Source organism: Phodopus roborovskii, unplaced genomic scaffold, assembly GCF_943737965.1.
Source record: "Phodopus roborovskii unplaced genomic scaffold, PHOROB, whole genome shotgun sequence".
NCBI classification, from domain to species: domain Eukaryota; kingdom Metazoa; phylum Chordata; class Mammalia; order Rodentia; family Cricetidae; genus Phodopus; species Phodopus roborovskii.
In genome coordinates, this window is record NW_026125397.1 from 20,965,018 (window position 1) to 21,037,106 (window position 72,089).

Sequence of the window (72,089 nt, forward strand, 5' to 3'; positions counted from 1 at the left end):
TAAACCACTTCTGAATATATTCCTGAAGGACTTCTTTCAACACCACAGAGAGACCCGCACATCCATGTTTATGGCAGCAACACCCACACGAGTCAAGTTATAGCTGTCTTTCAGCAGATGAATGGGTGAAGAAATGTATACCGGCACAATGGGACTTTATTTGGTCATAAAGAAGAATGAAGTTGTGTCCTTTTGTGGAAAGTGGATACAACTAGAGATAATCATGTAAGTGAAATTAGCCAGACTTCGATAAATACAATGTTTGCTCTTATTAGTGGATCCTAGATTTTTTAATAGAATTACTAAGCTATATATAGGTATAGGTGTGTGTGTGTGTGTGAGAGAGAGAGAGAGAGAGAGAGAGAGAGAGAGAGAGAGAGAGATGAAGAAAGGAAGGCTGAGGCACAGAAGGAGATTAACATGAGTGGGCACAAGGGAACACAGAGGGGAATATGGTTAAGACACATAATATACATGAAACTGTCTTCATTAAACCCAATGAGGTAACAGAATTTGTAACTTAAACACAAGTAAACAGGCAAGTAAGTGGGGCACCATTTCTTTTCTGATAGTTTACTGCTGAATTCCACAGCCTTTCCTCAGATTCTGTTAGGGAAAGGACACTGACAGGGCCATGGAGAAATGAAAGTTGAGGACGTTGTTTGACAACTAGGAGTTTAGTAGATACGCTATGGTTCAAGGGTGCCTTTAAACTATTCTCTTCCAGTGTGTGATATTACTGTTCCAATTCATGAATTAAAGTTTGCAGTACTGTGGGAAAGCAGAAGGGTGATTATGAAGAGATCAAAACTCAGCAGGAGGGTTCCAATCTATGTGTCACTGCAAGCCTCTGCTTTCTGTATTTCCTCATGAAACGGCTACACAGAATTTAACAAGGCTAAGCTTCCTAAGAGACAATTTTATAATATAACTCTTCTTACCAAGGAATTTTTTAACTGTTACACTTATCAACATAATCTTTTTTTTTTTTTTTTTTTTAAGGTTTGTGTGTGTGCTGGTGCGTGGGTACCTCTGTGTGCGGTTTTTTGAGACAGGGTTTCTCCGTATAATAGCAGTAACTGTCCTGGAACTCCCTTTTTAGACCAGGCTGGCCTCAAACTCACAGAGATCCACCTGTCTCTGCCTCCTAAGTGCTGGGATTGATGGCAACAGGCTCTTAATTTTTAAATAGGCTGGAGCAGTTGGTTTCTAGACAATCCTGTTTCTAACCTTGATACATTTAATATATTATCTTACTGAATAATCTTCAAGTACAATAAATTTTCCATATGCAAAAAAAAGCTAGAGAAAAAACTACTAAAGGCAAAGGTGGGCCCTTAACTATATATGTTCTATTATCTATGCTCTTAATTTGATTCCATCTTTTATATTTTATCTAAAACTTGATATTTTGAAAGGTTTCATAGAAAGGAGTTCAAATAAGTGATGTGTCTGTAGGTTTTAGTAGCTAATTCTTTTCTAAGTCAAGTTAAAGATGCTTAAAGACATAAATGTGACTGAAAAATGCTTATTACTAGGTCAGTCTCCTTTAATGAAAATAAAATCCTTTGCTCTACTCATTTATAACTGTTAAATAATATCACAAGTTCTGCAACAAATTAAAAGATTTGTCCAGCCTCTTCCCTGGGGTTTAAAGTTGGGTTCTTTTGAGGTAAAGGGTAGTAACAGCTCTGGTTACTCTTATCAAAATGATTGTTACAACTCCTAATAGCTTTTATTCATTGCTTCAGAAGCAATTCCATGTGGATTTTCTTAAGAGGCTTCATGGTAGTCATATTAACAAGTCTCTCGTTTTATAGGTAAAACCATTTATAGAGAAAATTAAGGTCACTGACTGGAAGTCACAGGCACTAGAGAAATAATTATGTACAAGGCAATCTTGGCTTGTCCTCTTGTGAAACTCTATCCTACTGAGACAGGCAAACAAGTTATGGGCAAGTGTAACATGCTAAGTGTAGAGCTTTAAAGGCACATGGTATTAAGTGGACAAAAATCAGACATGGGAGAAGGGAGAGAGGCTAGAAGTCTCCCTGAAAAGATCAAATCTGATTTCACACTTCACCGTGTTGGGTCTGGGGAAGAACATTACTATCCACAAAAGTTATCGCATTCTGTTTTCAGAATCCTTCAAGGTTGACTTTGGAACTGCAAGCAAAACTCGGCAAGCAACACTATGTACTGAACAGTAACATCCACTGTGGTTCCTGAAACAACCCTGTTAGTCTCCCAGGGTCTTGTTAAAAATACAGACTTGGGAGAGGAGGGGATGTCACAAGGGGTACCCTGGACTAATTCTAAATCTCTTGGGGTGAAGTCTAGGAGGATGGATATTGGTGTTTTAAGCAAGAGAGGCCTAGGGATCCGAAAGTAGAAAAATAAATATTTTTGTTAGTGGCTCAGTATTACTTTGATGTCACCTCTTCAGTGGGGAGGCAGTGTCTAATGTGTGCATGTAGAAGGAATTGTAAATGGTAATAGGCAAGAGACGCGAGTGTCAGACTGTCCGTTTCCATCCTTTTCCTGCGCCTTGCAGGTTGGCTTCCACGGGTTCTCAATAAATGACACTCTATTAAACACAGGTACTCAATTTTTCAAATCTTTTCTCCGGATTCCTGCTCTTCTCCCAGCGCCCGGCGAACACCACACCCAGTCTGATGGAGCAGGCGAAGCACGAGGAGTCTGATGGAGTTCGACACCCCTGCAGACCCCAGACCACCAGTTACTTGGCAGTTGACAGCAGGACCCTCCTCCATCTACTCACGCCTGTAAAGAAATGGACGTGCGCGCGAATGCCGGCACTTTTGACAGCTTTACAGACGGGCGTCGGTGCTGAGAACCGCGCTTCTGCACACACGGGTCCCCCAAATGCTTCTCCGACCCAGGAGGTAGAGCCTGCCCTCAGAAGTCTCTAAGTCAGTAACTGGGAGCGGCTAAGAGTGAATGAGGACGGGGAAGAGAACACGCGAATCGGGACGCGTGAGACTCCCCGGCCACCACGTAGCCGGGGAGCAGCGCCGTCTGGAACCCCGGGGAGCGCTCATGCGGGCTGCGCTCGGGGTCCCCGCGGCACGTGGCGGGCTGGGGCTGGGGCGTCGCGGCGCTGGGGGAGGGGAGCGGCGCGGGCCCCGGCGGAGGGGTCCAGACGGCCCGGGATACGTTTGAGCAGGCGCCGAGTGCGCAGGCTCAGCCCGGGCGCAACCAGCGCGCGCGGAGCGGAGGGGGAGCCCGCCCGGCGGCCGCGGGTCCCGGGATCCCGGGGATCCCGGGGTCCCGGGCTGCGAGCGCGGGGCCGGGGTCCGCTCCTCCGCACCTCCGGGCTGCGCTCGTCGCTGCAGCGCCCCCGCCTCCCGTCCCCGCCCGCTGCGTCCGTCCGCAGCCGCACTCCCCCCCCGCGCGTCCACAGTGGTCGCGCCCGCCTCCAGCCCCGCCAGCCCGGCCGCCTCCCCCGCCGAGTGTCGCGCGTCGGCGGCGCAGCCACCCCCGCTCGGTGCTCTCGGCCTTCGCGGCTCCGCTCCCGTCCCGCTCCCGTCCCGTCCCGCCCCGGGCCGTCCTTGTTCCGCGGGCCACCGCGCCCGCCGCCCCCCAGCCTCCCCTTGTCTGGCCGCCGGGCCGCGGCGGGCGGGAGCAGCCGGAGGAGGAGCCGCAGCCGGCGGAGAGGCGGCGTCCCGAGCCCATGGCGTACAGTCAAGGCGGCGGGAAGAAGAAAGTGTGCTACTATTACGACGGTGAGTGGCAGGGCAGCCTGCGGCGGGGCTGCGGGGAGGGCGCGGCGGGGACGGGGACACGGACACGGCCTGCCCGGCTTCGCGGTCGCCGCCCGGGCACGGCCGCCCTGGCTCCTCTCGGGTCGTCCGCACGGGCGCGCGCAGGTTTGGGGCCAACTGCCTGGGACCGGCCCCCCCCCCCACCCAGGGCCCGGCTGCACAAAGCCCGGCGGCCTGCAGCTCCGCCCCGCGTCCCCGGCCCCCGCCCCCCCCCGGGTCCCCCGGTCGCTGGCGATCTGTCTCTGCGCAGCGCTTCCAGCCTCACCCGGGACCCCGCCGCGCGGGTGGGGCTGCTGCGGAGGAGTTGCTGCTGGCGGGGGGCCAGGGTCGCAGAGCGGCGCCGTCTCTCGCTCTCGTGTTTTGCGTGGACTCCATCCCTCGCCTTTGTTCGCCGGCTTCTTTGAGCGCCACTTTTCTCGGGGTTCAGACGGGAGGGCTGCACTTCCTCGGTGACAGTTAGGGGTTTGGAGTTGCAGCTAGGTAGGCCCCGGGGGAAGGAGCAGAGGGGGAGGGAGGTAAGCTTGGAGTAGGTCCTGCTTGATGGGTCCTAGCATGCCTCTGTGGGAGGTGGTTACCACCCACTTCTTGGTTGCTCTTTGTTCGATGTGCAGTTGTGTGTACCCTGCTCTGGGGGGGGGGCGGGGGGTTAAGAGAGAGCATGGGCATCTTGCTTAGAAAGTCGGTCCCAGTGTGGTGGGGACCCTGCTGCAGGAAACTTTGAGAAGTGAACTAAATATTCCACACAGGTAAGGTGGTGCTCACAATTCAGTGAATGGTACAAGGTAGCGGTAAGGGGGTCTCTGACTTGGGGTATGGACAGTGCGTCTCTGAGTTCTATAGGCTGAGCCGGTCTCAGTTTCACTAAGTGATGCCCTGTATTGCTGATTTCACCAAGTTATTAGTAGATTACTAGAGAGAAGGGATAATTGGACAGAACTAGCCTCATTGACCTGAAAGACCTAACAGATATCTACAAAGCAGTACAAAATTGGGAGCTGCTGAAGTTACAGTATCTTGGAGAGGTAGATAAGAGCCTAGAGACCTAGGCTGAATGAAACTTTAACTTGAAAATAGTCCTACATGTTCTTGGTTTGGCAGAAATTTTTAATGCCTGGGTTTTTTTTTTTTTTTTTTTTGCGGGGGGGGGGGGGTTAAAGACAATTTCTCTATGTATACCTCTGGCTGTCATGGAACTCGATCAGGCTGGCCTTGAACTCCCAGAAATCCTCCTGCTTCTGCCTCCCAAGTGCTTGAACTAAGGTGTGTGCCACCACCGTTGGGCATTGATGCCTGTTTTTAATTTAAAAAAAAAAAAAAAGCCACCCATGTCAGTGCTGGAAAATCAAAAACCTTGCATAAAGCTAGGACAAAATAGAAAAGACTATTTAAATGGCGTTTTGTTTTGTTCTGGGGGCTTTTGCTCTCTCTCTCTCTTTTTAGACAGTCTCTGTGTTGCCTTGACGGTCCTAGAATTCACTATGTAGACCAGGCTGACCTCTAATTGACAGACATCCATCCACATGCCTCTGCCTCCAAGTGCTAGGATTAAAGGTGTGTACTTAAAAGTGTGCCCAGCTTAAACGGCAAATTTCAGAGGATTATATGTGTTGAGCAAATTTATTTGGAATTTCACCATCGTGGAGTGCAGACATGGGAGAACATGTCAATTTAAACTTGAGTTACATTGGGAAATTAGATTCGTAGCAAACACTGGTCCTGCATTCTCTGATGATTGGAAAGGATGTAACCCTGTAAAATAATTTGAAAAGTTATAATTATAGCCTTTCTAAAGTAAAGGCTTCCTTTTGTTAGAACCTGCGGTCAAAGGAAAGGTTTAACAGTAGGAACCAGTGCTCAGGCCCTTCAGCTGTCAGCTGCTGTTGTAGAACCAGACAGTACTGTGGCTGTATCCTGAGCAGCTATTTGTTGCTGAGTTCTTGTGTGGGGGTGAGCCTTTGTTGAGGAGTGGGGTAGGCACTGGTCACAGAGGTGGGAGAAATGGAGGGGTTTTTCAGTCATTTGATTTTTGACTTAAGCTGTTACAACTACCTTACCTGGTTGTAAGCAACCAACTCTTTAACTGAGGGTGGAAGTCTGCTGGGTTATCTGTCTCTTGTCTATTCTCACTTGGTGTGTATTTAGAATAAGCTTAATGTACTTACTTTCTGAATATTTGCATTTGGAGGGAGCTAACCACAGAGCTTCTTAATTTGATGTCATGATTATGCTAATTCGCATGGGGTGACTTGCTAGACTACACAAATTATTCTCTACATTTCTATCTTCATTACCCAAACCCAACTTTGTTTGTTTATAAAAATGGCAATGATTTTTAGCTGTCTTTTAAATTGTGGACAGAGGGTACAAGTCAAGTAATTTTTATACCAGAAAGTATATAGGTGCACAAAGGGCTGGGTTGGCAAAGGGCAATGCTTGCAGTAATGGGACTTGAATAATATCCTAGTTTAAGCTAGCTGGGGTTTTTTGTTGTTTTTTTGAGACAGGGTTTCTCTGTATAGTCCTGGCTGCCCTGGAACTCACTCTAAAGACCAGGCTGGCCTCGAATTTAGAGATCCTCCTGCCTTTGCCTCCCAAGTGCTGGGACTAAAGGCTCATACCAGCGCCGTTCCAGTCTAAGCTGGTTTTAACTTGGTTGGTAGAGGAAGTAGAGGGAAGGAGAAGAAAAGCAGTGAAGAAGCAAATTTTGTAGCCGTGGCTGTCCTGTCTGTCTGTCTGTCTGTCTATCTATAGGTTTAATGTGGCCAATAGCACACACCGGCGCCTCTTGGCAACTCATAGAGTGCTTTCTCAATGCACTTAATGAAGAATACTTCTGAGGATAAATGTGCTTTTCTCTTTGTTCTATAGTCTTCGGAATTGTACCCTTTAGATCACAGAGCCGCTGATCTTCTGTGAACCTTGAAATATGGTTATATGAGCTATCCCTATACCTCAGAAGAGAAATTAGAGTTGTTCTTAATTAGTGAACTGTGGCTACTGACTTATCTCCATAGCTTCCAGAAACACATCTGAATGTTGCTCATTCTTTTATATACTAAAAGATCAATACTTTGTAAAAATTATATATAGCAAATTATAGCTAATTGGGTAGACACTTAGATCCTTTCTGACCTTAAACTGATGTTATTTTTTTTTCTCTTCTTAAATGTAATTTAGCAGATTGAAGTACATTTGGTTCTAATTGCAATGTTCACATGTTTTCCCCCTTGGTTTTTCAAGACAGGGAGGGTTTCTCTGTATGACTTATGCTGGAACTAGCTCTGTAGACCAGGCTGACTTCGAACTCACAGAGATCCACCTGCCTCTGCCTCCCGAGTGCTGGGATTAAAGGTGTGATCCACCAATGCCCGGCAGTACTCATATTTTTAATACTTGATCTAGAAATGTAAACTATGCCATATTTAGAGTGAAGCTTGGGATCAGTCCTGTAATGCCATCTGATGCATACCGTATAATAGAATTGAATGTATGCATAATTTATATAATTAAGCATCAGTTGCTTTACACTTTGTTTATTTTTCTCTGATGGAGTAATCATAATCAAAATGTTTGGAGACATGGTCCAGGGAAAATCAACACAAATGAAGACTACCACAGTTATCAAAATCATGCCCTCAAATGTACTCCTAACTGACTTAACAGATACAAAGCTTCTACAGAGCAGCCAGCTGTTGCCAGATTTACTTTGGTTTAAAGTGGTGGTGTCAATGTCTTGCTAGGTAACATTTAGTACAACTGCATTGGTTTTAGCCGCTGGATAATCCTTACTGTCATGAAATGGATAATTGTTTTTTGGTGACAGACCCATGCTAATGAAGCATTGTGGCATTTTGTGAATACTGATGTTTGCTGCACACAGCATTTAAATTTGGTTGGTAGCTCCAAAGATATTTCCTGGGCTTTTGAATTCCATTTCTACAGGATTCCTCCATCCTGGGCCTCCCTCGCAGTTCTTCCCGACAGAGAGGCTTTCCTCGGCCTCAGTTACCGTGTTTGTTTCTCTGCCTGTCATTGCTATGGATTGTTTGTTCTCTTCTGCTAGTGTAAGTTTCAAGAGGACAGTTTCTAAACTTGAACTTTGAATGATTGATGAAAAACGACTAGTGAGTCCTTGTGAGTATTGTAGGTAGAGCCCATTCACATAAAACACTCATACACAGTCTTACTTTTTTTAATTGTATAGTTTTGTATATAGTGTTTTGCCTACATGATAATGTACACCATGTGCATGTCTGGTGCCCTTGAAAGTTAGAAGAGAGTGTTGGGAGTCTCAGACTGGAGTTAGAGGTGGTTCTGAGCTATCATTTAAATGCTAGAAACCGAACCTGGGTCTTGAAGAATGCTAGGTGCTCTTCACTACTCTCCAGCCGCACCATGCCCTTTAGTTCTTGTAGTTACAGGCAGGAGGATGGATAGGGCTCTCTACTTCATAGAGAGAAACAGGTGAATACTCCTTCAGACTACCACTTCCCATTCCTGCTAAGATCAGTTTTCCCGCCAGCCTGGCCCCACAGCCGCGTCAGCCCCAAATAACACACAAAGACACTGTATTAGATATAAAGCTGCTGGCCTGTTACTAGTGTTTCTTATTGGCTAGCTCTGTCTTAAATGCTAACCCATTTCTATAAATATAAGTGTTTGCACATGGTCTTATCTTACCTTAGAGAGGGTCCGGATCATCTTCTCATGTCCCTACATCTTGACCCTCCTACTACATCTCACAGAATCCTCCTTGTCTCCTTGTGCTGCCTATCTTGCTTTCCTGTTGGCCAACAGGACTTTATTCATTAACCAATAAGAGAAACATATAGAAGGACATCTACTAGCATCTGGAATCCAAAGTCTTCTTTTGTAGAATTTAGTTCTGCCACTGCCCCCCAACATATTAATAATTGTTTCTTTTCCTTAACAAAATTAAATGTTATCAGATTAGTCAAACAGTGTGAGTTGGTGAAGAAAAGTAAAATTTCTTATGTTAGCAAAATGAAACATTGGTGTTCTACTCTAGTGATGTTCACTGTCCATTTCATTGTTCTGGTGGTTTATCCTTATACGTGATGTCAATTTGGGGTTCAGAAACACGAGCTTGTTTTAAGTCCCTGCTGTGTGCCATGTAGACAAAGATTTCTTATGAAGGAAATGGTTGTTTGTTGTAGAGTAAGAGAGGGAACCCTTGGTAGAGAGAACAAACAAGCAACTCAAGGAAGAAAATACATCAGCCTTTAAGAAGTCCTTCTTGTGGCGCTGGAGAGGCCAAGTCCGTGGAGTGTCATTCCATACATGTCACACCAAAAGATGACATGGTGCCAAGGGATGCCAGGCTAAGCCATAAGGCCAGGCCACAGCAGACTTGGTTGGCAGAGACTTTGACTTGTTTATAGAGAGTGCCCTGAAACTTTTAGAGTAGCAGCCACTCTCTTAAGAGAATTGGCAAGATGTGTGAGTTAGGATGAATACAAGAATTAAATACATGTTTCTCTGCGTAGAATGAAACAGTTGTCTCTTAGTTAGAAACGGGTGCATTTAAAGACTGGTTTGGGGGGGGGGAAAACTTGTTGGTGCCTTGAACAGACACAGGGTTATAGTTGGGAATGCTGATTTCTGGGTTGAGCTTTTGGATGGACCTGAAACTACTCAAGGTTGTTAGACTACTCAAGGGCTCTATTTTGGCCATTGTGTATTTGAGTTCTTTATTTAGGTCAAATGGAAATACTTTGAAAAGTTACCTGTGTGAGCCTGAAATCAAGCAGCTACTGAAATTGTATTTCTCAGCTGATGAGCTCATAAATCATTGAGGTGTTGAAGGTACCTAGTTTAGTGCCTGTTTGGGTCAGATTTAAAGGGTGTTGGAGGGAGTGGGCCTAGGGAATGGGCAAAATGGAGGAAGACAGTATTGTGGAGACCCAGGCTCAGGAGGTTTCAGTGAAGGGCCAGCCATGTTAAAACCTTATACACGACTAGTGCTGTATGGCAGACAACAATTCACAGTAGCCTTTTTATTCTTTCTCTTTTCCCTTGATTTCTTTTGACAGTTCATCTGTGGGCAGGGGTGAAAAGCACATTTCACAGTCCTGAAAATCACAAGTTTTTTTTTTTTTTTTTTTTTTTTACTCACTTGGAATCAAAGGTTTATCCTGAATTAATATGATTCCATGTTTTAACTTTATCCTACTTACTGTGATGTTTACATATTTTTGCTTCAGAAATAGATTTGATTGTACAATGCTGCCCCAATTTTAGTACATAATATGTTTTTATCTTGAGTCAAGCTTTTCTGAATGTTATTGATTGGTAAAGTATATTTAAGTATTTGAACAAAAATGGGATAACACTTAAAATTCCCAAATTATCTAATCGACATAGACCTGAATCTAATCTCCTTTGTTTAGTTTTTTCCTGACCAATAACAACTTGGAACTCTAAACAAAGACAAACATCCATAACCCACCAAATGACAAAAGTCCACCCACACCACCTCTTGGTAATGTGGACATCGTGTTTTCTAGACTACTTCCTGTTGTCTGGGGGAAAGGCATCTTCAGAGGATCCTGAGAAAATTGGGATAATGGTCCAGTCTTGTGAGAGCTAATTGTTTCCAGTCTTGATGTGATGGGAAAGTGTAACCGTTATCTGTTGTTCCGGCTGGATAGTCTGAGGCTGATCCAGCTAAGCTCGAAGCTTTGAAGTTGTTTTGGATGTAAAATTTTGAGGAAACTGTGACAGAGGCATTTTGAGAGGCTGGGTTACCTGGACCACTTAAACCTTTATTGGTGGTTGGTCCCCTTTTTTTTGAAAACATAAAGGTAACATATATCTACATTAACATAAATACGGAATTCGAAGTGTGCATATAAGTCTGTTAAAGATAATTTTTTGTTTTATGTTTAAGCAGGTAAAAGGCATCTGTCAACTTTATAAGTCTGTTTGGACTGTAATATAAATCCCTAACCATGTCATAAGAAAGGATGGCATGTAATAATAAAATCATGAGGATTCTGTAGTCAGCAAGATTTATCATGTGTCACTCAGTCTCCGAGCTGTTTCCATATTGAGGGATCAGCTTATACATTACCTGTGTGGTAGTCTTTCTTGGCTTTTCCTCTCATGTGTGTAGCCAAGATCCTCAGGAGGTCTCCCCTGGTCAGATCTGATCTCTGTTAACTTTGAAGGAATCTATAGCTTTTCATTTCCCATGGCAACAAAAGCAGAACCCTCCCCGGATGCAACACATTGTATGACTCCCGTTTTGAAGCCAAGACATCCCTAAAGTGTCTAGGTTTAATCCAGCAGTCCTTTCCACGGTCCAGTGTCTCTGAGCAGCTGCCATTCTCTGCCCATTGGCATCCAGAAGTTCAAAGTCAACAAAGCACCGTACAGGGCTCAGATGCCCTGCGTGTTCCCATCTTTACATGGCTTTTTAAAAAGATAATACTCTCTTTAAAGACCTTATTACTTAAAACTGTTTACATTTTTATGACTGTAGTCATTTCCTTCAGCATCTAAGCACATATTTAAACATAGTACGCCTTTATAGCTGGGCCTGGCTTTACTGGGCTCCTGCAGCATCCTCTAACCAGGTGCCATGTCAGCCTCAGTGCATGGTGTTGGCACATGGCACTGGCAGCTGGCTTCAGCCCAAGGCAGGGGCCAAGAACTGTGCCTCTATGTGCCCGTGAGCTCTTGCCCACCTGAAAGACTGAAGGCTCCTTGTCCAGAACTTTTCTTAGCTTTCTCGGGCCCTATGTCTGGATATTCGAGCTGCATGTTGGGCACCATGAGCAACAAGTCTTTGTCCCACCAGCCGGCTCCCAAATAATGATACTGGGGTTGTTAATTAGGAAAACTCGATTTAGCTTAGGACTGTCACACTAGCTCTTATAGCTTAATTTAACCCATATGTTTATTAATGTACATTCTACCATTTGCGTCTTTCATCATGGATCTCCTGTTTCCATGGCTGGCTGGCTTCTTTGCCTGAAAGTCTCACCTATACCTCCAGCCTAGCTATTGGCCACTTAGCTCTTTATTAAACCAATCAGAAGTTGTCTTGGCAAAGACACATCTTCACAGTTCGCCTGAAGATTATTCCACAACAAAAGTGTAATTTTAAAAAAGCAGTGGTCCACACAGGTTATCAGGATGTATTGTTTCTTGCCTCTGCTGTTTTCATTTCTTTGTAGAGGGAAGAAAATGTTTCTGACTTTTGGTTCTCCAATTTTAAAGTGAAATCCATTCCTAGTGAAGTTTTTTTTGTTATCTATTTTGTAAATTTAGATATATAAAATACATTCTTGAGGCCTGGGGTACGTTTTAATTTGTTCAGCTAGTATCACTTCTTGGATGACTTTTTGGCACCCCACAGAAATTTCTTGCAGTTGAACTGGTGTTATGGGAGGGCTTAAATGTTCAGTGTCTATTTTGGTAACTGAAATTTAGGGTCTAAAGAAAGTTTTGGTATGTATGCTAAGACACATTCATGGCAATTTCCAGGGCAATAAGAATAGTCTTATCCTCAGGACTAGATGGTTGTAATCTGTCTGTTAAAATGCCTTAGATGCCAGTGTCTTAAAGCAACACATAAAATAATGCCAAATCTGATTTTCAGCAACAAAATATTTTTAGGTATGGTTGTACTGTTTGACAATGAGAAAGCCTATCAACAAATTTAGAAAAAAGTACATACTACTTTTCTAAGGTTAAGGGTATTCATTTTTATTTTATGTCCTGAGTGTCTACCTGCATGTATGTAAACAGATCACACACACTGCTGGTGCCTGTGGAGGTCACATGTCAGATCCTGCAACTGGGTTACAGATGACTATTAGCACTAGGTGGGTCCTCAGCAGGTTCCCCCAGTGTTCTTAACTGGTGAGCCATCTCGACAGTCCTATAAGGGATACTCTTACAAATAAGAAATGCCATTAATATTGCCATTTAGATAAAACATCCAAAATCCTATGAGATCAGTTGAACTGATTTTAACAGGCTATAAATCTTACTGTTTCAACACCGGTTTATACACTAAATGCTAGACCCCAAACCCATTAACCCTGTCCTTAAAACAACAAGGCTTAATTTAAGATTGCAGTACTGGTACACATCTAGTACTTGAGGAAGTGGACACTGGCAGATCTCTGTGAGTTCAAGGTCACCCTGATCTATTTCTATACAGAATTCCAGGCCAGCCAGAGCTTCATGAGCTATATAATAAGAAAGCATTTATAAAATCTGTATAATATATTTTTAATTAAATTTGACTGCTACAAAAATAATCTAATTTTTAACAACTCGAAGTAATTAATTTTTTAAGGTTGAACACTCATATAAATGTCTGCATTGTTTAATAGGTGTCTTTTCTCTTTTAGGCGATATTGGAAATTATTATTATGGCCAGGGTCATCCCATGAAACCTCACAGAATCCGGATGACTCATAACTTGCTGCTAAATTATGGTTTATACCGAAAAATGGAAATATATGTAAGTTCTCCTTCGGCACTGTTTCTTTGAAACTAGTGTTTTGTTTGGAAGTCTCTTACGCTGCTGTGGGTGATGCATGAAGAGATCTGAAGGAAGACAGCTCCTCTGGTTTTATTCATCAGAGAAGCCTGAGGTGTAGGAGTGATTGATTGTTTGATTGATTGATTGATTGATTGATTGATTGATTGATTGATTGTCTCTTCCCTCCCTCCTTATCACCTTAAACCACCGCCTCACGCCATGCTGCTCTGAAGAAGAGCTTTGCCCAATGTACCAAATATTTTTATGACAATACTGTTGAATTGCCTGTGCTGCTAAAGAGAATTGACCTGTGTTGGTAAGAAAATTTAATAGAAAAAGGCACTGATGTCTTGAGTCCAGTCCCCAGAGCTCTCCCAGCTGTCTTTAGATCCCACAGGGCTACAATGACACAAACACCTCTAAAAGCAAGTAAATACATTGTAATTTTAACAAGAATTGGCAAGAGTTTTGTAGAAAATTAATCTTGTTTATCTGGTTATCATATATACAAAATACTGTCGATGATAGTCAGGTTGGAAACAAATAATGTAAAATACACAGCCACCTTACGAGTGTGCATAGTAAGGGCAGAGGTGTATATAAAAAGTGTAAGATAGGATGATGCTTAACTACCCAAGGAGAAGAAGGTTGGAAACAGTTGACAATCCTAAGCAGTGGTGCAGGAAGGAATCATGTACCTACAGGTATTTTACAGAAATGGGAAGCCTCATGGAAGAAGTATGTCATCAGTGAAATGGAGCTAGCTCTTCAGGAGGAAAGTTAGTACAAAGGCAAGGCCAGGGTAGACCTTAAGCTGATGGTGTGAGAAGAGAGTGGCGAAAATCAATGACTAGAGAGCAGTAAGCGTGTGATGGGAGTGAGAGCCTGAACATGTCAACATGTGACCTGTTTCTGTGACATTACCTTTCAGAGGGGCTTACTTCATCCTGGAAGACAAACATATGAGTTTGGCTTAGATTTGTAATTTGTTACTCGGGTGGATCTAGTTCATTTGAAGAGAATTCTGATGTAACAACTAATAATCCCAGTATCTTGATGTTCTTCTTTTCAGAGGCCTCATAAAGCTACTGCTGAAGAAATGACAAAGTACCACAGTGATGAGTATATCAAATTTCTACGATCAATAAGACCAGATAACATGTCTGAGTATAGTAAGCAGATGCAAAGATGTAAGTTGTAAACCACGTATTTTATAGTGATGAAAGTAAATTAATCTTTTCTTGTTGTTTTATTTTGTTTATCAAGACAGGGTTTCTTTGTGTAACCCTGGCTGTCCTTGAACTTGATCTGTAGATCAGGCTGGCCTCGAGCTCAGAGATCCACCTGCCTCTGCCTCCTGAGTGCGGGGATTAAAGTTGTGTGCCGCCACTGCCAGGCTTAAATAAATATCTTCAAGGGCTTATGTGTAGAGTTGTCTGAGTTTAAAATATTTAAAGAATTACTAATTGAGAAAGTCATTGGACCATTATTAATGTTACGTTAGAAAACAAACCAATTTGAATGTCAGTTTGGTCTTACTTTTTATTATGCTCCCATGATAACTTTGGGATTGGTTGGGAGGTCACGCTGATTTACAAAAAACGAAAAATAGTATTTCAGACTTTTGTTGTTATTGTTTGTTTTCTAAGGTTTTGAGACAGGGTTTCACTTTGTAACTCTGGCTGTCTTGAAGCTTGCTAGTGCAGACGAGCCTGGCCGGCCTCAAACAGAGGTTGCCCTTCTGCGGTTCGCAAGCTTCAGTTATGTGGCAGTAATATGAAGACTCTTTCCCCTTCAGTGGACATTAGTGAAGTGTTCCTTATTCTTCTACATGTTTTCTTTTGTTAGAGAGTTTTCTTGTTAGAGACTGGTAGTAAATTGAATTTAAGAAGTATTGCAGGGCTGGGCATTGGTAGTGCACGCCTTTAATCCCAGCACTTGGGAGGCAGAGGCAGGCAGATCTCTGAGTTCAAGGCTAACCTGGCCTACAGAGCTAGTTCCAGCACAGGCCCCCAAAAAAGCAATACAGAGAAATCCTGTCTTAAACCCCCTCTCCCCAAAAAAGACGTATTGCAGAATATCCTAAAGCATTTGGAATGCTATCTTCTGAAGCTTACTGTTGGAGTCAGTGAGAGATGGACTTTCTATGATGTACTTCAGTGATGATTATATTTTAGATTTAGTTTAGTTGATAAGAATTTCCAAAGCTCCTACACTTAATTTATTTCTCTACTGGAGACTCTCCCATTTGATCAGTACAGGCTATGATAGGACAAATATTACTCATTTAACGGGGTTTTTGTTGTTTTCATTTGGGATTTACACAGTGAGTATGGATAATGCTTGGGTATATGACAGACTTTTTTAAAAGCCTTTGTCATGCTGATTTATATTAAATCATATTTGAGCAACAAAAAACTGAAGGTGATTTCTTTCTAGTACCTGTAATTTGTAAGTCTGTGAAAGAGTTGTCCTCTTCCTAAAGGGGTTGTAAGTTGGAGGAGTATATAAAGTATGAAGAAATGTGTAGTGTTTTCTTTCAGCACAAGGAACCAAGCATGTCATGACAGTATGACATATGTACCTGTATGAGTTATCTTCTTGTCTCAGTACCCGTTCTTCTGGATCTTTGTTCCATGACACTTTAATTCTTAGCATATTCTAAAGTCAATGTTAGCCACAGAAAAAAAACAAAATATAAAATATCTGTTAATATTTTTTTAATACTAACACACTTCAGTTACGGATACTGTGTGCATCTGGGAGTTTCTAAAGATGAGTTAGGATTTGGAACTACATAATTTTAAAAATTATTTAAGGAGAAAACCAGATTTATGCCTATTTTACTTTATGATTTTGATTTTTGATTTTTGTTGTTATTGTTGGTTGCTTGGGTAGAGATACTTAAAGTATCATGTTAAGATTTGGTAATGTTATTCCACAGATAACAATATAATTGTCTTGACTAAAATATAATTTTCTTGAGTTATTTTTGCTGTATGACTTCCTGAAACAAAAACATTTGTAAAAGCTTTCAGTCATTCGCATAATGGTTGAAGTTAATGAAATTCATCTTTCACAGTTAACGTTGGAGAAGACTGTCCCGTATTTGATGGACTCTTTGAATTTTGTCAGCTCTCCACTGGTGGCTCAGTTGGTGAGTGTCCTAGGTCGTTAGTATTTAAACATGATCTGAAGGGGCTATGGTGTCTTTGTAGTTTTTGTCTAAAGCAGACATTTTAAGATGATAAATTTTGTTTTATTTTGTTTTTGCTAGACTGTGTCACCCAGGTAGGCCTCCAACTCATATTCCCCCGCAGCTATCTCCTGAATACTTAGGTCACAGACGTGTGCTGTCATGTCAACTTGATGGCGATTGTTTTCTTGTTTAGTTTTGTTGTTGAGACAGTCTCACTCAGTGCCCTGGCTGGCCTTGAGTTTATGGATATCCTCCTGCCTCGGCCTCTCAAACTCTGGGATTACAGGCATGTAAATGTATGGTATTGTTATTTTATCTTCCCTTAGTGAAACTCCACCTGAGACAGCTTTGAAAAGAACTGTTGATTTTTGGTTCACAGTCCGGGTGTAACCCATGACTAACGCGTTGCTTTGGGACTTTTGGGACATAGCACATTGTGGGGATGCACTTGGAGGGGGAAAGCCCATTTACCTTATGCCTGCTGCAGGACCTTTCTAACATCAGCCTGCAGTAAACTAAAGTCCGACCTCAACTCTCCCGTTACCCGCCAGTGGCTCCACAGGGTGACTCAGTCCTTCACCTGGTTCTGGGGTGTAGTTGGGATTTTCCTCATGCTGCCAACCACCCCCCCCAAATGAAGACAGGGCGACTTACTGTTAGTTCTGAGTGCTTGTCCTTAACTCGGAGCTTAATTTACCTGCTTCTGTTCATTTATGTTTTGCCTCAGGGCTGTTTACCTTTATTTCTGAGTGTCAATACTTGCTTGATGTCTGGCTGACTGGCCCCCTGCCCACCGCCTGTCATCTCCATGTTTTCTTCCTTGAGCCTAAATTCCTCCTCCTACTTAATCTCTCTTCTGAGAAATCCTGCCTCTACCTCCTCCCTTGCTATTGGCCATTCAGCTTTTTATTAGACTAGTCGGGTGCCTTAGGCAGGCAGACAAGGTGAAGCAGTAATTCATCTTTACATAATTAAACAAGTGCAACAAATCTTTACATAGTTAAACAATTATTCTGCAACATATACAATGCAGTACTCTTTACAGATACTCTGCAACACTGGGGAGGCATTTCAGCTTCAAAATAGAAAGTGTAATTGTCTTTAAAACTCCTGTGATTAAAGATCAAGACTTTAAAACTTCTTTGTTTAACAATTAAGAAAACAGTTTTTAAATTTTTGTATTTACTTAGAAACTTTTTCTGCCATTTTTACAACTTCTCATGTATACTGCTATTTAATTAGATAAACTGTAGGAAAATAGTCCTAAATTATAATTCTAAGCTTTTCAATGCCAAATCTTTTTTTGCTTGCACGTGGCATATTCAATGGGGCTTCACTTAAAGAGATTTTGTGTAAACTGATTTTTTTATTTTAAATATTTTAAATACTATAACATGTTTCTACTTCTTAGCTGGGGCTGTGAAGTTAAACCGGCAGCAAACGGATATGGCTGTCAACTGGGCTGGAGGATTACATCATGCCAAAAAGTCAGAAGCATCGGGTTTCTGCTATGTTAATGATATTGTGCTTGCCATCCTCGAGTTACTAAAGTAAGTTCGTTCAAACCACACTTTCCCTGTGATCAAATCTCTTTTAATGATAAAAAGTGATTTTAAAGAATATCAAATAATTGTGATAGATTAATCCTGAGTCTTTCATATAAGCCATTGCAGAGGTATGAGAAAGTAGTACATTGCTCCAGAAGAGTCAGAAGAAAGAAGCACAGATGTCTAAAGCTATTATTAAATGTCCTCTTAAAAGTTGTTAGAAGTAGTTTGTGAATTTAGGCTTGCATTCGTTTTAGCTAATAAATGATTGCTAAGACTCTGGAAGTGTTAATGCTGACAATGACTTGAAGACAAAGCGTTGAAACCTATTTTAAAGGAAGTGTGTCTACTCACTCGGTGAGCCTGGCCGACCCAGCTCTCTCACCTGGAAAGGGTTTGCTCTCTTCTCACAGACACAGTTGTCCCTGATTGCTGAAAGAGGTTTGCAATTTATTCTTAACTGCTGTTTCAGAGAATAAGGAGGTACGAGGGATTTGGAGATTTACAGAGTGTAATTAATACTTTAGTAGTATTTGAGGTTTTTGCTGTTTGTCTTTTACAGGCTTTGAAAATGTTTTTGCTCCACATGTCGTTTCCAACAGTTAAAACTTGGTATTGACACTTTAAATAAACAGAGATTCAGCATTGACAGTATAATGTGCCTTTGACTCACCCAGAAATGAGTTTTAATTGGCTTGAAGTTTTTTCCACTGCCTTCAACTCTGAGCAATTTGCTGAATTTTTCTTTTCAAAGCTCAGAGTCTGGAGCAACTCAGTTTGTCTGTATGTCCTTCACCTGGTAAAATTGAACATGATTCAGTTAATTGGTTTGGTAAGCAGCTTTCCTTGCTCGTTTAACACATTGGCCCCCTGAGAACTTTGAGATTATGATCCCTTTTTAACTTTGTGAAGAAATGCTACTATGATGAGTCCCACTGTTTGCAATGTTCATAGATTCTCTATTGCTGTTTTTCTGGGCTTAAGAACATGATGGGTTCCTGGTTTGATGTCAGCTTGCATTGCACAGCCATGGCATCTTTGAATAAATAATAAATAAAATTTCTTGAATCGCCTGCAGTGACAAGACAATCATTTTACTACTTTAAACAGTGGATTTAACTCTTCCTTGAGATGTATTTTTATTTTATGGTTTGTTGGTGTTTTGCCTACGTATATGTCAGTTTCTGGAGGACAGAAGACAGAAGAGCTGTAGTTACAGACAGCTGTGAGCTGCCATGTGGGTGCTGGGAATTGAACCTGGGTCCTCTGGAAGAGCAGCCACTTCTCCTGACCAGTGAGCCATCTACGGGCCCCATTCCCCCTTTTTCTTGGTTTTGGTTTTGTTTTGTATATCCCTGGCTGTCCTGGAACTCATTCTGTAGACCAGACTGGCCTCGAACTCAGAGATGTTCCTGCCTCTGCCTCCCGGTGCTGGGATTAAATGGGTGTGCCTCCACACCTGGCACTGCTGAACTTTTCTAATGTAGCAATTGGCATAATCTTTGGGTGTGAATATATAAAAGTGTATGGCTGCCTTTAACGTGTATAGAAGAGAGTCCTAGATTTTCTTAGTTGCTCAAAGATCTGGCAGTGAGTTAGAGCTGAACATTGTACACTGCACAACAAGTCCCTGAGTCTCTGCTTGCTTCTGCTTGCCTTGCAGGTACCACCAGAGAGTCTTGTATATTGACATAGACATCCACCATGGTGATGGTGTTGAGGAAGCTTTTTATACAACAGATCGTGTGATGACAGTTTCGTTCCATAAATATGGGGAATACTTTCCTGGAACAGGAGACTTAAGGGTAAGGTCAAATCTTCCAGAATATGAGATGAATTTAGGAGGTTGCTAGTTTCTGGAGAAGCCATGTTTTTTAGTTTTTTGTTCATTGTTTGTTTGTGTATTTGTCATGGGACCTAGGCATCTAGAATTAGATTGTTGGCTCTGTTTCTTGGTACAGATATGTCTTAGTTTAGTTGTTTATTTGCGATGGGACCTAGACATGGGGGGTTTCTTGGTGGACATTCATGGTCTCCCCTTAGTTCAGCAATTGTTTGGATTATTGTTCACTGTTAGGATTTGTCGGGTTGTGGGCAATTTCAGTGGTGTGTGGTGTTCTGTTTATATTGGAATGGGGTATAGGAATTGATTTCAAGTCAGCTAGGCATAGGTGTCGATCTGACTAAGTTCGGTGGTCTCTGCGGGTTCTGCAGTTTGTCCTTGGGTAACAGGGACTGGTGTCACAGTGGGTATGGACAGTTTTCTATAGTAGTCAGGTACCGGATATCACACTGTCTTTATGTGGTGGTGGATTAGGGGAGCCCAGACAAGGTCTTTATCCAGGATCCAGGGCACAGAGGACCACATGGACCCAGGGCATCTTGGTAGGTGGCATGGAAGGAAGACTGATTTTTGGTTCCCTACCTAGGGGTTTGGTCACAGGGTTTCATGTGATCCCAGGGAGGCACAATGGATGTTGTGGCTGCTAGGTCTGGAGAGCCCTACCCATGGTTCTGGGTCATAGGACACTTCTCAGTTTGAGAATGATGAAGTAAATGGGGTTTGCATTTACATTTGTAAAACTATTTCATACCTAATCAGGTTAAGGTTTGTAAGAACTTTTTATTTTGTGTTGGCAGGGATATAAGTGCCATGTTAAGGATACCACGCAAGGGTCTGTTCTCTCTTACCATATGGGTGTGTCCTGGGTATCAAATTCAGGGGATCTAACTCACTGAGCTTTATGTGCTCAGCCCATTCTCCATCCCAAGCAACAAGACTTGTGTTTTATTTGCATTAACCATATGCTACTGTTAAGTTTTCTTCTCTAAAACTTGCCTTAGAGCTTAGGAAGTACTTCTACAAGTGCTGGATCACACACTTGCTTATTTTTCTTTATTATTATTTCCTTTTTCAATTTTGTGTTACTTGGTCTTCTAGTCATTTCAAAATAAGTCCGGCTTTTTTGTTATGAAATAACCTGTTAAGACCTATTTTTGTGTTACAGGATATTGGTGCTGGAAAAGGAAAGTACTATGCTGTCAACTTTCCCATGAGAGATGGTATAGATGATGAGTCCTATGGACAGATTTTTAAGCCTGTAAGTACTGCTGTCAGGAGTAAACTGGGGTTGTGGAGTATCCTTAGACACTAATGTGTCTCGTTCTGTGTCTAGATAATCTCCAAAGTGATGGAGATGTACCAGCCTAGCGCTGTGGTGCTGCAGTGTGGTGCAGACTCGCTGTCCGGTGATAGACTTGGCTGCTTCAACCTCACCGTCAAAGGTGAGCACAGCTTCCCAGGGGATCTAGCACCGCCTTCTGAGTCCACAGGCACCAGACATTGCACACGGTGCACAACACACACATGTTTTTTAAAAAGTAGTTTGAGAAAGAATTTAAATTCTCATTGATATTTTTTGCTTGCCAACCTGATGCCTAACTTTGTAGTTGTATTTTCAATGTCTTTTTTCCCCTTTTTGGGGGGTGGGGGGCAGTTGTCAATGTTTTTATCAGGTATATCAGTTTTTCCAGAAGACCTGCCCTTTGTTGCCAGCTTAAGTTATGTGTTTGCTGTTCCGTTGATGAGGATTTGTTCTGTATGCCCTTCCCACGCCTGTTCTTAGGTGTCAGAGTGTGGGCCGTGGCGCTTGCTTAACAGCAGCAGCGCACGAGTCACCTTTCTGCTGACTCCTTGTTGCCTTAGTTTTCTCTTTGCTCATTGCTAACCTGTGAATTTGGAGATATATTCTGTTGCGCTGTATCCGGTGCTCTGTCTCTGTTCTAACAATGGTCCTCTGGTCTCCTGTTTGGACTAAGTGTCCTCCCGGGTCTAGTGGGACACAGAGCTCTCTGCTTCTGTTTTATTATTAACTCTCCCTGATCATCAGTGTGCTCTCCACTGACTCTCCCTGATCAGTGTGCTCTCCATTCCCTTTTAGTTGTTACCTTGCATTATGGCAGAACACTGTTTTTGTTTTATTTTGATTTTGTTTCTCTGGACAGGGTTTCTTTTTGTGTAGCCCTGGCTTTCCTGGAACTCTGTGTAGACCAGACTGGCCTCTGCCTTCCAAGTGCTGCGATTAAAGTTGTGAGCCACCACCACCCGGCTTAGAATAAATCTTTATAAAGAATAAGCCTTCATAGTAAAGTTAATGTTTGGGTCAGAAATGACTTGTCATGCACATTGGGTATGATGCAGTAGAGTCCTTTTTTCTGAGTAAACTTTGCAGTAGCAATTAACTTTAAATGAAGACATCTTGCTTTGCATTCTCTTATAAGATGGATGTAAAGAATTCTAAAATAGAAGTTTTAAAATAACTAGATATGGATTGTTATGATTGCACTCTGCAGACCAGCCTTAGGACTGTGGTATACTCTGTTACTCTACTTTGTATTGAGTTGGCCACACAAAATTAGCTGCCCACGTTCTTGGTAGGTCAGCATTCAGTCAGCTACACTCCATGTTGTTGCCTCTAGTGTTAACTAGTCATCTAGTGTCAAAGCAGATAAGAGTTTCCAGAAGTGACCTGTCTATCTAGGTGCTAGGAACTTATACTCTACAATGAACAATAACCCCAATTCTAGTGTTTGTATCTAAAAAGTAGTAGCTTCCATTATAAACTGCATTTGACCCTTACAGTACATCTATGTTGTATTTCCCCAGGTAGAATTTCATTTGTGTAAAATACATAGGGTATCTACAATTCCATTTTCAGACTCAAAATACACTTTTCTGCAACTAGACTCAACTCCATTCTCTCATGCCTGGTGAAGTCAGTCAGCCACCTGATGTCCAACTCCCCCACTTAATTGTGTTCTTCTCCATGCTTCTTCCTCTTAGGGGTTCTAGCCTTCATTTTATAAAATCCCTTATAGTCATTTGGCTTGGGCTGGGTGTTGAGAAGGGATGCTGGTTGTTGCTGCTCTGCTGTAGTTGGCAGAGAAACCTCTGTCCTTACGAATGTCCACATGATTCTATCTGAAATGGGGATTTTGTTTTCTTTATGCCACTTTAATTTTTTCCAAATTATTTTAAACTTTGTTATGAAAAAGGTTACCAAAACAGAAAAAGCATCACATACTGAGTTAACCAGACCCCAAGACTGCCTCATGGTCTATGCTGAGCATAGGTACCATCTTAGTACCAGGCAAAAGTCACTCAAAAGGAATTTTTTTTTTTTAAATTAAGTTTAAAACAAACAAAGAATGGGGTAAAGTACTTTTTAACAAGCATGAATTTCTGTTATCATTGAGGGTTTTCTTTTTTTAATGATTGAATTATATGTCTGAATGATAATGGCGCCAGAAGTTACTGGTAACTCATAACTTGTTCCTGTGTTAGGTTCGTAATCTTTGGTAAGTTACCTGAAGACAATCTACAATCAAACTTTATGATACAGCCTTTCATAATTAAGCCGCACATGTCTGTGTAGGAAATAGGAACAAAAATTAGAATTTGTATAGTGTTTCATTGTTAGTAATTTTTTTCTCCCTTACGGGATCTCACATGAATGTCTCCTATATCTATATGCATATTTTATACTAATGTAGTTATTTGTTGGAAAGAGCTCTGTCGTCATCCCCCTGATCTGTGTCTTGGGGTGGGGTGGCCTGAAGACAAAAGTTGTGCTATGTGGTCAGAGTGGCCTCCAAATTCTGACCCACCTACCTCTGCCACCACAGATGTTAACCCTGGTGTGTGGCACTCTGCCTGGGTGAATAGAAACCCTATTTTGTTGAGTACAATTTGTTTGTATTTATCATTTTAAGGTCCTCCTTTAAGTTGCTACAAATTATTTTGTTGTTGCATAAATCTTCTTTGTCTTAGGTCATGCTAAATGTGTAGAAGTAGTAAAAACTTTCAACCTGCCACTGCTGATGCTTGGGGGAGGTGGCTACACAATCCGAAACGTTGCTCGGTGTTGGACGTACGAGACTGCAGTTGCTCTGGATTGTGAAATCCCTAATGGTAAGTGTTAGTTGCAGCATCTACTAGGACATTTGATGTGTACAAGTAGATGAATGGGTGAGTCTACAGCTGTACGCCTGGAATGTGCAATCTCACTGATGGATGGTTAGATTGCAAATCTATGAGATCATTCCCTGTGTGTTCACTTCGAAGCCTTCCTTTGGGAATATTTCTCTAACTGGATCTTGATTGGGTTTGTTAGCTTTCAGTATGTAACTTGTTTTTCATTGTTTTTAATAGAGTTACCATATAATGATTACTTTGAGTATTTTGGACCGGACTTCAAACTGCATATTAGTCCTTCAAACATGACAAACCAGAATACTCCAGAATATATGGAAAAGATAAAGTAAGAAATCATTTCATGTTAATGAAAGTTTAGGAGGCTATAGAAGGTCATATCAAGGATGCTATTTTAACTGTGTATATCATGTATTTTTCTTTGTTTTAAAAGGATTTGAAACTTTAAGAATACTGATATTTTTAATCTACTATATTAGCAAATGTTCAGCTTTTGTAAATAAACATTTTTATTCAAGTGCATTTTTAAATTGTCAAGGGGCAGTAAAATTTAACCTTTCTTGCTTTCCACTGACGTGGAAAGTTACATCAGTGTGGGTGTGTGCTCTCTTCCCTACACTAGGTGGGTGATATTGGACAAGTGCACGTGTTGCCTCATCATTAAATGGGGGATGAATTAGTGCCTGCCTCTTGAGCTGGGGGGTTCAATTCGTATGTGCAAAGAATTGAAGTTTAAATGTTATTTCGTTCAGTGAGTAGTTAACTACATGAAAGATGATGTTTTTGTTTAATGTTCCTTCCTGTGTATCCCAGGAAGTTTACATAAAGTGGTTTTGTCTAATACATTGTGTCATTTAGACAACGTTTATTTGAAAATCTTCGAATGTTGCCACATGCACCTGGGGTTCAAATGCAAGCGATACCAGAAGATGCCGTTCATGAAGAGAGTGGGGATGAGGATGGAGAAGACCCGGACAAGAGGGTTTCTAGTAAGGAAGCCCTAGCTACGTATTCTTGCATTTTTCTGGTTCATCAGATAAGACTTCAAACTGAAGCTACACAAGCATGTTTCACTAACACACGTGGTGATTGTCCTTTGCTCCACTTAATTGCTTGTAGATTTATTTATCTTCCTGATGTCTCCAAGTCTGAAGTAGTATTACTTGTTATATTTTGTGTGACTACACAGATTGGCTCTGTCCAGAACTTAGGCACATGGTATATATTTGGGAAGTATTCCCTTTGCTCAGTGGGCTGAGTTGAATGTGGTAACTGCTCATATGTGCTGTAGATGTATGTATATGTCAAATGTATTAAAATCTTTTGTGTATTAGTTCGCGCATCAGACAAGCGGATAGCTTGCGATGAAGAATTCTCAGATTCTGAGGATGAAGGTGAAGGAGGTCGTAGGAATGTTGCCGATCATAAGAAGGGAGCAAAGAAAGCTAGGATTGAAGAGGACAAGAAGGAGTCAGAGGACAAAAAGACAGGTCAGTTTGTGGTTTGATGAATATTTCATTGTCACTGTCACACGTAAGAGCCGCATTGCAGCTTTTAGAAGCTGCTCTGGTTACTTAACTATGCTAACCTCAAGTCAAGCCATTTTCTTCCTCGGATTCCTGAGTGCTGGGATTGCAGAAATGTGCCACCACACCCAACTCAGTTTCTTCCAAATAAGAAAGCGATGGGGCAAATTGTCTCTTACCATCAATTTTAAACATAAAGGATAAAATCAATAGGCCAGATCCTAGAGTGAGAACCACTACCGCCCCTTTGGCACTGTGAGTACAAGTTCAGCTAGCCAAAATTAACCAAACGCTGAAACGTAGTAAACTTGGGACTTTCAGCATGTACATTCGTAGGAGAAGTGACATGGGGCCCTGCAGTGTCTAATACCTGCGATGCTGATGTCCCTGCACCTTGTTGTTAGGCCACAGCTTCATTTCTCCTGCTGTACAAGGAGAAACACTCTGCACACCTGGGATTGTATTTTCAACTTAGGAAGTTTAAGTTAGTGGTAGTTACAAAATAAAAGGTCAGAACAGTGGGGTGCAGCGCTGGTGGACCTGCAGGACAGCTCAGCAGGTAAAGGTGCTCGCAAACACACTCATCTTCAGCTCCTCCTGTCTCTGCCTCATAGTCCTCCATCACACACTCTTACCCACCGAGTGAGTCCTTCCCTACTGACAGACAGCTTTCTTGACCTGTGTGCTACACTGGTCAGAAGCTCTTCACCATGGCTCCTGTAGTGCCGCCATGCCTCAGGACCAGAAGTGAAAGAGCATGCTGACAGTAAAGCCCCTGCTTCACTCGCTTGGAGCTAAGGACACTTTCTGGTGACGATTCAGGAGTCGTTGTTTATATTTTAAGATAAAGTGTGGCTATTTTATCTTTCAGAATAGGTTTTCATCCTTCCCTTCTGTCTTTAGATGTTAAGGAAGAAGACAAATCCAAGGACAGTAGTGGTGAGAAAACAGATACCAAAGGGTAAGTGATGCTTCTTACCTTAGAGACTGTAAAGGCCGCACATGTGTTTGGGGGAGCCACGTATACTGACATACAGGCTAACCCAAGAACATGAAACATACATCGTACAGGAGATCGTTTCTTCTGAGTGGGGCTAATGTGTCCTAGACTACATTGCTTCAAACTTCATTTGTGATCATAGTTTTCTTAACGCTTGAACTCCTGTGCTTGGAATATTTGGTGTTGGGACAGGCTGGGTTAGGTGAAACCTGTTTGAGAGTTTTCTTGTCAGAATGCATGTGTGGCTAAGTATGCAGAATGAGACCTGGGGATTGCCATGAATTTAAATATCAACTGAGCTACATAGTGAATTTTAAAGTGAGGGTCTAAGCTGGAGAGTGAGCCTCTTCCATGTCACGAGCAAGCATGTGTGATTGGCCACACACAGTTGATGCTAATTTTTAAGGATAACTTGGAATGCTTAGTTGTAAAACCATCAAAAGATTAAAACATTAAGACTTTCATTGCTCAGAGATAATACTGAATGTCTTGGTGTGATTTGACGAGACTTGATCCGTAGCTAGGCCGGTGCTCTTAAACCAAGACTACCATTTTTAATATTTCATGTTACCTCTCTCAACAGAGCCAAATCAGAACAACTCAGCAACCCTTGAATTTGACTCCCCAACTTCAGGGTCCTCTGGAAAAGTGAGACGATATGGGATGAGAAACCTTTGATGTCTGAGGACTCCTGGCTTCATTTTATACTGTTTTGGCATGGACCGTATTTATTTTCAAAATGGCTTGTTTTTGTTTTCCTTGGCAAGTTTTATTGTGAGTTTTTCTAATTATGAAGCAAAATTGCTTTTTCTTTTCCACCATGCTTTATGTGATTGTATTTAAATTGATGTGTTATTATGTCAAAAACAGTATCTATTAAAAAAAAAGCAATTGGCCTTTCTGAGCTGATTTTTCCATCTTTTGTAATTATCTTTATTAAAAAATTGTACTTGGATTGTCTTTTGTCTGTTTATTTCGAAGACTTGTTTCCATGTCAGTGACTTGATGGTGTTTGTGGGACTAGAATATACCAAAGGTGATTTCAGCTTCAGTGGCTTCACTGGGCACCAGCTCACTCTAATGTGTGTTTCCCTCTGCAATAGAAGCAACATTGATTGCACTGATTAGCCCAGCCAGTGCAGTGACTGGAATTGTATACTTTATCTCCAGAATGCATAAGCTTTGCAGCTGGGGTGAAGGAATCGTCATTGAACTGAACCAAAGATTCAAAACTGAGAAATGGAAATTGTAAAGTGAAAGACAAGCCTGTAATTGAAATGGGCAATGGTATGTGTCTGCTGAACTGTCTGTAGGGCTGCTTGTTCCCAACACACACCCTGCACACATGCGTGGGGCATCTCATCAGAGTGTCCTTATACCATGTTGTAGCATGAACTCCGCTGGCAGAATCTGGCTTTTGTCCTGTAGTAGATCACTGCCAGGGGTTTCTAATCAAAGAAATAAAACAGCATGATTTGTCATTCAGCAGTTCGTCATTGAGTATCTTCTCATTTTAAGATTTTGGGAAGAATATAATTTAAAATTGCTTTCCTTGTTATGGTCGAAAGCAGACAGATGAAGCAGTTTCTGTTCCATCATGTAGAAGAGGAATGCTAATATTGTTAGGATTTGCCAAAGTTGGTGGATTCATTGTACTTTCTAGAACCAGGTTACTTTGGAATTAGAAGGACAGGTTAGTAGAAGAGTGGAGAATGTTCCGCCGCTGTCGTGAGGATTTCAGGCTCCACGTCCATGGTTTTACCCCTCATGCTGTATATTTGTTGGCAGTCCATAATTTTTATGGCATTAAGAGCTAGGGAAGCACAGTCCCTTTATTGCAGTATGTCGTACTCATAAAACGAGTGAAATGCATCCCTTGGACAAGTCCTGTGGTATTGTGGTCTGCCCTTATATTAAGTTCTGTTGTATGAATCTGCTAGAATTATGTCTTGAAGATGCCACAGCTCCTTGAGTGTATCTGGAGACTGTTTACATTTTTATAAGCTTCTAAACCTACAGCACTTTCAGGACAGGTGACTTGGGACGTTTACATAGCAACCACGGTTTCTACATACGTGTAAAAGTGATTCTGTGCAGCGTGAATAAGGTCACTTAACAACTGTCAAGACAAAGGTCAAAACTTCAGTGCTGCTGAAATAAAGGCAACATTTTCTGAAAATGGTTAAAAAAACAGTGAAGAAAGGGTTAAGAAATGAACAGTGAAGAAAGAGATACTGAGAACCACATTTTTTCATCACAAACATGAGATTTAAATAGGAAACAAAAAACTTAAAAGCTGTGGGAAATTTTCAAAAGTAAAAAAGCAAAAGCTTGATGCCAAATGCCAAGTAAGTTACATACTTAACAAGAATTCTCTAGGCCCGTAAACACACAAGTGAAATTATGTGTGGGGAGCATAACTGACTCGCACCAGTGGCCGGAACTTTGGACCCCAGTTCCCAGGAGGCAGAGGCAGGTGGATCTCTTGAGTTTGAGGCCAGCCTGGTCCACAGATTGAGTTCCAAGGCAGCCAGGTCTACTCAGAAACCCTGCCTCAAACAAAACAAAACAAAAACCCAACCAAACACAAACTTCCTTTTTTAAAAATTAAGTTAATTTTATTTCATTTTTCTTTAATTTGGCAAGGGGCTACAGAAATAATGTAGAGCTTAGAAGTATTTGCTCCTCTTACAGAGAAGATCTGGGTTCAGTTCCCAGCACCCTCCTGGCTGCTCAATGCTATCTGTAACTCCAGTTCCAGAGGATCTCATACCCTTTTCTGGTCTCAGACTACCAGGCACACACAAGTGCAAAATACCCACCCATACATGTCAACTAAAAATAGCCTTAACATTTTGTCAAGAGTTCAGTGAAACCCATGAAGGTAGATTAATGGGATCACTTGTGCCTAATTTGACATTGTCAGAGTTAATAGGATTCAGCACTTCATTGGGAATAATTGGATATTTTATGTACAAGTGATTTTGAAGACTTTATTCATTATGTAACATTAAAACAGTTTATATCTTCTATAAGGGACAGTTAGATGATACTTGTGAAAGAATGATGTGAATGCAACTGAAACATACTAGGTGACCAGATATGGTCAAGTTCATGTCAGCAACTGAAAAGATGTGCTGTATGCCTTTAATCCCTGTACACAGCGGGCAGGGACAGGTGGATCTGTGAGTTCAAGGCCAGCCTGATCTGTGTAACAAAGCTCCTGGACAGCCAGAGCTATACAAATAGAGACCCTTATGATGCCCAACGCCAATAAGAAACAAGTAACAGTCCAACAGCATTATATCAAATCAAATACAGAGTCTCTGTGTGTTATTTGGGGCTGGCACCGCGGTGGGTCCAGGCCGGCAGGAAAACCTACTCGTAACACATGGTGCCGCAATGTGGCTAATAAGAACTTCCACTTAAAACTAAGAAGCTAAAGAAATGGTTTTAGAAACAAAACAAAGACAAGCAAGGCTTCTTGATAGCAGCATGTTTCTCAAGTTGAACTCTTTTGCTAGAGACAAGCAGAGACTTGCGCGGCTCCTTTAAGGGAGGTTTCCTGACTCAGCATAAGAGGCAAAAAACAGCAAAGCTTTTAAAGAGCTCTGCTAACAATTCATTGTTGTGTACGAGGGCTGGCAATGGCAATGATCACATCTCCAAGCCGGCAACATGCTGCTGGATGGCAGCACAGACCAAGGCAATGAGAACAGCTCTCAGTTCTGGCAGTAAAGGTGCACGCAGCCATCATGGATAGACCGAGGCTAACACAGCTATGACTTTCATTTTAGCAATGTTGTTGTTTACCAGCTAAAGACTCGTGGCTAAAAAAAAGATAAAGATTTACAGTAAAGACAGATTCACATTAAGAAAAAGCACTAAAGGTTTACAGTGTGTTCTAAAATATACGTACGCTTGGGAGAGAAAAGGAATAAAATGGTTTTTTAAAACCATTTAGACAGTGAAGAGCTGGATGTGGTGGCTCACACCTTTAATCCCAGCACTCAGGAGACAGAGGCAAGCAGATCTCTGTGATTGCAAAGTAAACCTGGTATGCAGAGTGAATCCCAGGACAGATAAAAGTTATACAGAGAAACCCTGTCTCAAAAAATGAAAAAATAAAAATAATTAAAAAAAGTAATAAAAAAGCCACGTAAAGATACTGTATGGTATTACATTGTCTTTGTGTTGTTTGACTGCTGAGGAAATAACAACTATTAAAACAAATGCTGCTGGATAAATCCAATTTATATATTTTAAAAATGCTTTGACTTCAAAATTTAAGTCTAAGGACAAGTTACTGGGGAAAAGGATTTCTATTTTTGTTTCCACAGAAAATGAAAAGCTGTGGATTCCTTCCAGACTAATGTGGTTTGATCAAGCCAGACCCCCTGAAACAGAGTACCAGGTGATCCTACATTCAAAACAGCTGGACAAAGCAGCCTTGCAGACTACAGCCAGGATATCTGCATCTTCTTAGGATCCCCATGACAGCGCCCCCTACCAGCAGGAAGCAGTTTGGAAAGAAGGACGCCCAAATTCCCAAATATTGTTTATAAATGTTTGTTTTCATTTAAATGGAGGCGGTTATAAATGGTTAAAGACAAGGTAAAAAGGGAATTATGGTATATATATGAATACTTTGTTTTGGAATGGATTTTCATTTATTGATACTGAAAGACCCGCAGAGGTCAACTTTGTGATATGTATATTTCTCCTCTTGTTTAGATATTGTGTTTGATAGCTCATTTCGAAGTATAATGTATAATTTAGTATAGATTATAGATAGTTACCTATAATAGTCAAAACTTATAGTTAGTATTAGTTATGTTTTCTAGATATATAGAGATGTAATTGAGATGGATAAATATTCTTCAAACCTTTCAAAGACCTACAGAATATGGCATTTAAAATGGTTTAGGGTTTTTCTTGACAGTGAGACATAACTGCTCCTGGTAACACCATCTGACTCAGAAAGGAAGATGGACATTAAAGAAACTCATAATGGAGTTTGCTTCCTATATGGCAAGACTAGCCATTTGTGCAAGATACTGCTCTTGTCTGGACTGTTTGACTTCATGATGTATAAACTGGACATGCAGGACCCACAGAAAAGTGACTGCTGATTCGAGATTGACATTGCTATAGAGTTCCTGCTTCATGGAAGAGTCTGCCAGACAGTCTGCAGGACACAGAGAAAAGTGACTGACAAACTGCCAGTACAAGAAGACAGTTTAAACTTTCCTGCTTTGCTGAAGAGTCTGCCAGACACACTATGGCCTATGGGCTGAAGATGGAACATTACAGAAGAACTTTGGGTGACTGACCAGGCAGTGAGTTGTCTCTGTCATTTCTAGAGTTTATATATTATTCTTCTGTAGTCTTTGAAGGAGTTGAAGACAGATAGCTATGGTTATAGTTTTTCTTAGCTAGGATTAAAGATAAGTTACATGTAGGACTTTAGACTCACAAAGACATAATAGATGATGGAATATTTTCTTAAATCTTACTAAATGTTAATGGACTAAATATTGTTAACTATGATTCTTATTTGATAACTGTTGTGTGATATATTTTGCTATGCTAAGGTTAAAACCCTTCTTTTCATTTTAGACAGAAAAGAGATGATGGGAGATGTCATTCTGTAAATATATTTCTCTTATTGGTTAATGAATAAAGCACTGTTGGCCAACAGGAAAGCAAGATAGGTGGGACTAGGAGGATTCCGGAAGTAGGAGGGAGGAGTCAGCATGGAGAGATTGGAGAGAGCAGAACGCCAGGCCCTCTGGTAAGATAAGACCACCTGGAAGTACTTAGATTAATAGAAATGGGTTAATACTTAAGACAGAGCTAGCTGATGAGAAACTAGTAACTGGCCAACAGAATTATATCTAATACAGTGTCTCTGTGTGTTAATTGGGGCTGGCGCCACGGTGGGTCCATGCCTGCAGGAAAAACCTTACTTGTAATAGACCCAGTCTCAAAAACAAACAAAAAGGGTGGGGGATGGAGATGTTAGACATATGACAAACTTTTCTACAAAAACAATATTCAGTTATTTGATTAAATTCCTTACTGGGTCAGTGTTTAGCTGTGGGTGTCTGCTTCTGTCAACTGACCTGAACAAGGAGGAGCTCATGGCCCCCCCAGACTGATAGCTGGGAAACCAGCATTGGACCAACTCAGACCCCCCTGAACATGGGTCTCAGTTAGAAGGCCTGGGCAGTCTAAAGGACCTCTGACAGTGGAACCAAGGTATATCCCTGGTGCATGAAAGGACTTTGGGAGCACATTCCCCATGGAGGGATACTCCCTTAACCTAGAGACTAGAGGCACAGAATTTGATGATCCCTCATGGAAGGCCTCACCCTCCCTGTGGAGTGGGAGGGGGGATGGGAAGGGGACAGGTGTGCAGGTGTAGATTCATTCATAGGTGTACATGTGTATATCACACGTGTGCAGGTATACATACATTCACATCTGTGCAGTGAACATTCACATGTGTGTACATGTCACTCCCCGCCCCCGCCCCCTTAGATGCTAAGGCACGCTCTCACTCTGACCCAGGGCTCACTGATCCGGCTGGAGCTAGCCCGTTCACCTATCCTCGCGTCGTCTTCCCGAAGCGTGGAATTACAGGTAAGCTACGATTTCTGTGTAATCGTTCCCTGGATGCTTAGGATCTGAACCCTGATCCTGATGGCAAGTGCTCTACCCACTGGGCCATCATCTCCTCAGCCCTGAATCCCTTCAGTGGCCTCTCGTGCAAGTTATCGTCTTTACGCCTAAATTTGTGTCTTCTAAAATGAGATTTAGAAAAAGGTTTCCTGTTGGGCTCGTTACGAGTGAGGTTCCAGCGAGTGCCTGTGTAATGCGGCGAGCACCGCAACCAGGCTCAGGGCAGTGGAGCGGTTCGGGAAGCAAGCTTACACCTGCTGGTGCTTTTGTTGGTGCTAGCTGGGGTGCATTCCAGCTGTTGCTGCAGTGTGATCCTTCCGATTTCGAATCAATGGCAGATATGGAAGCAATCTTCTAAGGCTTATTTTCCTAAAGGAAAACTAATACATTTTTGGCAAATGTAGGGTTATATTAATCTCCTAGTAATCCACTAAAATAAAATCCCAATGAAAATGATGGCAAATTGGGGAAAACAAAACAAAGCAAAAAAGCACCTAGGACTATTAGTCCCGGCTGTTTACTATGTTGGTAGTGTAAATGTTGGAGTATTGGAGTAGTGAAGACCGGAAGACCATGGCCTTTACAAACTGCCTCATTGCTTTTCTGCGACTGTGCCACAAGATGGCAGTGTCTCCATTTATAAAGAAAGCGTGTTTTTTCTCTCCCTCTCTCTCTCTCTCTCTCTCTCTCTCTCTCTCTCTCTCTCTCTCTCTCTCTCTCTCTCTCTCTCTCTCTCTCTCTCTCTCTCTGAGTTTAACAAGCAGAATGCCCTTGCTAACATATTCTTTTTCTTTTTCTTTTTTCTTTTTTTCTTTTTTGGATCTGAGGACCTAACCCAGAGCTTGCCAGCCTACCACTCAACTAAGTCCCCAAGACTCAGCTTCATTTGAATGTAATATTGAGCTAAAACTTACTCACTTTAAACTACAATTTGGAGTACTGATTGGGGTTTTTCTGAAATTGAACAATTGCTACACTAATTTCAAAGCTTTATATCCATAAAACACTGTATCTGATAGCACTCAGTTATGTGTGATTTTTCTGGTTGGAAGCAGAATGGAACTGGATATTAAGGGTCAGAATAATTTTATTTTGGCTGGATGCGGAGCTTGTTAATGTACCTAATGGAGAGTCAGGAGTTGTTTCCAGGGATTCAAGTTAATATGGTGAAATTGATATTTGAGGAACGGGAATGTCGTCCCCCAAACGCTCTCGCGTGGTCTTTGAGTAGAGCTATGGATGAGACTGACATGTGACAGATTGCTTGCACAAGGCCCGGTTTCAGTCTGCAAAGCCTTGGCTGGGTAATGAGAGTGTGTTCCTGCATGACACCCTATTTGTTCATTAAACCTAAGAATATGTTATTATAAATATCGAAAGTGAGTATAGTAACGTTATGTTTTCTAAAACTAGAGTTATGAGTGGGTTAAATGCCGTGGCTAGACTGAAATCTGAGGTTATGACATTTGGGAAGTTTCTAGCATCAGTCATCTTTTCTTCCTTCAGAAATCAGCATTTCAAGCATCACTTGCCAGATGTGCCTCAGTCGGTGCCCTGAGGTCACACCTCGCTGGTCACTACACAGGCAAGTGCAGAGAGGCAGTTAACATCATCAAAAGGAAGCCGGGTGGGGTCTCACACTTGTAGTCAGCCGAGACAGCTGAATCAAGTTCCAAGCCAGCCTAAGAAGCAGCCTAGGACCTGACCCAAATCAAAACAAAATCCGAAATAAATAAATAAATAAACAAACAAACAAACCCTGCTTGTACCTGACAAAGACCATCAAGGGAACCAGTAAAACACCACAGATTTAAAGACATGAGAAGCTCTGCTTCAAACTCATGATCCTCCTGTCTCAGCTGCTGCTAACTAGGCATTCATTCCCACCTCTCCCTGTCTTATACTAGGGACTAACGAGCTGGATTAAACCCTTCATTAGTTCAGCCAGTCTGGTTCATGAGAGTCGGCTTTAAAGATGGAATACTTTTACCTTTCTTATATTGTAAGATCATTGTAGTCTAAATCAATAGTATGGTATGCCTTTAAATCTTTCCCTTCTCCCCATTCCACCCCAGCCCCCACTAAGATGGAAGGTCTTGCCATGCTACCCTTGAATGTATGATGCCCCTGCCTCAGTCTCCTGAACGTTGTAATTTCAAGCCTATGCCACTATGTTCTTGGCTCACCCCCTCCTCACAGCTTCTTCTCAGAATGTGTTACATAGAAGTGTATTTGTTTGGAGGTTGTGATTAATTCACTATATTGAGTATTGCTGTTGAGAAAATATGAAGGTCAGAAAGCAGAATTTATCTGCATTCAGGGTCCAGACAAGAGACAGAACTTTGTTATAGGATTGGAGTAATCAGGCACTGACTCATAATAACAAAAACAAAACAAAACAACAACAAATGGTAGAGAATTCTCTTTCTCCTGTACTGTTAAGGGCTCTACAAACAAGAGGAATGAATTCGTAAAACGTGTTGGATTTTCTGCAAGACATAAGTCAAGCGCCAACTCTACAAAGGGCCGTAGCACAGGAGGGAAGCAGACTCTGAGAGGCCGCAGTGGCTATGGGCAAACCGTCTGAGTATCCTCAGTAGCTCTGGGGCAGACCAAGCCTGTCTTCCACAAGATGGCTAAAACCACAAAGGACACCATGCTCAGACTTCAGTGGGCAGAGCCCAGCAGCAGATGCAAGAGAATGGTGGCTAATGAGAGATACAAGCATTTGAACTGGGAGGAGGTTCAAGACAGGGGCCCAGGGATCCAATTCACTTTGTCTGGTTACAGGTGGCCTTTTGGATGAGAACAGACTAGAGCTATGGGGGGGGGTGAAGAAGGGAGGGAGGGAGAGAGAGGGAGGGAGGGAGGGAGGAAGAAAGGGGGGGAGGAAGAAAGGGAAGGAGGGAGGGAGGGAGAGGAGAGGGAGAAAGGAAGGGAGGAAGAGAGACTTAGTTAGGGCTTTATTGCTGTGCAGAGACAACATGACCACAGCAGCTCTTACAAAGGAAAACATTTACTTGTGGCTGGAGTACAATTTCAGAGGTTTAGTCCATTGTCATCATGGCGGGAAGCATGGGGCACACAGGCAGACCCGGTGCTGGAGAAGGAGCTGAGAGCTCCACATCTGGATCCTCAGGCAGCAGGAAGAGACAGGGTGCAGATAGCCTTGTTTGGGAGTCTGCGCATCTGGTTCACCATTTGGGAGGGATTGCAATTGTACCAGCCAGAGAGAAGGTCAGATGGGTCTTCACTTAGAATCCACCCATTCTGATGCCACTTTTCCTGACCACTAATTATAGTTTGAGTAAAGCAACTATAAAATTACACTTTGGCCCAAAGGATAAAAATTTCACCTTTGATGGGAGATGTCATTCTATAATATGTTTCTCTTAATGGTTAATGAATAAAGCACTGTTGGCAAATGCAAAATAGGTGAGATTAGGAGACAAGGAGGATTCTGGGAGATGTAGAAAATAGGAGTCAAGATGTAGCTCATGAAAGGGATACCAGTAAGACCATGTGAAAACACTTAGATTGATAGAAATGAGTTAATAGCTGAGATACAGTTAGCCAACATGAAGCTCTAGCCATTGGCCAACAGCTTTGTAACTAATAGAGTCTCCGTGTGTTATTTTGGGGCTGATGCAGCTATGGGACCAGGCTGGGGGTAAAGTGCTAGTAATAAAATGACACCTACAACATGGGTACTAAGCACTTCCACTTAAAACTTGACAAAGGCTTAAAAAAAAAAAAAAAGGATTTTAGAAACAAAAGAACAGAGACAAGCAAGGCTTCTTGGTAGTAGCTTTTTTCTCAGGCAGGCTCTGTTTGGCTAGAGACAAGCAGAGACTTGAGCAGCTCCTTTAAGGGAGTCTTCCAGACTCATCATAAGTGGCAAAAAATCACAGGGCTCTTTTAAAAGTCCCTACTACCAACAAGAATGGTGTGTATGAGAGCTGGCAATGGCAGTGGCCACATCTCCAAGCCAGCAGCATGCAAGACAGTTTGATGGCAGCATAGACCAAGACAGTAAGCACAGCTCTCAGTGCTGGCGGTAAATGTACCCCTGCCATCTTGGAAAGACAGTGGCTAAAACAGCCACCGTTTTAATTCAGCAATGTTGTTTAGTAGATAAAAGGCATGTGGCTAGAAAAAAGGCAGAGATATACAGTAAAATCAGATTTAGATGAAGTAAAACCTAAAAGGTTTTTACAATGTATTTTAAAATATATGTAAGCTTGGGAAGGAAAAAAGAAACTGGATGAAGTGGTTAAAAAAGAAAGAAAGGAAGGAAGGAAGGAAGAAAGAAAGAGAGTGGCTGGGTGTGGTGGCACATGCCTTTAATCCCAGCACTCAGGAGGCAGAGGCAAGCAGATCTCTGTGAGTTCAAAGTCTACATGTATCCACATGTACATTACAGGCCAGATTCCACGTACAAGGGAGAAAGTGTGTTTTTCGTTTTCATTTTGTTTTGTTTTTAATTCAGATCTCCTTGCTTAATATTATGCTTTCCAAGTTCATTTTCCTGCAATTTTTCTTCATACCAGAATCATGTTCCGTTTTGTATACGTACCACATACTCATCTTCCAGCCACCTGTGATGCCCTCTCCTAAAGGGGTAAAGTGGGTTTTGTGAATAAAGTTGGTCTTTCGGCCTTATTCCCCATCATCTTCCTCTGCATTTCTGTGTGTATTCCACTCATATGTCAATTATCTATGAGCTTGTGGTGAACCGTGGCAGAAATTAGTGGCTTTAAACAGCAGCACTCATTTTACCATTGTCTCCGCTAGTTCTGGATATTGACTGGTCTGATTCTGCATCCCTTAAGCATTTGTAGGCGCTGGAGTTGGAATTCTATTGGAGACTGTCTGTCTTAGTTAGGGTTGTATTGCTGTGAAGCGGACACCGTGACCATGGCAACTCTTATAATGGAAGGCAGTTAATTGGGGCTGGCTCACAGTTCAGAGGTGTATCCCCTTCCCGTCGTGACAAGAAGCATGGGGGCACACAGACAGTAAAGGTGCTGCAAAGATGGCTGACAGCTCTACCTGTGGATCCACAGGCATCCGGAAGTCCGTGTTAGACTGGGCCTGGCTTGAGCATTCTGACACCTCAAAGCCCACCCTTAGCGATACACTTCCTCCAACAAAGCCACGCCTACTCCAACAAGGCCACACCTCCCGACAGTGCCAGTCCTTATGAGTCCATCGCACCATTTTCATTCCAACCACCATGCTGCCCATCCACAGGGCATCAGTGCCGATCTCCACTGAGCATCGGGCTGCTGGTTAGGATGCCTGTCCCCGTGACCTGACTTTCATCTTACCTTGGCTGGTCTGGAGTGCAAGCATCCCAGCAGAAAGCCCCAGAAAGAAGATGTATATAGCCTTTGTCAGTGGAATCTCAAATCTCACAACTCTCATTCCTCTATGTTTTGTGAGTTCCAAAAATCTGCCAGATTTTAAAGGTGGAGATGCAGACTCCATTTCTTAAGAGAATGAGTGGCAGAATTCTGAAACCGTATTATAAAACATCACAGTTTGTAATGTGAAATAGGTAATGTGAAATCCGATTTCTTAAGACTCCATCTGTGTTGGCTTTATATACTTCATGGCTTTGTTCAGCTTTAAACATCACCTTCTTCCCCTACTAGTGGAATATCAGAATATCAGGTGGCCCGCCTTGGAATGCGTTCCCTAAGGACAAGGGCTTTGTTCCACTCTGCACTGAAGATGAATCTCCAGTGTATATCACAGAGCTGAGCTCTCAGTTGCTGTCTGTGGAAATGGATGGGACAGAACAGGCCAGATGTGCAAGTCTGAATGAATGGGTCCTATCTTGTTTCTTCCACTAAGGTAAGAGACACCTGATACTCTGGGCTCGTAGAGCATCATTCAGTGTGGGCACATCTGATATCTCTTCATGGCTAAAGCCAGCTGTGTTGATTCTCTTCATAGTTGGAGCCAGCTTTGTCCTTCACAGGCGACCCCAGGAACTGTGCCAGTCCCCAGGGCACCAGCTGGCAGACGGTCTCATTTGTCTCAGCCTGGATGTGTTCTCTTAGATAACTTGGTGATGGTGATGTCAGAAGGCTCCTTTCTGTGAAATTTCCTTCATATGTAGGAATTGTTTTGGGCAGGACTTGGGAACACACACACACACACTCACTCCAAATCTCCCTGTACTGATACCCCCCCCAAAAAAAATGGTCTAACAATACAGGTTTTATTCTACAGTTATTTCTTTTTTCACACTGCAGTTCCTTATCTATAAATATTAAATGAATCTCCAATTAGGCCCAACATTTTCATTGGATTAGTGCCTTGTATGAAACGGACTTCATTCCCCACATGGGGGCTGGCCTCTTTCACCGGGCCACCATACTATGGCTTTGGCACCAATGAGCTGCTTTTCTCATGGATGTCTTCACTGTCCTGCTATGACCCTGGGGACACACACCGCTCACACTTTCATGTACACCCCTCCCCACTACTTTGGCCCTAAATAACTTGTAGTAAGCTTTCTTGTAGTATTATCTTTGGATTGCCAGTCCCCAAATAACAACCTGGGGGCTTATATTAATGACGAAAGCTTGGCCTTTAGCTTAGACTTGTTTCCAATTATAACTTAATTAACCCGTATTTTTAAGTCTACATTCTGCCACATGACTCAGTTACCTACCTCTCCTCAGGGTGGCATGTCTGACTTGCTTCAGGTCTGCTGGTGAAATCTCCTCATCCAGATTCTTCCTCTTCTCTCTCCTCAGAAATCCTGCCTGTCCTCTCCTGCTTAGCTATAGGTCATTCAGCTCTTCATTAAACCAATCAGAAGGTATCTTGGCAAAGACAAATCTTCACAGTGTAAACAAATATCCCAAAAAAAAAAAAAAAAAAAAAAAAAAAAAAAAAAAGACTGATTTAGGGCCATCATTATTCTCTAGTTGCCTAATTTGTAAAATAGATCTAATAATATGAAAATGTTGCCTTATAGGTTTGCTATGGGAATGCTGAAGAACAAGGTACACAAAGTGTTCAGCGCATGCCTGCAACATTTTGTGTGCTCATTTAATTAGTAACCAACACAATTCTAATGTATACATTAGGGTAGTCTGAAGGCTATTTATTTGTGACCTTTAGTTTAGTCTAAGTTTTGAATCTTGAACCAATGGAAAGATTCAATGTAGCTAAAGCAGCTTTATCTCTAAACATCTGTGGCTCTGTAAGGGCCAAGTAGATCTTCCCTGCAAGTAAAAGACGTGGTGGATGAGAATTTGAACCGCTTTAAAAATCAACCCACTTATCAGAACTCTGCTGATTAATGTCTAAACTCTGAATTTTTGAAGGCTTAATACAACAATAGCATAGTGAGAGGGAAAGAAATCTGAAACATTTCTCATTCTTTTACATCCTGTAATCCACTTCCTTGCACCCTTACAACTGACATAAACTTCTATCCAGTCATTTGCCATGAGTCGCAGGTGGTTGGTTACTGAAAGTAGTCATTGAAAAGCAAGTTCTTTTAAATAAAGGAATCATAAAAAGTAGTAATGGCAGCATGAGAGCTTGAATGTGTTGTGTGAGTTTATCCCTTTTAGGGTGGAGCCTGTGAGTGTGCCTTACTCAGTGGGAGACAAAGTAACCCTAGAAAAAGCGGGGACTGATTTTTACATGAAATGGACTTGGGGAGGAGCTGTCTTCTTGTTCCTGCCCAATAGAGCTACAGTTTGCTGTCAACACCATCAAATCTGAGTAAAAAAAAAAATACAATCTTATTGCCTTTGTATCGATTAATGGCAGAGGAGACTCACTACCTGGATGGCTACCTTAGGTTCCTCCATGGGAATATCAATTGTTTCACTGGGGGCTGAGTCAGTCTTTGACTCCCAGGCCCAGAAGATCTGGCATCCCTGTGGATGAGGAACTTGAGAGACTGACCTACCTTGGCAAAGCAGATAGGGGCAGCCAATTTGCCAGTGTTCTGCTTGTCCACAGTTTGGGCAGGCCAGCCAGTAGCCCACTTTCCAAATTTGAAGCAAGGTACTGGTACATTTTGTAGCCTTTCATTGTCTTTGGAGGAGCCCTTAGGACTGTTGCTAGAGGCTGGCATTTCTTTCTACCATGGGAAGCTTTCTTCATTAATCACCTTAAATTTCACATCCAGCAGCTCTCTCTCAGGGGCTTGAGGGCATCTAACCTATTGAATATACCTGATTTTAAATAAACTTTGTTCTTAGTTACTTGCTTCAAGCTTAACCTCAATAATTAGATAAAGCTTGACCCCTGGAAATAAATTACATCTGTACTTAGCGTGACTACAAGTATATTTCAAGACTTTGATTATTTATAAGGTGACTGACCATTAACTTGTATATCTTAATTCTCTTTAACAGCTTACAACAGGTGAGTAGCATTTAAAAAATTAGGATTTTAGGTTTTTCTCCCTGTTAAGTTTGAGCCTTAAAATTTTGATCTTAAGATTTAATTAGCATCAAAATAAATTCATAAACCATAAATACAGTCCACAGATAGATGTGGACCTTAATTTTGTGATCCTTTCATGGTGTGCCATTGTAGAATATGTTGTACAAAAATCCTTCTGTACACTGTGTGAATATGTGTCAATATGGTTGGTTTGTTATTCAAGCTGATGGGCCTATAACTGAAAAGGATAAAATTAGGTGGGAAAACCAAACTGAGGAAGGGTGGGGGTCAGGGGAATCCAGATGGAGAATGAGTCAGACACACAAAATGGTATGGAAGCTAAAGTCACAAGCCTCTGAGCAGCACATAGATTAACAGAACTGGGTTAAATCACAGGCAAAAGTCACAACCCTCTGAGCAGCACATAGATTAACAGAACTGGGTTAAGTCATAATAGTTAGTAACACGCCTGAGCTATTGGCTATTCATTTATAATTAATATTAAGTCTCACAGTCAGTTATTTTGGAAACATCTGTCAGTTATTTGGGAGTAGGTGGTAGGGACAGGGAAACTGTACCTACAGAATATTAGTTTCTTTTAGGACTCGGTTTATCCAAATAGCTAAAATTTAACACAGTCCGCAAAGACAAAGAGGTTAGATGTACATCTTCAAGTCAGTTTCTGCTAGACCTTAGGGAGTTATAAGCCTTACTCATCAAATATACACTGTTCCTTATCTAAAATTTTTAGTTCAGGAATAAAATCATCATATGAAAATCCATCCTAAACCAGGCGGTAGTGGTGCACACCTTTAATCCCAGAAGTTCAAAAGCAGAGGCAGGTAGAGTTCGAGATCAGCCTCATCTACAAGAGCAAGTTCCAGGACAGCCTCCAAAGTCACAGAGAAAGCCTGTCTTGAAAATCCAAAAATAAAAAGAGAAAATCCATCCTAGTCCAAAATATCTAAGAGACCTGCTGTTGTCTCCTTATTCTACTAAGAGATACAATGAGAAGTAGAGGGCTTAGTAGGACTAAGAAGTTTTATAGGTGCTGCCTTAATTGCTTTATATCCCATGGTCATCTTAATCAAGATGATGCTGAGGTTACATGGCATGCATTATCTTTAACCTTAGTAAAGATGGATGCCAGCCACATGGTTGCTGTCACCCTGATGAGGTCATCAGCCAAGATGCCAGCAAACCAATTGCTGCTACTTCTTTTAAAGCCCATCAGTCACACACACATCCCTTTTCTTTTTGTTTGCTTTTTTTTTTTTAACACCTATTTTTCTTAAAAAGAGTTGATTCCAAGTTACATACAAGCCTCTGGTAGCAAATGAAGACTGCCAATGTATAGTTTATTTAACTATAAACTTTTTGTTTCCGTTTTAACCTATCTTTTCGCCACAGATTTTTTTTTTTTTTTAACCACACTCAATAATCTTACGAATCCTGAGATGAGAAGAGTCTAGAAAATGGTCGTAAGAGATTTTTTTGAGAGCAGAGAGCAAAGAAAGCATAGACGTAAGAGATTTTTTTTCAAGAGTAGAAATTAGAAAAAGCTTAGAGTAAGAGACTTTGGACTCATTTGCTTGCGAGGTAGTACAAGGTGTTGCACACTGTAAGAATTTTAAACTCTAATGTGCAGTCTTTGGCCATCAATTGAGCTGGACTGAGGCCAGGCCATTTGCAGCAAGACATAATGGAATCTCTGAATCCACTGAAGAAGAGATTAGAGCAGCTGGGTGAGGAGTTTTCTGAATGGCAGAACATGTGGGGAGGGAGAGGAAGGATGAAGAAGGGTAAGTGTACTGGTGATAAGAATTTCAAACCCAAGCATCCCCAGGTGGACAAAGAGACTAGTCAGAGATAAAAGTCCCAGTTCATGAAAGAGAGGCATCCCTTTCTATGTGGTGGGTGCCCAACAGAGTGACAGGAGCCAGAGAGACCAAGAGATGCCCTGAATCACAGTGCAGAAGCATGACAGATGGAGGGAAAAAGTGGCTGAAGATGCAGACTCTAAAATGTGGAGGTGAATATGGTGAGTGGCAGAAGCCAGCAGAAACAAATGATCCACACTTTAGGAAAGTCTAATCAGCAGCTTGGTTCAGTTAAGAGAGACTGAGCCCCTTGGAAAGTGGTGGATTTACGTCCATCTCCAGTGCTTTGGAACCAGATGCATAAACTGATGACATGTGCTCTGTGGTATAGTTATAGGGAAGGTTTTTACTGTAGACATCAGGGAGAGTACAGCCACAGACATCCGAAAAAATCTAGAGCAGAGAGAGAAAGTAGTAGACCAAACAAGGCCAGTAGACTAACTCTGATCCTGAGAGAATCAGAGTAGGAGAGACTGGAAGACAAAGAGGGAGGGAGCAGAGAGACATGCTGAAAAATAGCAGGGTCATACGGAAAGTGAGTAGCTCTGGGGAGGGAATCCCGTGAGCTGGAGAAGTGTGGGGTCCGGGAGGAGGTAAGAAGAGCCAAGATGCCAGGTACTTGTAGTACAGAAGGAATCTTAGAGGTCAGCATGTGCTGGTGTAAGAATAAGCATCACAAAGCCAAACAGAATCTGCAGGGATAAATAGAACATTTACATAAGATGGGTTAACCTGATCTTTTATCTTCTCTCTCTCTCTCTCTCTCTCTCTCTCTCTCTCTCTCTCTCTCTATCTATCTATCTATCTATCTATATATATATATATATATATCTTTTTTTTTTTGGCAGAGTAGCACACAGAAGTGACAATTTAATGCAAAAGGTTACTGACACACTTGTTAGGTCCCATCAAGTGTACATATTTAAAGGCAAGGGATTTCTAGGTGTAGGTTAATTTTTTTTTATATATAACCAAGTCCATTTAAATGAAAACAAACATTTATAGACAATATTTGGGAATTTGGGCCTCGTTCTTTCCAAACTGCTTCCTGCTGGTAGGGGGCGCTGTCATGGGGGATTCTAAGAAGATGCAGAAATCCTGGCTGTAGTCTGCAAGGCTGCTTTGCCCAGCTGTTTTGAATGTAGGATCACCTGGTACTCTGTTTCAGGCGGTCTGGCTTGATCAAACCACATTAGTCTGGAAGGAATCCACCGCTTTTCATTTTCTGTGGAAACAAAAATAGAAATCCTTTTCCCCAGTAACTTGTCCTTCAACTTAAATTTTGGAGTCAAAACATTTTTTTTTTAATTTATTATTTTACATGTCGATCCTAGTTCCCTCTCCCTCCCTCCCTTCCTCCCTGCCTTTTACCCTTTCTGCCCTCTCACATGCACCCTAACCACCCTCCCCTCCCATCCCCCCACCCCAATTCCATATGTAGGGGAATGCCATCCAGTTGGGGTCATGTAGATCTGACAGGTCATGTGAAGTAGGGACTAGGGCTTCTCTCCTGTCTCTAGATTAAGGCAGTTATCCCTCCTTGGGGGATGTGTTCGCAAAGTCTTTTTGTGCACCAGGGATACATTCTGGCTCCACTGTCTGAGGTCTCTTTGACTGCTCAGTCCTTCTGGCTGAGACCCATATTCAGGGGGGCCTGAGTCAGTCCTATGCTGGCTTCCCAGCTATCATCTGGTGGCCTGTTAGCTCCTCCTTGTTCAGTTAAGCTGTCTCTATGTGTTTCTGCAGCCTGGTCTTGTCCTCTTCATCTGTGTGTAAGTACTTTGTCTACATGCATGTCTCCAGATTCTATTTGTTTATCCCTCCAGATTCTCTCTCTCTCTCTCTCTCTCTCTCTCTCTATATATATATATATATATATATATATATATATATATTCTTACAGTATGAGCAAAAATATAATTGTCAGGTCCACAGGAAATGCCATTTCCCCAAGTTCCCAAAGGCAGGAGACAAAGGCTATCTGTTTTGAACTAGACTCTAAGATTGCTACCAGAAAGCATACTCACGCCACTTTTTGATGTTTCTCTGTTGCCATTTAGCCATTTAATTTCTCTTAACCATGTCTCCTAAATATCCAGACTTCAAGGTTTTTTTTTTTTTTTTTATCTCAGACAGAAAAGGCTGGTGTGAGTTTCCAGTGGCTTTCACAGACCTTTATCTGTGGGGGAAGCTCATTGTGTTTGTTTGCTTGTTTGGTTCGTTTGTTTTGTTTTCCGTTCTCATGCAGATGTTTCAAAGATAGGTTGGGGAGGCTTCTCGGTTGGGAGAATTCTTGCCTAATATGCACAAAAGCCCTAGGTTCAGTCATCCACAGCACTGTAGAAAACAATACTTACCTATAATCCCAGTACACAAGAAGTGAAGGCAAGGTCAAGAGTCAAAGTCACTCTTGGCTCTATGACAAGTAGGATGGACTGAGAATCATCTGGGGAAAGTTTTAATGAGGAATTGCCTGGATTAGGCTGGCGTATGGACATTCATGTGAGGGAAGTTTTCCTTAAGGTTTGATTAAGCACACTGTGGGCAGGACCATAGCCCGAACTGGGAGCCTGGACTGTTTCAAGAGTAGAGAGGTGCCCTGAATTCCAAGCATGCGTGCATTCATTGCCCTGTGCTGTGGGAGTGAGGTGGCCGTGTGAGCAGTGACTTCAAGTTGCTGCCCCATTGGCTTCCCTGAAATAACAAGCTGAACCTGGAATTGTAAGCTAAAATACATTTTTTTTTCTCCCCCAAATTACTTGTTGTCAGCATATTTTATCACAGCAAATGAGGCAAGCACAATGAGTCTGGAGCCAGCCTGGACTACATGAGACCCTGTCTCAACAAAACAAAACAGAAAATATCACACACACACACCCCCCATGAGATAAAGGAAGTTTCAAATGATCAAAAAGGATGAAACTGAAAGGTTTAAAAATGACCAAGGACGCACACATGAGCCTGCAAGTCCCGTGACATCTGAAAGGAATGGGAGCTGGGGAAGAGAGTTGAGCGAGTCATCTTGATACTGCCTGATTCCCCATCTGCTCCCTCCTACACACCATGGGGATGGGGTCCCTCCCTGAAGCACAAGAAAGCAGGTCTGGGAAACCTACCAACAATCTATGATGGAAACTGGAAAAGGAGACTAATGTTTTGATTCAGCGAATATTTGAAATGATTTCATCCCAAAGAAAACTATCCCAATTAAAGTGCCAAGCATTCGAAATTCACAAACAGAAAACAGATGCAACATGTGTTCAGTTCGAAACTGGCTTGGGAATAACTCCCCTGAAACTGAGGGAGGATACATTTAGAGGATATAATTCAGACCAGAGCTTGGGAGAGGGATTTTAGAACAGACAAAAGGGTATTATGCACACATTTGGTTATCCCTAGAGTGTGTGCATGTACCAAATGCAATAAATATGACTGCTATTTGGCCCTGAAGTTTCCACATACTTCTCAAATGACTGAATTGTTGATTGCATAAGACACTTAAGCAGCTTTTAGATAGCTATGGCTGGTAATGTTTTTAGTCCAAACATTTTAAAATAATTAACCAACGGGTGAAAAAAAATCTACTTCCTTATGTCAATGCTTTTGTAAAAAGAAAATTCTGCTTCCTGATTTGGAGCATGAATTTGGAGCCAAGGTTTACTTTCTCTTTGAACAGAGTCCTCCACACAAGTTTTCAAGGTTTATTCTTCTTAGGAAAATGCATTTTTTGGGGGAGGGGAAGGCCTGTGATTGATAATTTTTCATACAATAATTATGCATTGAAGAAAAAGTGTTTGTGATGAAAAATAAGATCATAGTTTAGAAAAAAATGGCATCGGAACAGCTACATTTAGCCAATCCTCCGTCCAAGAGTCTCAAAACTCTCATCGGTTCCAAAAATCGCTTCCACATGTTTTTAACCAGAGCACTGATGGTGGCTTCCAAATTGTGACATTTTACAGCTAATACTGTCATCGGTATTTTGTACGTATTGTTTTTATTGTTGCTGTTGTGTTTTGTTTCAACAAGTGGGATTTCCCACATCTTGAACATGTTGTTTTAGCAACAGTTCTCACATTCAAAACAAATCCTCACAGACTTTATCCGACAAAAACGTACTGAGTCATTGCCGTGTAGAAGACACTATGAAATTTTCATTTGAATTAAACTTTTGTATTGGATAATTTGCATGCTAATTTTATTGACTGATATTCAGAAGCACATTTTCAATGTGATTTTAAAAAAAAAATGTATTCTATCCCTCACTATCCTGGTAGTTAGCTTCAGCTGCCAGCCTGATGAGATCTAGAATTGCAAGGAAAACAGGCTTCTGGGCAACCCTGTGGGGTCATCTTTATTAGGTTGTGTCTACTGAAGGGGGCGCTACTCCCTAGGCTGTGATCCTGTACTGAATAAAATGGAGAAAGGGGACTGAGCACAAATGTTCACCTTCTTCTAGTCTGCGAGGGCAGTGTCACCAGCTACCCTGGGTTCTTGCTCCCTGGACTTCCTCAGCATGTGGGGTCATCCCCAGGAACCAAGAGCCAAAACAAACCCTTCCTTCTGGAAGTTGCTTCCCTCAGGTGTTTTTATCACAGTAATGAAGAAGAAATGAAGACGCTAGTCTACATGATTGAGAATGTACCACCCATGTTAGTCCCAACTCAAAAAAGGGATGGATATAATGTGGATGTCACCCAGCCAATAAAATAAAAAATCACCATTTTAAAATGTAAAGAACATTAGGTGCTAAACTGGAAATGTAGAGACACAGTACCTAGCTTAAGGCAGAGCTACAGTGTGAGCATATGTATAACCATCTGAAGTGTGACGACAGAGAAGGGACACTGTTGGTCCCAATCTCCCACTCTACTTTCCCATCTCCATAGGCACACACTGCCCTAGAATGTTAGGACATTTTCCATCTTGGGCTCAGTCATGTGAATGCTATGATCAATGGCCTAAGACACAGGAGTTAAGCATGTTCCCACTTTCTCTCTTCTGTCTCCATCAGCCATAAGAAGGATCTGCCAGGGATAGTCCACAGGTAGCAGAAGAGGAAGGAATTTAGACATCGGAAGGGTTTTTTGGTTTGTTTGTTTTTGTTTTGGCCTGCGCTAAAGTATGTACGTAAGTCCAGCCTAGAGCAGAGCTCCCAGCCAGTGGACAGCTTGAGCACAGATGAGCCTAGCTGTCAGCTGTGTTAATTTATCAGGGCTGTCACAGCTAAGCACTGCACACTAGGCGTTAGTTGATCAACAGAATTTCCATTCTCACTCTTCTGGAGGCCAGAAGTCTGAGATCAAAATATAAGCAGATTCGGTTCCTTCTGAGACCTGTTCTCTGGCTGTAGGTGTTTTTCACAGGATTCTCCCTTTATGCATGTCTATATCCAAAAATGCTGTCTCCTTACCAATACTATAGGTGTAATGGGGCCACCATAATAACTCCATTTAACTTGATGACCTCTTTCAAGATCTTGTTTCCAGATACAGTCACATGTCACATTTCAAGGTATGTGTGTGGGGGGGGGGGGTGAGTGGGTCACGGTTTAGTACAGAGTGTCAGTCAACACACAGGGCCATCAAACTTTCCATATTCCACACTAGTGGGCCTTAGCAATAATTCATGTTTTGGTACTGGAGAGATGCCTCAGTGGTTAAGAACACTTACATCTCTTGCTGAGGACCTGAGTTCAGTTCCCAGCACCCACAGCTGAGCAATTGACAGCCAACTATAACTCCAGCTTCAGGGGATCCAGGGTCTCCTCCTTCTGGCCTCCATAAGCACTATCACTCGGGTGTGCATGTCCCGTACCAGGTCATATACATAATTAAAAATGAAATAAGTGTTCAGAAAATAAATGTTTCATGGTATTTCATTTTGGCATGCTTTTTTGCAAAATAATGACTAACAAATGAATTAAAAAAGTTATGACCTCCCTTAACCAAGAAGCTATTTGCAATTGATACCTGTCAGAAGAGGGAAACGTGGTTTTCTTTCAGTGGCGTGTTGCTGGTATAGCAAATGCACTCCAGGGCAGGCCTCATGCTTAGGAGTAGTCCGCCAATGCAAGGGAACTCCATACTTTTCTGTGCACTTTTTTTTGAGGGTGCAGGGAGAAAGTGAAATTGGATGATGAGTGGAACTGAGGAGTATCTGGGAGGAGTTAAGAGATAGAAAAGACTATGATCAAAATGCATCAAACGAAAACCTTTAAACATGCTTCAGTAATTATTAGGCAGTGAGATATGTAGGAACTTAAAAATGTTTTCTTAAAGATTATTGCCATTGCTGGTCGTGGTGGTGCACACCTGTAATCCCAGCACTTGGGAAGCAGAGGCAGGAGAATCAGGAGTTCAAAGTCATCCTTAGCTACATAGCAAGTTGTGGTAGCTTTGGCTACAAGAGACCTTGCCTAAAAAAAAAAAAAAAAAAAAAAAAAAGTATCTCAATTAAAAAATTATCTCAAGTTTTCTTAAAGTAGTATTTTTCTACAATTATCAAGACAGAAAATACAACTGTCAATAAATAAAATCAAGTTCTGCTGATAATCAGCCCCTACCTGGTTCATGGTCAGTTGTATTAAATACACTTAAATTAGTTTCTTATTTGTAAACATATACCTTCGCAATTTTTTAACATATCTACTCATACCTTTATAATAAGTTATTATCCACGTTTTAAATTGCCTTAAATTTAACGTAATCTTTCCGAAGATAATGTTCTGAATCAATAAATCTGTATACATAACATCTTGGGTAACAAAATTTAAATTAGTAAATGCAGAGCTCATCCTAATTTGTATTTTACTTATGATTATTCACTTCTCATGATGAGTTTTGTTTTTCTGTTTAAAAAAGTTTGAAATCATGTTTTTACCTAAAATGATGACATGAATATATGTGGAGACTATTACATACTCCAGCCGACTGTCCCGGCCTCAAACAGATGGCTTTAACCAATAGTGAAGACGGTGACGTGTTTGGACTTGGTGCAATGCTCAACGAATCAAAACAAGCATTGTGGTAACAGCAGTGGCGATGCTGTAGGGCTAAGCATGTACTCAGCCTCTGAAAGGAGGGATGCTATCCTGCTACAGGAATGAAGCAAAGCTGTGGACCCCTCTGAGCAGCAGGGTGGCTGGCAGGGGGCTCTGGGTCCCACTCCTGGTCGCAGTTCACAAGACTGAGTCTGAAATGAAAGCAAGCCAGTGTCACCATCCCGAAGAAACATTTTTGGTCTTCAAAGTTTTCTACTTGTGTTATGGATTGACTGAACCTCTCTGAAGAGTGTAGAATTTTCTTCCGGATGCCTGCTTCTTGAATAAGAAAGGAGTTTCATTGCTCTAAGCAGAGGATACATTTAACAAACCTTCAGAACTTCCCAGAAGGGGATGCCTCGGCGAGGACTTCCTGAGAAGGTTTGGAAATACAACTCTCTGTCTTGAGTACTGCCCAGCCATCCTTGAACTCCAGGACTGGCTTTCTCTGTTCTGCCATTCCACTCTGCTGGCTGCAGCAGGAAGTGTGTCGGGCCGCTGAGGTAGCACAGCCTTAGCCATGCAATGGTGCTGGGACTGAGTTCATAGACGCTGCCGTTGAGCCTGCAGTTGGGAACACCCCTTAGCTGTGGCGTGGGGCCAGGGATTCTTTCTCTGGAAAACGCGGTGACATTTCTGTGTAATTTCTCCTGAAGAACTCAAGGCCACTCCTCGTGTCGACTAACACACCAAAACCGAGGGATATTTCTCTGCCAAATTGGAAACCTCCAGGGAAGAAACAACATTTTTTATCCAAGCATACAATGAATTCAAGCTAGAGTGTTCCAGAAATTATGCAATCTCATTCCAACCTACTTTCTTCATTTCCATCAGCAAATTTAGAAACCCAACACAGCTCTGTGGAGTCCTCATTTCATGTCAAGCTGTTAGCCATGTCTGGGTTTCCAGTATTTGGTTCCCGGGAGCAAATACACTGTAGGAGTATGTTAGAGATGAATGTTTTCACAGACTAACATTCTAACACACATTCAAAATCTGAGATGTGGGAGAAAGAGACTGTGAACCAATGGGCACACAGACTTCTAATCAAGATGGCAAAGGTCTGGGCCAAGGATGGGGGACCAGCTTTTAATCTGAAGGTTAGTTTTTAACAGATTAAATGAAGTAGAAGAAAATGATGGTTTTATGGACATACATGGTTATTATACCCACTGCAGGTACTGGCACATTTCCTTTCTTAGATCTTCCTAAACTTGTGGGGACACAGTATTTATTTATTTATTAACATGGAACTTTTGCCCAGACTCCCATCAACCGAAGATACCCTGAGTGTAGCGAAGACACTGTAAAACACAGGTGCTGGCTGTTGTGTGGGATGTGCTTACTGCAGGTAAGAAGAGAGTCAATGACAAAGAAAGAGGAGAGGGAGGAGAAGGGGGAAGGGATGAGAGACCAGGAGGAAGGAAAAGGAAATGGAGGGAAGGAAAAAGGGAGGGAGGAACGAGTAGAGAATTCCTTTGACATAATAACTCCACTCAGGCTCTCTTCCTCGGCCCGAGTCTCCCCTCCCTCACCATCCCCACCGGGCTCATTAATCTACAGGAGGCACTGATGCTAGCAGTTGGCATTACTGGGGGCAGGTGTGGCTTACCTTCTGTCTACACAAAGCATCTGCAGTGGTGCAGGCACCAGGGAGCCAGGGGCAAGGGACAAAAGGCTTGCCATTAGTTTATCTTCTCTCTGTCAAGCCAGCGGGAGCCATGCTCTCTGGAGTCCAGCAAGCTGCCCAACAGTAAGGAGGCAGCGTGGAGTTTCTGCTAAGGTCCCTGAAGACTCTTCAGATGGATGAACAGCTTCAGCACGTCTTACCTGCGCCGTGTCCTTGCTCATCTGGGTCCATGCAGATTACTCTGCATTGGGAATGTAACCAGGCATGTGTGGTACACATTGCATGACCCAATAATGCCATTTGCCTCAGTCTCGTGAAGGCGGGTGCGATTAGCCACACCTGTGATTCCCACTGGTCACAGTGGACTTTTGGAAAATGCAGTGTTACTTTTTCTTCTGTGAAGCGAGGCACCAACCTGCTACACACAGAGACTTCATAGCCTATAGTGGTGGCTCATTCCTATCGTCTGGGTATGCAAGACTTTGAGGCAGGAGGACATGGAGAGTTTCAGATGAGCCTGGGTTACACAGTGAGATCATGCAGGACTTTTCTTTCTTCACGTGGCTTTCCCATTGCATAACATCTTTTAAACTTTTAATTACATGGTGTGTGCTTGGGAATGCAGGTGCCTACAGGCATCAGATTCTTCTGGAGCTGGAGTTACAGGCAGATGAGATGAGAGCTGCCTGATGTGGTTGCTAGAGGCCAAATAAGGGTCCATCTTTGCTCTCTTAACTGCTGAGTCATCACTCCAGCCCCAGAATAATGTCTTTAAGTTTATCTATGCTGTAGAAAATTGGAAGATCACTTTGTCAGAGCTGAATGACATCCACAGACACAGTCTCTCTCTCTCTCTCTCTCTCTCTCCCTTCCCTCTCCATCTTTGTCTCCACTCACTCCATCACTCCAAAATTCGCTAATGTGGACACTTAGACGTTTCCATGTCATGACCATTGTGAGCAATGGTACAATGAGATGAAAGTGAAAATATCTTTAAGAAGCAGAGACTTCATTTCCTTGGGTATGGATTGTAATTGTGTGTTTAATTTCTTTAGAAACCTCCATACCGACATATAAGGGTTCCCCTTCCTATACAGCCTTGCCAACAAATGCCGACTTCCTGTTGTGGATGCTACTGTTTTGAGATAGTGTCCTGTTTCCTCAGCCTTTCTAGTGCTGAGAATGTACCACCATGCCTGTCTTGTTATGTTTTGACTTTTGATGACAATCATCCCACTGAATGCAAGGCAATCCTTGCCTGGTGTTTTTGATTTTCCTTTTCTTGTTTATTCATGACGTTGAACAGATTGTCAAACCATTCAATATCCACGTTGGCCATTATTTATAATGCCTTCTTTGAAGAAATGATGTTTCTACTCTCTTGCTCATTTTAAAGTCAGGCTATTTATTTTTCTATTTAATTGTACAAATTTGGATATTAACCATTAACAGATGTGCGCCTTGCAAATATTTTCACAATCCACTGGCATTTTCATTCATGTATCTTATTGTAGTTGGGTCATGTTCATCCCTGTTACCTTCCTGGGCCCTCTCTTCTGGCCAGTCCTCTTCCTCCCTTGAAATTGTCGGTCTTCTGCTTTCGTGTTTATATAACATATGTTGCATATGTTCATTAAACCTAGATTCTGCCCACAAGAGAAAATGTGCTATTTGCCTTCTCCCACTATCCTCTCTTGTTACCACCTGTTCCTCTCTTTGTCCCTTTCCATTGCTCCAACTGGTTCCTGCTCAGATTTTACAAAGACAGATTCTGTAAGACAAAAATATGCACTATGTGTCTGAGCCAGACTTATTTCACCTAACATGAGACTTTCCTGTTCCACTCATTTTCCAGGAAATGACACAACTTCATCCTTCTTTCCAGCTGTGGTGTGTGTGTGTGTGTGTGTGTGTGTGTGTGTATGGGTGTGTATGTGTATATATATATATATGCATATTATGTTACATATAATCACATCTCCATTCCTTATTGTACAATCTTTTTTGTAAACACTCACAAATAAATAAAATCATCACACACCAAAATTAATCAGTTTCAAAATCTATACAACTTAATGAAGTTGTATGCAGTTACAGTGGGCAGTCCCCATTGAAACTATGAAGCTTCCCATTAAATTTTGTGCTTTCAGTATCAAATCTCCAAACTGATTGCCGTAATGGCTGTATTAATTTTCTGCCCCGTCAACAATGAATAAGGGTTCCTTTCTCTCCACATTCTTTCCAATATTTCTGGATAATGGCCATATTTATTGGGATGTGATGTTATCTCTAAGTAGCTTTAATTTGCATTTCTCTGATGGGTAGGGACATTAGACACTTTTAAAAATAGTTACTGGCCATTTGTATTTCTTAAAAAAAAAATTCTATTTGGGTCATTTGCTCATTTGTTGATTGACAGTTTTATTCCCTTGGTATTTAATTTCTTCAGTTCTTTGTAAATTCTGGATATTAGCCGCTTGCCTGAAGTAGAGACAGTGAAGATTCTCAGAATATTTTATTTTCATGTAGCCTTATTGGTTTTGTGCTGTTGGTGTTCTATTAAAAAAGTTTATGCCTACCCCAATATCTTGAAGGTTACTCTTTGCTTTCTCTAGTTTCAGTACTTCAGGTTTAAAAACAAGGTCTGATCCATTTTGAATCCATTTTTGAGCAAGGTTAAAGATACTAATCTATTGGCATTCTTCTGCAGGCAGAAAGCCAGATTTTCCACCTCCATTTGTTGCTTAGGCTATCTTGTTTCCAAAGTATTTCTTTGCTTTCTTTGTCAGAATTAAGCACGCATAGCCTTTCTGTTTTATTTCAGAATCCTCAGTTCTAATGCACTGGTTTTTCTGTCTATTTTTACGGCGGTACCAGGTTGTCTTTGTCACTATGGCTACATACCATAGTTTGAGGTTGGGTATTATAATGCCACCAGTATTGCTCTTACTCCTTAGGATTGCTTTGGCCATTTGTGGTCATTTGTGGTTCCATATTAATTCTTCTATCATTTTTTCTATGCCTGTGAAATATGACATGGAAATGTTTTAGGTATTTGCATTACTTCTGCATATTAATTTTGGGAGTACATATATTTTCACAATATTATTTCTGCCTATCCATAAACACATAATATTTTTCATCACCTAGTATTTCCTGAGATTTTTCTTTTAAATCCTAAAATCTTTGTTTGGTAGGTCTTTCGTTTCTCTAGGTAGATATATTCCTAAATACTTAGTTTCAGAGGAGTTATTTTGAGTGGAGTATTTTTCCTAATTTCTTTCTCAGAGGATAGACTGTTAGTACAAATAAAGGCTGCTTTTTTTCAAACGTTGACTCTGTATCCTGCCATTTTACTGTGTTTATTAGGGCCACACATTTTCTGGTAGTCTCAATGGGATTTTGTAAGTAGAGGATCTTACCATGTGTAAATTAGGGATAATTTGACTTTTTCCTTCTTAGTGCTATCTCTTTCATATTTTTTCATATTCAACTCCAGTAGTTAGAGTTTGAGCAGTATATGGGATAATAGAAGGGAAGCAGGCATCCTTGTCTCATGTCTAATTTTAGAAGAAATGCTCTTGGTATGTCTCTAGTTAATTCAGTGCTATCTATAGGCTTGTGTACATATTTTGAGGTATGTTTCATCTATCCCTAAAATCTCCAGAATTATTATTATTATTACTATTATTATTATTTAGTTTTTTGTTTTTCCAAGACAGGGTTTCTCCATGTAACAGCCCTGACTGTCCTAGAATTCACTCTGTAGACCAGGCAGGCCTCAAACTCACAGAGACCCAAGTTCCTCTGCTTCCTGAGTGCTGTGATTAAAGGTATGCACTACCAATGCCCAGCTGTGAAATCTCTAGAACTTTTACCTCATGAAGACATTTTGGTGGTTTGAAAGAAATGGCTCTCCGAGGGTGTGGCAGTACTATGAGGTGTGGCTTTGTGTAGGTGTGGTCTTGTTGGAGAAAGTGTGTCACTATAGAGGCCACCTTTGAGGTCTCACATAGGCTCAAACGATGCCCGGTGTCCCAGTTCAGTTCCTGTTGCCTACAAGTGATAGAACTCTCAGCTCCTTCTCCAGCAGCATGCCTACATGCATGCCGGCATGAGGTACCATGATACTGGACTGATTCTCTGAAGCCGTAAGCCACCCCCATTAAATGTTTTCCTTCACAAGAGTGGTGTAGTCATAGTGTCTCTTCACAGCAATAGAAACCCTAAGACAGACATGTTGAACTTTGTCAAATGCTTTTCAATATCAATTAAAATGATGTGGTTTCAGTCCATGAGTTTGTTTATTTGGTCTATTACATTTACTGACTTTTTGTTTGTTTTGTTTGGTTAAGGTTCTTCTGCATAGCCCTGGCTGTTCTGGAACTAATTCAATTCAGAGATTCACTTGCTACCGTCTTCTGAGTGACGTATTAAAGATATACCTACCATGTCTAGCTTAATCTCCTGAATATGGTTTTGAATTCAACTTGCTAATATTTTATTAAGAAGTTTTACATCCATGTTCAACAGATAAATTGGTCTGTAGTCTAGCTTTCTTTTCTTTTTTAGTATATTTAACTGGTTTGGTGTCAAAACTGGTCTCATACGATGAATTTTAAAGTGTTCTGTATTTTCTATTTTGTGGAACAAGTTAAGAAGAATGGGCATGTGATCTTCCTTTAAAGCCTGATGAAATGCAACAGTGACTCCATCTGGCCCTGGCTTTTCTTTGGAAGGGGTAGGGAGTGGCTTGTAGTGACAGCTTCAAGCTCATTGCTTGCAAGGGGTCTGTGAATGCTGCTTACATCTTCAGGGCTTAGTTTTGGCAGATGATAGGGTTTTAAAAGTTCTTCAAGTTCTTCTGACTATACATCTCTTTAGAGAATAAGTTTCCACCGTAATTTCTAATGATGTTCTGACTTTCTTTGGAGTCAGTTGTAATGACATCCTTTGGTGTCTTATTAATTTGTGTCTTCTCCATCTTTTTTTTTTTTTTGTCAGATTGACAAAAGAAGGGCATTAATTTTTTCAAAGAACCACTCTGTGTTGATTCTTTCAATACATTCTCTAATCTTTATTATTTCTGTCCTCTGCTGTGTTTAGGGTTAGCTGCCTGTTGTTTTATAAGTGCCCTGAGGTGCATCACTGGGTATTTACTTGACATCTGTCAAATTTTTAATAAGAATGCACGTACGACTAGGAAGATTGAGTTGGGAAGAATAAGCAAGAGAAAAGAGAGACAGAGAGACAGAGAGAGAGAGCATAAAAGATGGAGTCTTTATAGGTTTGAAGAGAAGTCTGATGGTAGATAAATGTCCAGAGATCTACAAGACTGACCCCAACTAACAACTTGAGCAACGGTGGAAAGGCTACCATAAATGCCCTTCCCTGATAATGAGATCAACAACTAACTTATCCACCATCATGGAGCCCGCATCTAGTAGCTGATGGAAACAGAAGCAAACACCTACAACTAAATACTGAGCCAAAATAGAATCCAGATGCAGAGAGTTAGGACAAGACCAGGCTACAGAAACACATAGAGACAGCTGACCTGAACAAGGAGGAGCTAACGGGCCCCCAGACTGATAGCTGGGAATCCAGCATGGGGCTGACTCAGACCTCCTGAACATGGGTCTCAGCTAGAAGGACTGAGCAGTCTAAGGGACCCCAGACAGTGGAACCAGGACATAATCCTGGTGCACAAAAGGATGTTGGGGGCACATCCCCCATGGAGGGATACTCCCTTAACCTAGAGACAGGAGAGAAGGCCTAGTCCCTACTCCAAATGACTTGTCAGATTTAGATGACCCCGCCTGGGGAGGGTGGTCAGGGGACATGAGAGGGGAGGGGAGGAGAGGGGGAAAAAGGGAGAGGGGACTGGGATCAATATGTAAAATAAAAATTAAAAAAAATAAAATAAAAAAATTAAATTAAAAAAAGTGTGTTCTTTAATCAGCAAGTATTTTTGTTGTTTCTATAGTTTCTCTTGTTGATTTCTAATTTGTTGCAAATATGGCCTGATTTTTTTTTTTTTTAAAAAAAGGTATTATCTTAATTTTTTGATTAATTGAGATTTGATTTGTGTCTTATACTGTGGTCAATTTTGGAAAAGGTTCAGTGTGCTTCTGGGAGTAATGTGCATTTTCTGTGTGTTGAGTGAAATACTCTATATATATATCTGTTAAGCCCAGGTCATTCACAGTTTATGTTAGCATTGAAGTTCTGTATTTGTTTTTGATTTGGAAAATCCATCTAAATGAGAGAATGGAGAATTAAATCGCCCTGCCATCATGTGTCAGCACTTATGTGGTCTCACGTCTTTAGTGTTTGTTCATGAAATTAGTGGCTCCAGTATGTGGTGCATAAAGATTTACAACTGTTACATCTTCTGGATGAATTGCTCTCTTTTTAATATGTAGTCTTCCCTTTTATCTCTTCTAGTTAGTTTTAGTTTGATGTTTAGATTGGTCTGCTATAAAGACACCAGCTTGTTTACATTTCCATTTGTTTTTAATTTGGTTTTCATTCTTCGACATTAAGTTTTTAGCTATCTTTACTGCTAAAGTGTGTTTTTTGGAGACAGGATATCTCGCGTTTTTTTAACCCGGTATTTAAACTGTATCTTTATAGTGATTCACTGAGGCCATTTAATTTAAGGTTATCATAGAGGTTTACTATCTCCTGTAAGTTCCTTAGTTGATGTTCTATTTTGCTAGATTATTGATATTACTTTTCTTACTCTCATTTCAGTTCTGAGGGTTTGCTTAGTTGCTATGTTTGACATGCCTTAAGTGAGAATGGCCCACACTGGCTCTTAAACTTGGCATCTTGAGCCCCAGCTGACAGAACTATTTGGGAAGGATTAGGAGGTGTGGCCTTGTTGGAGATGTGTCACTGAGGTTGGCCTTTGTGGTCTCAAAAGCCCACGCCATTCCCAATTAGCTCTCTCTGCTGGTGCTTGTGCATCATGGTGTAAGCTCTCAGCTGATGCTCCAGCACCACGCCCACTGACCTGCTGCATGCTCTCTCTGATTTCCTACAGGATCTTCCTCTCCTCACCTCCCTACACACCCGGGATTATGCCCCCCCTTTCCCTTTTTCAGTCTTTCTCTTTAAAAAAGAAACTCACAAAACAAAAATAAAAACAAAAAACCATTAAGAAAAAAAATTCAAAGAAAAAAGTTGGGTCTCTTATACCTTGCTCCAGGTGATTGAACACACTCTTTCAGTCTTTGTGGACAGGTGTGGGGGGGGGCATGCGTGTGTGCGAGCGCAAGCATGCACGCACACATGCGTATATTTTTTTAAACGAAACTATTACAAGGAATGTAATGATTTAATTAGTTAAATGAGTGACAATGGAGGCAATATAGAAGAGGATACCTCATACAGAGAGAAAGAAAGACAAGAACGACGCTAGATGGCTTCTTAGAAGCCATCTGAGTAAGGTGATCCTGAAACAGCATCCTTATACTGGGATAGAAACAAAACAAAGAAACACAGCCCCATCCAAGGCTGAGCATGATGGCCAATGGCTGTAAGTCACACTTAGCATGGAGATGGAGAAGAATCAGGAGTTCATGTCATCCTTGCTTAAATAATGAGTTACAGGACAGTGTGCCCTGCATGAAATCCTGTAACAAACAAGCAACCAAACAAATAAACCAAAAACCAAAATCTGTCCAGCTAGAATTCTGTTCCCAGAAAAATAAAAAACAAATATTAAAACCTTTCAAAAGCAAAGGCTGAAGCCCCTTTGTAGGCGTCAGATAAAATTATCTGATTCTTAAAGAGTTAAAACAAGCAGAATTGTGAAAACATTTATATTTTCTATATTTATAAATATAGAATCCAAACCAACCAGTCCCCCTAATGTATAAACTGGCAAATGGTGAATAAAATGTCCAGACCATCGGATGAGGGACTAAGAAGTAAATATACAAAGCATACAGAGTTTGGTTTTTTGTTTTGAGACAAAGTCTGATGTAACCTAGGCAAGCCTGGAAATCCCAATCCTCCTGCCTCCACTTCCTGGAAAGTGGAATTAAAGGTATGTAGTTCTATGCCCGACTCAAAAATCTTATAATAAAACTACAAACAGCAACCATACCACTAAATACTTATCTTATTGCAAAAAAATAAAATTAAATTAAATTAAATACCCAAACCTTCCCATCGCTTTGGAGATTTGTGAAATGAAATTGGCTTTTGCAGTGACATTGATTCCTTTTCCCCATACAGTGTTAACATGTACTGACATGGCTGAAACAGTTTACACACAGATATTCTCAACTGGATCCCTTATTAATGAGTTGTCAGGCATCCTAAATAAGAACCAATGAACAGAACACTTGATAAATTAAATTATGTTAAACGTTATTAATGTTAGCCATTAAGAAGACAGATTATCAGCAAGAATATCTTTATGCTGGTGATTAAATTGGAAGGAATTGCTATGGAAATGCTTGTGTATTTTCCAAATAATTAATGAGAAGAGAGAAACAGATTGTAGTTTTACTGTAAGTGCTCATCTTATTAAAAATAGCTGTTATCATATTCAACAGGAGGACATGAGAAACCTTAGCCCACCAGTAAGGGTAATGGCTGTCCCTCTCTCCAGACTAATCGTCACTGGGTCCTTCTGTCTATCTGAGCTGTGCTTGTCTCTGGGAGTGTTTCAGATACAGAAAGTTCTCACCAGTGTTTGGTGGGCAGAATTTTAATATATCAGAAACTTTTACACACATTTAGAAAAGATACCTTAAAAAAAAAAGAAAAGAAATAAACAAACCCCTGCTACAAACTTAGACGAACTGCCTTTTCCTTATGTCGTCTGACATTTTTATCTACTTAGATAATTATGTGACTATCTTTAAAATTCAAAGAAGTAGGGTCCAGAATGACCAATAAAGGCGCTTGCAGCCAAGTTTGGCAACTTAAGTTCAGTTCAGGGAACGGAATTGAACCCACATGGTGGAAGGAGAGAACTCCCTCAAGTTTTCCTCTGACCTCCACACAGGCACCATGCTATGTGTGTGCCCCCGCGCGCACACACACACACACACACACACACACACACACACATTTGACAGCACGCGCACACACTGTGTGTGGTGTGTGAGTGGTGTATATGTAAGAGGTGTTTGTTTGTGATGTGCATGTGAGTGATGCATGTGTGTGGAGTGTATGTGAGTGGTGTGTATGTGGTGTGTGTGGAGTGTGTATATGAGTGGTGTTTGTGTGTGGTGTGTATGTGAGTGCTGTGTGTGGTATGTATGTGTGTGTATGTATGCTGAGTGTGTGTGATGTGTACAAGTGAAGAAAAAGAATGGAATGGCATCAGTCTAAGGGTTTAAATGAGCAATAAGGTATAAAATATGAAGCAGAAGCCTGACATATCACACTCAACACCGATCTCTCTTTTCACCCCCCCCCCCACGGCAATGAATGCCTCTCTCACCAGGTTTTGCCTGACCTTCTCTTAGAAGGTGTTGTGGTTTGAAAGCAAACGGCCCCCACAGGCTCACAGGGAGTGGCAATGTCTGAAAGGGTTAGGACAAGGGTCCCTATGGAGTAGGTGTGGCCTCGATGGAGGAAGCATATCACTAGGGTGGGCTCTGAGGTTTCAGAAGCTCAAGCCAGGCCAGGGACTCTCTCTCTCTTCTTCATCCTGTGGGTTCAGATGTAGAACTCTGAGATCTGTCTGCCTGTGAGCCACCATGCTTCCCATAATCTTTCCCTGCCATAACAATAATGAACAAAACCTATAAGCCAGCCCCAGTTAAATGTTTTCCTTTACAAGAGTTGCCATGGTCATGGTGTCTCTTCACAGCAAAGAAACCCTAAGTAAGATAGAAGGTGTCTTGCGGGGACTTCAGAGGGCTGTGACTAGGATGGTCTCTTCCTGAAAAAGGCATGAATGTTTTAAAAATAGTTTTTAAGAACCCGTGGATCTGTCAATGAACAAATTTTATGGTGATAACTGGTGACCACCCTTTCTTGGAACAGTCATCGTAAATTAGCCCACACATATTAGGTGATAATTGCATTTTGGTGTAGTCTGAAACTCAATAAACATTACTGAAAACTGATAATTACAAATTAGGACGAAAATAGAATTTGAGGCTCATCACGAATCTCATGGAGCCTATCCAGAAGCAAGCAGGAGAAAATGTCAAAGTGCAAATACATTTGAAGTTAATTCATTAAAACCATTTAAATAATAAACTCAGAACGTACTGGAGAAAGCGCCAATGACCATTTTGAACACTAGAGGGAGCACATACATAAAAAAACCCACATTTTCTTGGCCAGCTATTAAAAGCAGCAATGGCGTTTCCCAGGATTGTTTTCGCAGGCTTCTTGTACTACTCCATACTAGAAGGATGGGTAAAAAAGACTTTAAAAATGAATGTGAGTATGTTAGAAACGGCTACAATGCAGTACATGGAGACTCATACCTGTATGCCCAGCACGGAGGAGACAGATTAATGTTGGCAACCACAACTTGGGCTTGCCTTGTAACTGGAGACCTAATCCACGTGAATGAAACCTCTGGAAGTGGATATGAGGAGATTTGGACTTAATATATTTCCATGTGGCCAGCAGGCTCCCTCTTTCCCCAGAAGTGATCAAAGTGAAGGATGATGGGAACAAGGGCTGCTTTTTAGTCGGTTATCTGCTGGCCGGTTCTAGTCACGCTGGCTATGTACTGACCAATGCAGTCATCCATACATCATTTAAATGTATCTGAATGTTCAATGTGCCACCCACAAATAATGAAAGAGACCTTTGTGAAAATGTGCCATGGTGTGCTTATTAGCTTTTATGTTTCTTTTTAACATTGACTATTGAGATTGAATGATATGGGTCAATAGATGCTTTAAGATGGGGTTAAGGTTTTGGTTTTGGTTTGGTTAAATTCAACAATCATTAGGATTACTTCCGGTTTAAAAAAAAATCAGCGATTATGAATCAAACAGGTGTACATTAGGAAAGAAAGTCCCTGGCTAGCACAGTCTTCCCTGCACAAGGAGGTCCACACAAGCCAGAGCCACAGCAAATGACCTTGTCTCAATAACTTAGAGTCAAAACAAATGCTAGAAATGACTATAAATTCCCCAAAGAGAAATCTCTGGGTATGCAAAATTATAGAACTAATTTAAACCTTCCTCCAAAAGTGTGGGGTTTTTTGTTTGTTTGTTTGTTTATTTTTGCATTCTCTTTGTAAAGCAACATTTACCTGAATGCAAAAATTGTGGAATTATTTATTTGGTTTGGACTAGGATCTGTATATACACATGCATGTAGAATGGACAGTTTCTGAGACATACCAAGCCCTAGGTTTGTCTCAGGTTTGCTCCCTTTCCCATTGTGATAGCCTGATTCTAGGACCTATGGCACTTCCAATATCATTTCTCCATTACTATCCCATCCATGTGGATAACCTCTGTCTGGTGTCCCTGCAACACAATCAACATTGTATGTCACATTCAAACGTGTGTGCCTGTGTGCTGGGTACTGAAACCTGTCCGTCACATATGCCAAGCACTGAACCTCTAGTCCTCAGACTTATTTTCACATCCGTGTTCTTCTCCAGAACATTTAGGAGTTCTCTGTTTCTTCAAAACAGATCAACAAGCTGCCACTTGGCATTAAGATCCAGTTGAATACTCCTCCCTCAGGCCCGTGGACTCCAGGCAGAATTACTCTCTGCCTCTCTGAGTTCTCATGGGTCTCCCTCCCCTCCCCCACCATCTCTACAATGATTTCTTTTCTAGCTGCTTGCAGGCATAACTTCTGTCACCTCCTAGATGTAAGCATCCTTGCTCAGAAACCAGCGTGGAGGCCATGTTGCATCAAGTTATTGATGCTAGAGGACAGCCCAGGAGAACCAGAGGGCGGAGACATGCTGGGGAGGGAGACAGCTGGAGAGACCGGTGTTTAGATTGCATGATAAGCCAGGAAGAATTTAGGAGCTTAAGTCATGATTTAATACTCTCTCTCAAGGTTCTGAGGTTTAGCTGGATCAGTCAGGTGGTTGTCGCCTGGACTCTGAAATACAGTCACAGTGGCTGGTGGCTGGGCTCAAGTCATTTGAGTATCCCACCAAGGTAAGTGTCAGAGATGGCTTCTTCATTTAAGTGCCTGGCTACTCAGCATGGGCATGGCATGGGCATGGTGGAAATGTCTGTTGGTTGCCCAGATAGTTACTCTTAGAATGCAGCCCCTCTATATAGCTTCCACCTGCCTGCTCATCCGATATGGTCTCAGTTGAACATTTCCAAAGACCAGATGTGTGTGTCAGGCTTCTTATGCCCTAAGAAGAGCCCACACATCATCATCTCCTTTATATCCTAGTCTGGATCTACTATCTCCTTTATATCCTAGTCTGGATCTACTGTGGGAGGGGACCACATGACTGCAGGATGACCTGCTTCCTCCACAGCCCTCTTAAGAGCCTGCCTCCCTTACAGACTGGACTGACATTTCCAATGCTGAAGGTATTCATATTTGAGGGAACACCCAAGATAGGTCAGCCAGAAGAACCAGAAAAGATCAGGGTGACTGGCGCCTAACTTTAAGACAATTGTGGAGAGTCAGTAACCTGTTTAGTACATGTGTTCAGATCCTTTTATGCTCTTCTAATGGAGAGGAGAGGTGGGTAGGTCCATGTTCTCTCTTTCCCATGGAAGACAAACAGGAGTCTCTGTTTTATCAATGTATAGTGGGCTGTTATATAAACATTTAATGTATAATGTTAGGTAAATTCCAAGACAAGACAGGAGTAACATTGTCTACCTTGCTTTCTAGAACATTGAGTCTTAAATTTTTCAGTCAATGCAATGTGAGGCATCAAGGCCTCCATGCTGAGGAAGCCCGAGCTAGTCCTTGTAGGCAGATGCCCCACACAGGCTTCAGAATGCATGCGGGTGTGCAGAGACCGCGATAAGCAGAGACCAGGCACTCTGGACACAGTAGAGGAAGGGAAGTCTACAAAAGATGGAGAGAGGGATAGGAAATATGTTCTGCCGTTCATTTATTGTCATTATTCAAGCTTGATAGGGAATGGGGCTGTGAATCTCTGGTCTACTTCTGGAACAATGCTTAGACTTTCTCAGGGGGGTTTTATCAGGCAGAAGGGTTACTAGGCAGTTGGGGGTCTTCTGTGGGCTCTTATTTTCATTAACAAGATAACTTAAGAATGGTCTCAGATGGGAGCTGGAGAGTCATTTCACTGGAGTTTGAGAGAAAAATAACAGAACAGACTAGTGGTAGATCCCAGCAGCTGTGGGGAGGAGAGAGGTGGCTGAGAGGACAGGGACAGGGTTGTTTTTATTCAGGTAGAGTCCAAATAAGCAGAAATCTGCAGGCAGATGTGGAAAAGGTCTTCAGACAAAACAGTGAGGATCCCAGCGTGTTGGGGCCGATCACTTGGGATTTTGGTCAGTGTCCAAAGAGATTTAAAAAAGGAGGTTAGAACTCTGGAAAGCAAGCAAGCTTAACACTGCAAGCAGCTAAATTAAGGAGGGGCTTCTGGGGGAAGGTATATTATCTCATTAAGAGGATGATTCACACATGCACACATGCACACATATGTCTTTAGCAGGTCTTCACATGAATCAGCTTTCCTAAGGGGTAGCTCCCCTGGCCAAGTGACTGACTGTGGACTAGCTCTTACAGAAAGGAACAGTAATACTTCTTTGTAATGTCTCAGGGTTCGTGGTAAATGTAGATCCTACCTTCTGGTCAGGAAGAAGCAATTTTCCCTTCATAGTCCTCAACTGAGTCTTGTTGCCTCACCTTCCTCCCTTTGGTACAGCAGTCCAATGTCAAGGAGGGGCAAAGCTGACGATGAGGGATGGAGGGGTCCTCAGGGCCTTGGAAACTGCTGTCTGTAGAGCTACCTAACACAAGGTGCTGCTTGCTAACAGTAAGGGACCCTTTATCCCTAAAGGCCTTTTGCACTTCAAACTGGAGGCTGGAAAAAGCCTCTGGTGCTCTGTGAGCATCCAGGAGCCAAGGCAAGAGGATCAAGTAAGCGTACTACTGTATACACAAGGAATAAAAGATATCCATGCCAGCAACTTCAGATCTATCTTTTCATTCCTCACAGTCCATGCAGGGAGCACGCGCTCATGCCTTTGAAGCCCATGGGCTTTAGAGCAAGCTTAAGTGTAAAGACTTACAATAAGCTGATGACTGAGAAAAACCTGGATGAAAGGTCATCCACAAAGGGCAGGCCAAGGTGGTGTCTAAGCTGCGCCCGCTCCTTCTGCCCCATGACCTCATTCCACGGAGATCAAGAAGAGAGCATTAGGACTAGACACTTGAGTGACAAGACCTTGCTTTCAGATCCTGGGCCCGGGGTAAACAAAGGCAAGCCAGGGAAGGACCTAATACCAGAGATGAGGGCCAGAGGGCTGCACCAGGGGCAGGCCATGGGACCCCTTCATTTTTTAACACCAAGGCACTCTTCTGAGGCTGGGTTCTTCAGGAGGATGCCAGAGAGAGACAGAAGTCTATCAGAGAGACTGAGGATGCATCTATCCCTCTGGCCTCATTGAAGCACCCACGAACTTCCAGGCTCTCTAGGAAGGGAGGTTTCTGGTCATTGGGGGGTGGGATGGAGTGGGTTGGGAAGGGGATGGTATCACTAAGAGCCTGCTGAGTCTGTAGGAAACCCATGTGGCAAAAACAGGAGCCTTCCCTGAGTAGCAGAGCTGGCTGTAGCCTCGAACCCTGACCTTTCCTGTTTCAGAGGCACTAGGATCTCAGGCTTCCACCACCATGCCCAATACTGTTTTGCCCTGGTGGGGGTTGGAGTTTGTCAGCATCCAGTGTGCCTTTGATACTGAGTTTGTGGGAGTCTGGGGAATGGAAAGGCTCCTCTCTCCAATTTGACTGAATGAAGAATAAGCCAGAACTGTCTTGTGTCTGAGATGCAGAAAACTATCCACATGGACTTATCGCTTGGTATTCAGTATAGGTCATTGCCAACGCTGGCAATTAAAAGTAAATAAATAAAACCTCAAATCAGGAAACTAAAGAGGCATCCCGCCTTTTAAGACAGAAGAATACTTTGCTCTGGATCTCTCCCAGGATTCCACAAAAGACCATCCCTGCCTTGTTTCTGTTTCCAGAGGCCAAGTGCAAGCGGAATTCATCAGCCAAAACCCCAAATACGATAAAGCCTCCTCTAAGGACATTGAAAGTGCATTCAGCTTGCTGTTAGCAGATAAGAACTCTGGCCTTTTCAGCGCTGGGAACCTTAAGTGGTCACATCGGCCCATTACATCTTAAATGTTGCCTGTGGCCCTGGAACAATGAGCCTGAGACCCGGGAGCTAAAGCAGTAGGCAGCTTGCCAAGTTCAACACCCGGCCAGTCTGCAGAGCAGGGCCTGCTGGGGGCTGCTTCCGGCTCTGCATGAGATGCGAAACAAAGATTTCCATACTGGGTTTCCGCATGCACGTTCCACAGAGAAGGCCTGGACCAGCGATGACCCGCATTGACATTTTCCATGACGCCCTTTATTTTGTTTTGTTTTCTGTTTGATAGTGTAACTTTGGGTTTCTTTTTTTGTAACAATCACTTGGCAAGGGTTGCTCTTAGATATCACAGGGGAGTCACCAGATGCAGCTGGATTCTCCCCTAGGCAGAGGCCTCCTTAGGGGCTTTATGGGAATTGACTGGATTATTTGTGGAGGAACCCTTGTGGTCAAGACTGTGCCTCGCTTTGTGGAAGTGAGAAAAGCTGCAGCGGGGCCTTATGACAATGTATTACCACAAGGGATTAAAAATTACATTAATAAATGGAAACGGGGTGGGGCTAGAGAGATGGCTCAGTGGTTAGGGACACTCCTGCTAACTCCAGCGCCCAGGGCCCTGCCACCCTGTTCGTAACTCTGCGGATACCCGTACCCACCTACACACATACGCAGATACACATATGCAGATATTTAAAAGTAAATCTTAGAAAATGAAACTACATATTCTTTTATTTACATAAAGAAAAATAATCCTTAAAAAGCGCTGTGTTTCTCTCCTGCATTTGCCTTCGCTGGAGACTCACGGGATTTAAAGCAACCAAACTCAACTGCTAAGAGGAAGGTGGCTGCCGCCTGCCTTCTCTAGTGCACTCGGTGGCAAATGACCTGTATTGAGCATCCATCTGGCAGATCAAGTTTTTCATCCAGTGCTCAACCCATATCACTTGTTTCCATGTTGGGGGACACCAGTGGCAAGTCTTTACTGTGTGACTGGCAGTCTCCAGTACGTTGTCATCCTGGGGGAGTTTTAAGATCAGTTTGGACCTTGCCTGATTTATTTTATGCATGCATAACATGTATTCCACTTGGGTTGTGGCAATGTTCCAGGCCTGCCCAGGGTGCTTGTTACAAGAATGTATTTCCACTGGGACATGTTTGGTATATTTCCAGAAAGTTCTTCACTAAGAAGACTCAGTGAGTTTTCTGGAAGAGACGGTTGTTGATTTTCACCAATAGCCATAGACTTACCTTCTGTTGCCTGAACTTGGAAAAGAGTTATCATGGTTCTGCCTTAAAATGATATTTTATTTAGCACTCCATTTTCTAAACTACTGCACAGATGCACTGGCCAGTACTGGAAGATGTTTGCCCAAGACTATTGAAGAGCTCACATGTTCACCAGTAGAGGAATCTTCACCTTGATAATACCTATACAATGGAATATTATACAGCTATAAAGAGATGTGAAGAATGATTTCTTTATATGTCACTATGGAAGAATATTAGAATGTATTGCTAATTTTTGAAGATATGGTTATACAAACTCAAAATGAAATGAAAGAACTTAACCCTATTTTTCATTAAGTTGATGGCAAATCCTCTCAGGGAAGAAATTTTTCAAGTGACCTTAGACTATGAGAATTAAACTGAGTGTGGTGGTAGATGCCTTTGATCCCAGAATTTGGGAGATGGAAACAGGGAAATTAGAAGTTCAAGGCCAGCCTATGCTAGTTGGGACTCGGACTCAAACACACACACACACACACACACACACACACACACACACACACACACACACAAAACCCAGCAGCATAAATACGTAAAACAAGAATAATAGACAAAAACATAAATAAGAAAAAGGAGTAGACTGAAGATTCTAAGTGTGGGTTATGTTCTTAGAACAAAAGGGGGGGGGTAAACCCTCAAATGACAATAATAAAAACTATACGAAGTTTCGGTCCTTTCCAGCAATTGTAATATTTAAAGTGTTACTCAGGTTCTTGAGACTGTTGCATGTGTTTCATGGGGTAAAACAAGTAATGAAGAAGCATCCCTTGAGCAGGGACCCTGGAGGTGAGCTGAGGCCCAGGGACCACAGAGTGACTACAGGTCACGGGGGGGGGGGGGGGGCGCCTACTAGCCCACTCCCCTCTCTATATTTCCACCCCTGCCCACATGCTGGGACCTAAGAAATTGTATGCGTGAACATGAAGGGAGTAGAAATCTGCCCTGGAGAACTCATATTATTAACAAAAAAAAAAAAAAAAAAAAAAACAGATTTTATTGTGAAAACGAAGCGAGTTTATTAGAAACCTTTGTTTGTTTGTTTATTTCAAATAGAAAATTTGTCTGGGAATGTGGCTCTGTAGCTGCCTTGCTAGGAGCCCAATCTGCAAAGAGATGTTCCTTACTATGCACTCTCCAAGCCACCCTTCCTCCTGTGCCCTCAGAAATGTGTGAAGGACTGGGCTCAGTTTGGCTCCGTATCGCCTCACCTTGGGGGTATGTATATCTAAGAGGTGATGCAGCTAAGCTTGCTTGTCTTTCAAGGGCGGGTGCTTTTCCTGACTGAGGCGCCGTGATTGAATTTATATATTTTTATGACTGCAGGCTTATTTCCTGACTTTTCAGATTTAAAGAAACTATTCGAAATAATAAACTTCCTTCTCCTCTTTTGATTGAATCTGTGGTGGTAATAAAATAAAGAACAGCCGTGCAGGGGGCCAGCAATGACTAACTTCTTGCCTACTGTGGATGACAACAACCCCCATCGACTGCAAGAAAATGAAGCCTGCCTTGTGGCAAACACTCGCCCAGCCCTTGCATTGTCCATGGCCCACGGGGTGCTAAGCCCGGAGACTTGGGACCAGGAGATGCAGTCCGGTAGCAGAGTGTCCCAGCTGTGTGGTCTCACTTGCTCTCCACCCTGCGTCTCCATGGATACTGCCTGCTCTGTACCTGAAGAAAATATTAGAAAAGAGGTGCCTGATCACAAATGTATATGATCTTTCCTTCTCGCTGTTCCTGAAACAGAAATGGTTTGCTGTCACTTATACAGCACTTCCGTCATCTTCACTGGTCATCCAGAGATTGTGTAAAGTATGTGGGAGGATTTGCATGGTTACATGCAGAGGAGACTTGAACAGCTGAGGACCTGGCTGCAAGGAGCCCGGGAACCTGCCCCTCAGTCACTGAGGCGAGCTGCACTGACGAATCCTGAGCTCTGCCATGTTCTTTCTCTTCCCCAGGTGGACCCCTTGACAGCTCTCTCTCTGAAGAAAAGCTTTCAGGCCGGGTGTGGTGGTGCACTCCTGCAATCTTTGCCCTGGGCAAGAGAGTCAGGAGCGTGAAACCATCCTCATACATAGCAAGTTCTGGACCAGCCTGGGCTACATGATACCCTGCCTCAAAAATAACTCCAAACAAACATTCTTGTTTTTTGACGTAAACATTTGCCTTGAGCAACATCTAGTAGCATGCATCATTGCAAAACTGCCTCATGCTTCCTTCCTCTCCTCCTCCTCCTTCTCCTTCTGTTTTTGGTTTTAGCTTTTATTAGACAGGGTTTCTCTGTGTAACAGACTTGGCTGTCCTAAAACCAGGCTGGCCTTGAACTCTGCGTCTGCCTCCTGAGTGCTGAGATTAAAGGCTATCACTGCCTGTTGACACATCTGAGTCAAGGGTCTGCCATATCGTGCTGATTCACTTCTTTGGTTCAGCTAAAGGTGTTTGTGTAATTGGATCTTTCAGTTCCTTCTCCCAGCTCCCAAACAGCAACATGGAGGCTTATTATTAATTGTAAAAGCTTGGCCAATAGCTTACGCTTGCTTCTAACTAGCGCTTATTACTTAAATTAACCCATTTCTATTCAGTTACTTTCTGCCTCGCGGCTTTATTGCCTCTACCCTGTCCTTGCCACTTGGCTGCTTCCTCCGTGTGTGGCTTCTTTCCAGCAACATCTGTGTCTGGAAATCCTGCCTTATTCCTGGCCATTCAGCCTTTTTTATTAAACCAATCACAGTGGCATATCCTCACACAATGTTAAGGAATATTCCACAACATGTTTGGGGACTGAAAATGTGTCATATTTCCCCCCCTTTCCCATTTTTAATGGGTAGATATGATTTTCTAAAGTTGAGCAGGGTCAGTTTTGGATGCCTAGACATGGATCAGATCTACACAAGGGCTCTGGAGATTGCTGGGGTAGCTGTGCCTCCAGAAAACCGTAGAAGTGAGATGATTTATGAAATGTGCTTGAGGAAAGGAAAGGACAGACAGGTGAAGAGCAGAGGATGAGGGAAGTGTGGGTAGAAGAGAGGGCTTAGAACTGTGCACATAGTTTCCAGTGATATGCAGAGGCAAGTAGACTTTACTGGCTAAAACCCAAGCACACCCAATCTGCAGGTAAGCAGAATCAGTAGGCGGACATGGTGGCATGTGGGTGCTGTTTCCATGTCCCACCAGTCAACTTTGTCCCTCCAGCTCCCAAATAACCACACAGAGACTTATTATTAACTACAAATGCTTGGCCAATAGCTTGGGCTTGTTACTAACTAGTTCTTTCAACTTAAATTAACCTATAT

The 72,089-nt window shown here is 42.0% G+C and overlaps 1 protein-coding gene across 1 annotated transcript; it reads left to right on the forward strand.

Moving 5' to 3' along the window:
* The first annotated feature begins 3,595 nt into the window (after positions 1 to 3,595).
* Positions 3,596 to 27,524, forward strand: Hdac2 (histone deacetylase 2). The gene is made up of 14 exons (XM_051175543.1): positions 3,596 to 3,746; positions 13,172 to 13,284; positions 14,378 to 14,495; positions 16,388 to 16,462; positions 17,916 to 18,054; positions 19,715 to 19,856; positions 21,060 to 21,152; positions 21,228 to 21,336; positions 23,882 to 24,022; positions 24,263 to 24,371; positions 24,902 to 25,032; positions 25,378 to 25,533; positions 26,473 to 26,530; positions 27,153 to 27,524. Exons 1-14 carry the CDS (start codon positions 3,695 to 3,697, stop codon positions 27,181 to 27,183), a joined length of 1,467 nt encoding a protein of 488 aa, XP_051031500.1. The 5' UTR covers positions 3,596 to 3,694; the 3' UTR covers positions 27,184 to 27,524.
* Positions 27,525 to 72,089: the final 44,565 nt, after the last annotated feature.

Bases quoted from the DNA above. Each gene is read 5' to 3' on its own strand.
- Hdac2 (XM_051175543.1), top strand. From the start codon at position 3,695: ATGGCGTACAGTCAAGGCGGCGGGAAGAAGAAAGTGTGCTACTATTAC. The intron at 3,747-13,171 runs GTGAGTGGCAGG...TTTCTCTTTTAG, and splicing joins AGTGTGCTACTATTACGACG to GCGATATTGGAAATTATTAT. The intron at 21,337-23,881 runs GTGAGCACAGCT...TCTTTGTCTTAG, and splicing joins CTTCAACCTCACCGTCAAAG to GTCATGCTAAATGTGTAGAA.